Here is a 72,089-nt window from a genome sequence, read left to right as displayed (position 1 = left end):
CCAAAGCCAATGTCCAATGTCCTCATACATGATGATCTATGCCCTCCTCCTCCCACCACTAGAATTTTTAAGAGAGTTAAGCTGTCATCAAAAACACAGCAAACAACTGTGCCTTCTAAAGACATGGTATCTCAAATCCCAAAGGAGAGTCCAAGGGTGTTGGTGGTTGTGATGCTTGACCTTCCCATCACTGTAAGAGGTGGCTCCTTCCACCATTTCCAGCATGCCCTCTGCATATATGCTGGAAGGATCACCCACAGTCCGGATCCAGATTTTGAGATTGAAGGTGTCAATGCTGTACACCAGGAGGAGGATATTAGTGTAGCTGAGGAGGAAGTTGATGAGGAGGAGGATGCTGATGTTGATGTGGTTTGCTTAAATGAGGCACCGGGGCTAGACAGTTGTTGCCGGGGGATGCAAAATGCTGCCACCATACTTGGGCAGAAGACCAAAAAATCCACCTCTTTGGTCTGGAATTATTTTTGTCCAGATCCAGACAACAGTTGTCTCGACATATGTAGCTTATGTAACAAGCAGGGGTAAGGCTGTTGGCTACCTAGGGACATCCTTGCTTATGCATCTGAAGTTTGTTCATAAATCACTGTTTAGTTCAGAAACTGTGGCTAGGACCATAAGCCCAGGGACAACTCAATCCCTTTATCCTGTTGTATCCAAGTACCTGAAAACCAGACCAGCTAGTCACTACTTGTCAATTTCCTCCTCCATCCGGAACAGAGGTAGTCCTGAAGGCCATTTAAGAAATGCGGTTGTACCCACTGTCCACTTAACCACAGACATGTGTTTCAGGGCAAACTAAAGACTATATGAAAGTGACAGCCCACTGGGTAGATGCATTGTCTTCCGCAGCAACAGCAGCAGCAGCATCATCTCCGAAACGCCATCTCCTTCCGGTTTCAGTAAGAGGCACAAAGCTGACAAACTCTTTGAGAAACTGAGGGAAGTCACTGTGCAGTGGCTTACCTCAATTAGACTCTCCTGGGGATTTGTGGTATTGGACAATGCCAGTAACATGGTACGGGCATTACATATGGGCACTTTCCAACATGTGCCATGTTTTGCCCACACAATAAATTTAATGGTGCTACATTTCCTGAAAAGTGAGGATGTGAACAAGCCCCGTGGGAGGGGCGAAACGCGTCATCCTACCCGCATTGATGCACTAGCTGAACTCTCTCCAATGCAGGAGTAAAGAACCGCTGACTACCTAGAGACGTAACTATTCAGAAAAAAAGTTTATTTGTTTTGCAGCCGCGGCCCGGTGGCCAGCCTTTTCAGGCTCTATACAGCAATTGTGCACATACCTTTGTTACCCCTGTGGCACATTAGCATTTGGATTATGCCCGTAATTGTGCCTATGCAAATCACTTGGATGTTGCAGTTTGGGCGGTCTATTGTGGCAAACCCTTGTGCTGTATCAATTAGTGTGTGCTTTTTCCTTGGTGCATTTTTTCTGCTCTGTGTCAGCCTTTTTGTAATTTTGTTGCTAAATTGTATTTAATAGGACAACATAAATCTCAAATGTAAACAGGACACAGTGTTGTTATTATTTTTCTTGACATTGCTCAACTTATCATGCACCCTTGTTTATTCTAATATTGAGACAGTTTTTCTGCCTATTTAAAACCCCTGTTTGGGTAGCTAAAAACTATCTGGTCTTGAAAAACACTCTAAAATTTCCTACTAAAAGACAACTAATCCTTTCTCACTTGTGAAATCGCCCGTATATCTGCACTGCAATACTAAATTTAGTAACAGTGAGTACACGGCTCGATTAAACGAGCAGCAGAAGGTACTGCGGCCAATCTCTCAGTTCTATTTTTCATTTGCGGAGGCTATCCCCATTTTTTCTTAACCACCATCCTCTAAATGTATGATGGTGAAATATAGAAATCTGGGTGAGATATAGACACCAGCAAACTAACTCTCAGCTTACTTTATCTCTCTCCAAGAGCTACAACACACACCAAGGCCCTTATTCTGGTTGGTGCGGTCGAGCCGCATATGCGGCTCCGACCGCACCAGACGAATCCCCGCCTACAAGACGGATCGGCACGGCCGTCCGTACACGGACGGCTGCCGATCCGCATGAAAATGGTGGAGGCGTACGCCTCCACCATGGTGGGAGCTGCCCCCTGCATTCGATGGTCGTCGACCATCGAAGGCAGGTCCGCACGCCGCGGCAGCTCCCGCAAGCTGAGACCACACGGACAATCGTCCGTGTGGTAGCTTGTATGGGGGCTGAAAGCTGACATCCGGCGACGTCAGCTTTCCGCCCCCATGAGTTGCGTCATGGCCTCATTACCATGCGTACGCCCCGCGTTTGCATGGGAACGCCCATGAAACGCGGGGCGTATACATAGGGAAATGAGGGCATGAAGCCCCTCACGCCCCTATACGCCCCCTTTGCGGCGTACAAACGTTATGTGCGGCGAATTCGCCTGCACATGCGCAGATTGACCTCTGCGCATGTGCAGACGGAAAACATCGGCGGTACGGCCGCACGCGGGCCGTACCGCACGAACCAGAATAAGGGCCCAAGTCTTGTTAGCCGACACAATTAAGGATAACAGGTAATACGTGATTATATGCAGTAGGCTGTACCTGCTACAATTTCTCTAAAATTCTAAAACGTAATTAAGCGGTTTCTCTAGACAAGACTACTAAGTCGCAGTGCATCTTTTAAACTTTATTGTCATAATTTGTGTGTGTTACCACTTATATTAAACGAAGTAAGAGTATTAAAAGTTAAGTTTTAAAAATAATAATACTACATACATTAACAATCTCTTTCCACATACTCTGGTAGTTTACAGGTATATATATATATATATATATATATATATATTTGCATTCATGTATATGCAAATAACTATTTAAGAGTGCCCCCAAAAAGAGTCTTCTTTTTCTCCATGTTACTAAACATTTCCTGAAAAGTGACAGGAGCTTGCAGTAGATGCTTGTAATAGCCTGCAAAATTTCGAGACACTTTAGCCTTTCTGCCATTGCCCTCCGAAGGCTGAAGGGACATCAAAAATTCCTGAACATGCCATCACCTCAAACAAGAGGTTGTGACACCCTGGAACTCCACCCTCTATATGCTGCAGAGGATGGAGGGCAGCAAAAGGCCATTCAAGCCTACACAGCCACCTATGACATAGGCAAAGGAATGGGGATGCGTCTCACTCAAACACAGTGGAGGCTGATTTCCATATTGTGCAATATTCTCCAGCCATTTGAACTTGCTACACTTGAAGTCAGTTCCTACACTGCCAGCTTGAGTGAGGTCATTCCCCTTGATCTGGCGGTTGCAGAAGCAGATGCAGAAAGTGAAGGAGGAGCTAAATCGTTGTGATTCTGCAAAGCATGTAGCTCTTGTGGATAAATCCCTTCATCTGCTTTGCCAGGATATGAGGGTGGTCAGTCTATTAAAGTCAGATGGCCACCATGCTCAAATTGTGGAGAAGATGATATTCATAAAAATTAAGTATCAATTCTCCAACGAAGACCAGCAATTGCCTCCAGAGACTAAAGAGGAACCTGTGATGGTGGATTCCAGCTTGGACAAATTAATAATCTGTGAGGATGTACACACTGAAGGGAATGGATTATGAACATGAGGACATCATCTTCAACGGTTTGTACAGGGAGTGATGATTTGCTTCTTTTTTTGTGGGGGCCCAAACAAACCAATCATTTCAGCCACAGTCGTGTGGCAGACCCTGTCGCTGAAATTTCACTTTCTGCTCCTGAGGAAGCCGGAGTATATCCGGGGAAACGCATTGAGCTTGCCTTGAATTACCCCCAACTGGCATTACCATCCACCAATTTTATTGCTGTGAATTAAGCCCTAACTCCGACTGGACACTGCATTTGGGACATTGGCATCTGTTCCTAATTATCCAGCATACAGAGTTACCATGGTATGAGAACCCAGAGATTCCTGGCTACTGTCTGAAAGACACTCATGAGGACACAAGAGACATTTTGCTTCTAAAAACGCAAGATTTCACATCTCTCACCTCTAAGGCTTTTCAGATCCAGCATCTACTCCAACCCAGTGTGGATTGGTAATATTCATTCACATCCAGTGGGAACTTTAATGTGCTTGTTTCTTATCTGACTAAGACATCAGTCAGTTTAAAATTGCAATATTCTAGATTAACATTTTTCATGCACACTGTGGCATTTTTAGATAAATGTTTTTTTGTCATGTGTAGTTATTAAAAATTGATATATAATTTTATAACCATCTTGCAAATGCATTCAGCCAGCGCTGGCACAATACATACTTTTATTCCTGTCACTGAAATCATTGGTTTGTTAAAGTCATTGGGCAGTATTCAATGAGGCTGATTCGCCATGTTTTATGGCGATTTTGTGCTATTTTCGGGCTGTAAGGCGATTTTTTTGACTAAAACGGTCAATGACCAGATGGTGAATACATTTCAAGGTTTTTATCGCCATGATTTACCGAGTAGCAATCGCTATCTTTTTATGGTGAAGTGGAATGTGAACTCTTAAAATAAAGTGTTTTGTTTTTTACATTTGGTGTCAAAAAATCAGGAATTTTATTCTGAGGAGGGGCATGCTATTTTTATTCATGTGCTGTAAGCACATGAATATATATTTAATTAAAAAAATATATATATATATATATTTTTTTACACAGAGCAGCCAGCAGGGGGCCGGGAGCCGAGCTGCTCATTAGATATTCATATAGAATAGAATAGAATCAACTTTATTGGCCATGTGTGCTTGCGCACACTAGGAATTTTTTGTGGATTACAGTGCAGCATCAAGCAAGGATGAAAAGGGGGGGAGGGAGACATTACATATATTACATAAAGACATTACAAGCATTTAATTTCTAGCTACGACTATAGTGGTCAGGTTGCCAAGTAGGGACACGTTGTTTGGCTGTTGATATTGGGATTGTATTCGCTTTGATTGGATTGTTCAGGTGATGGACGGCTAACGGAAAGAAGCTTCTTGCGGATCTGGACGTTTTGACGGGAATGCACCCGATCATTACATATGCACGATCGGGTGTAGTGAATACCTGTTGGCTATCCCGGGGGACAGCCTGTGCTGCCTGGCTCCCGGGGAGCCCACCTCCCCCCCACAAATGTTCTGGGGCAGGCAGGGAGACTTCCATCTCCCTGTCTGCCACCGTCCTCGCCGCAGGAGTTAAAATTTGCCGGTCAGGGGCAGTGAGCCCCTGACTCGTTGAATACTGGAGCCGGCGAGGCTCCGGAACATGGCGGGCAGTGGCGAATGTGCAGCGAATCCTAAATATCGTCAAAATTCTCATTGAATACTGCCCAGTGTGCATGTCCTATTTACACAACATAAGTGTTGGTGGGAGGGTCGACAGACAATTCCATCTTGCACCTCTCTTTTTTGTGTGCTCTTTGGGGCATAGTTTTTCAAATTGCCAGTCTGTCTGCTGCTGCTGCAGTGCCACTCCTAGTTGGGCCATGTGTTTGTGCCACCCGCTTGTGTGGCTTAGCATAGTCATTCAGCTACCTTGGTGCAACCTTTTGGCCTCAAATCAACATTGTGATGTGTGAGGTGTTCAGGGTAGACTGCAAATGAGTGGAAATTAATGTTATTGAGGTTAATAATATGGTCAGAGCAAAGAAACATCAAATTCTGCGATTTTATCGACTTTTATGTTTTTTTTTTTTTTTTTCAAATACAAATCAATAACATGAAACACTGAAGGGTGTTGTTTTGGATCAGATCCAGATCCAAAACTCTTCCTGATATATCTGCTTGGCCGGCTGTCTGTGTTACTAGAGGGCTTACAAGGAAACTTTTGATTTTGGAACTCTTCCTCATTATCATGATTTTGGAGCTTTTTGATGAACATCTGCAAATTGAGAGTATCATGTTTAGCATAATAACTTTAGGATGATGGTCACTAGTGGCCAGGGCTGCTGACAGGTGGGGGGCTATGGTTACAACTGTCCAGGGCCCGGCCACTCTGACAGAGGGTAGGGCCTGGGCAGCAGCCCACCAGCACCCCCATCCCCTACAGCCATCCTCCCCCACTAAATAGCGGCAGGTTGCAGGTCCTCCACAGCCCACCAAAAAAAGACAGTCCTCAGGCCTGGACAGATCCTCCTGCAGCCTGCTGTCCTGGGTCATACACAGGTAGTGCATCAGGCAGCAGGAATGCTAGGTGCCCACAATGTAAGCCGCACATGGTGTGACATCATCACACAGCTTACAGTGCTGGCGTCCAGCATGCCAGAGCACTTGAGAGGACCTGAGAAGCTGCTGCCACCACAGCGGCCGCAGGTATAATTTTAATACATGGTGGGGGGCGGAGGACGGGGTTGGTAAGGGAAGGGGGATGGTGCCGGGTGGGGGATTTTGTCGGTCCCGGGCCCCCCAATTTCTGACAGCAGTCCTGCTAGTGGTTAAGGTACTTACTAGCTTCTGCAGCTTTATTCTCATCATGATATCATCAAGAGCTTTCTTATTCACAGGGCTCTTAAGGGCTGGGCCCTGTCGGCTTCCAAGTCCAATGACACCTGATTCATGCAAAACCTACTAATATGTTTGCTGTCTGAAGTCAGTTCTGTTTTTTCTTATTATTATTAAACCCTCCTTTTTTGCTGTGTTTGACATTAGTGAGCTGGTTTGTCCTTCCCATTCAGATTTCACTTCATGCGGTGCAGAATTTGGAATTCAAAGATGGAACAATTTGGTCAGGCTTCTGGGTTAAGCTTCTCCCTGTCCAGATTGTAGTATCTGTCTGGTGACATTTTTTACAGTACTGCTCTTCATTGTAAGTTGTCTGTCTTGTGCATTTGGATAGGTCTCATGTTACTGTCTTATGGTTTCAGTGATTCTTTCAGTGCTGTACAGTATTTTGGCTCTTGGGTTGGATCTTCAGTAGTACAGCACTTCATCTTTCCAAGTTAGCAGCATTATTGGGCTTTTCTCTGCCAGAGATTTGGGGGTTAGTTTACTAAGGTGGGAGTTTTTAGAAGTGTGAGATGTTGCCCCTAGCAACCAGTCAGATTCTACTAATCATTTATCTAGAAACTTCTGGAGGATAATAGCTAGAATCTGATTGTTTGCTATGGGTAACATCTCACACTTCTAAAATTTCCCACCTTAGTAAATTTACCCCTAAGCCTTTGGTTTGCTGGAGATCCAATGCCTATAGGCACTATATGCATTATCACAACCTCCTATTTCTTGTTTCTACTGCAGTTATTCTTGATTTAGTTTGTTGATTTATTTTTGACCATTAACTTAGAAGGTGCAGCCGCTCATCACCATCCCTGGTGGGGGCATCAACATTTTTTACTGTGTTTTTAACCTGAACCATGATTCCTGATAGCTATAAGTCTCTGGCACGATTTTGAATTTATTAACCTACAGATGGATGGACGTGTGAGCGTGTGAGACACTTGCACGTCCCTGTCCCAGAGAGTGGCGCGCCGGCGCGCCAGATGAATGTGGACCCATCTGTAGGCCCTTGTTTACCCCCTCTTCTTCTTTTAGAGATGAGCGGTTTGTATTCTTCGGAATCCGAGCCGCTCTGAACATAGGCCCCCGAGCCATCCGTGAGCCGTGCTCATGAGTTTCTGGCTTCGTTCGGAAACCCGAGCGTGGCCAAACATGGTAATCTCACGTTGGATTCTTGTGAGATGCCCCAATTTCCTGAGAACGCATCCACAAGCTTCACACAGCTCTGCAGTGCAGGGGTCTGGGCATGTTGTGCAGAGGGGTATTGTGCAGAGGGGTTTGTTCAGTGCAGAGGGGTTTGTTCAGTGCAGAGGGGTGCTGTGCAGTGCAGAGGGGTGTTGTGCAGTGCAGAGAGGTTTGTGCAGTGCAGAGTGGTGTTGTGCAGTGCAGAGTGGTTTTGTGCAGTGCAGAGAGATTTGTGCAGTGCAGAGAGGTGTTGAGCAGTTCAGAGGTGTTTGTGCAGTGCAGAGGGATTTGTGCAGAGGGGTTTGTGCTGTGCAGAGGAGATTGTGCAGGGGTTTGTGCTGGGTTATTGTACTGGTTGTGTGTTTGGCAGGCTGTGTCAGTGCGCAGAGGGCAGAGGCTGTCAGTCAGTGAAATGGGGTACAGTACACAGACAGATCAGTCAGTCAGCTTTTTTTTTCATTGTGGTGTGCTGCACTGCAATCCAATACACCATATACTACTGTCAGAAGTTCCGTGTGTGATTGTTCTGCCTCCACGCAGTGTTATACAAGCCCAGTCCATAAAAAGAAAAAACATAAGTTTGCTCTACTTTATTGTTTATGTGTACTGCACCCCAATACACCATATACTATACTGTCAGAAGTTCCTTGTGTGATTGTTCTGCCTCCACGCAGTGTTATACAAGCTGCACATTAAAAAAAATATATATATTTTGCTCTTCTTTATTGTTTGTGTGTACTGCACCCTAATACACTATACTGATGATACTGTCAAAAGTTCTGTGTGTTAATAACCATCCAGCTTGATGTAGACCTTGGCCTAAATTGAATGAAACCAACATTGTGAGCTGTAAAGTGGTCAAAATTGTCTGGAAAGGGCTGGAAATTAATGTTATTGAGGTTAATATTACTCTAGGGGCAAAAAAATGCAAAAATTACGTGATTTGTATTTTTTGACCATTTTTGAAAAACAATTTAATCTTTTCACGGCCGCTTGACAAAGCCAAATCTAAATCCCGGTGACGAATCCAAAAATAAATCTTCGGCCCGGCGCCCACTTCTAGTTTCTATGTGTATGGCATGTAATATCAGCATTTTAACAGCATCTTAAATGCTTTGTATATGAAATTCTCAGTGCTGTCTACTGCCATTTTATTGTCCACCTTTATAAATGTAAATGAAGTTCTGTTTTCATTATCATAATATAACATTCAGTTTTGGTTCCAGACAATTATAATCTCTCTATTGTTGACCAGCTGCAAAGTACCACTTCTGTGTTTTACATTCTTGTGGGACTTGCTCTTATTTCCTTCTTTTGTGCAAGTTATAATTAATTGATAAGAGCCTTTGAAATATAGCAGTCATTTATATCAAATATTCATCTTCTGGAACCTCCACTGCATTTGCTTTGCATTTAAACAGCATTATATTTATTTTATACCAAGATAACATATAATGTTGCAGGCTGTTAGACATACATATTGGGAATATATGATATTGATAAGATAAGATTTAGTTGTTATTTTATTTCAAATGAAACTGTATATAGAAGGATCCATATATAAGATATAGATATGGAATACATTTATCAACAAGTTCTAGCCATACTTGAAAAAGCTGTTGAGGCAGCGAAACACGTAGGTGCCTCACGGTTTGCCCACTGACCATTACTGGGAACTGGATACCCTTATCACCTCTAAAGACTCTCCAGCACTATTCAGAGTTTTGTATCTACTCCTCTGGCACCAGCCATCCTTTCAGGACTCAGACCCAATGGGGTAACATATAAAATCTTGGAGGAATGCCACCTCCTTAAAAAGCCCAGTTTGGATGAATTCCAACTTCCATCACTTTACATCTCCCTGGCTACAAATATTGTGACATAAGAAATCTTGGAGGAACGCTACCTTCTTAAAGGCCCAAACAAGGAAACATCAGAGTGGAAGAGCCCCCCCCTATTTGGACTGCATGTATCATCATCCTGAGGAGAAAGTAAGGACAAACTCCATTGTGCCTATCCAATCCGAACTTCCCCAGTATTGGTGGATACATTTGGTGACTATTATTTCCATTTTATTTTTTCACCTACTTTTTCAGTGCGCAACCATTGTCCAATTTTTATCTTGAATTTTATTTTAATTGTTTTTATACTCATGAATTAAATGTATTGATTTTTATCATATGCCACGTGCATGATATTAATTCTAAGTGCAGTAACTTTCTTCCTGATCCTTTCCATTCTAGCCATACTTGCCTACTTTTGTATCCTCTTCTCTGGGAGAAGCCCGGAGAGGAAACCGGGTTGTGCTTGCCAGGGGGGCGGGATGAGGATGACATCAACAAGCCCCACCCCTTTGGATGGCAAACTCAGCCACTCGCGCGTCCGCAGATTGGGTGAGGGGCTAAAATGACGCGATTTGCGTCATTGTAGCCCCGCCTCCAATCCACGGGCCCGCGAATCCCATTATTTGGTACAGCAGGGGAAGGGGGCTGCAAGGAAATGTGGGAGAATTGGCCACCTTCCCAGGGGGGCCGGGAGGGGTCCCTATTTTCATGAGCCTCCCGGGTAGGCAAGTAGGGTTCTAGTTATTTAAAACTCACAGCATATTATGAATGGTGCTCCAGCCAATCAACTCCTGGCTTTCACGTGTCATATATACTAAATGGAGCACCTTTAGCATATGCAACAAGTTTTATATAGATAAATAGCCCTTGATAAATTGCTTCTTTATAGTAAATGTCTGAGAACGTATGTTAGACATAGGCTGGACACATAATTGTGTTCCATTGGTTATTTAAAGCAATCATACAATATTTTAAACCTAATGGGTCATTTACCAAAAAAATCAGTTTAGTCATAGGATTCACTTAATACAGAACATCTGGACAGTAGTCTTTGGAAGAGCCACCTTACACCCTAATTTTTTGGAAGTACAGTAGAATAGAATAAGATTTAAGATGCTCCAACTTCATAAACCCCTGTAAACCTGCCAAAGCTGGGATAGCTGTAGTAGAGGTGTAGTAGAGGTGGGGTGAGAAAAGAGTCTACTCAAACCACTCTTGCTGGAGCAATTAAAAAAAGGATATTTAAAGGGGTATTCATTCCCGGGTCACAACTGTCAGTATATCCCGACCACCATAACCCTGGCCCCTTTTCGTTTTGCACGACCACGGGATTCAATGTAGACAAAAGGGGGTGTGTCAATGTAAAAGGCTGTGGATTGTCGCGATTCGGTCGTGAACGGTGACAATTCACGGTTATTTCGGCAAAACGGGCCTGACAGCTTTTAAAGGCGGGCCTGTTCTGTCAATCTGCCTCTTTGATGCTGTCCGACAAGACAGCATTGAATAGGCACCTGCCGCTATTTCCCCTGACGGAAATAGTGGCGGGGATTGAATACCCCCTTAGTATGCATTTTAATTTCTTTATTCCATTCTATAATAGTCTCTTTTAAAAGAAGTAATATGGCCCAGTGACCATTATCTGAAGAAGCCACTGAATCAGCTCACATGTAGAGAAACATGTTATATTTTAGGTACTGTACATTACACACATGAAAATCTACTGGTCACATGCAAAAGTGTTAGCAAACAGTTTTTGTACTCAAACAATATAGGACATATGCATTGCAGCAGCATCTGCGCCAGTACCCTAGGAGTGATGATCAGACACTGCCGGCTAACTAACACTAACCCCCACCAAACCCAAGCATTACACTAATAAGAGTGGAGCTCAATACCACCCCCACCAAACCCAAGCACTGCCGGCTAACTGACATGCCGTGGGTACAGTACACTGCCCACTCATAACGGAAGCAACTGTCTGACATGATATGATGTATAACAACTCATCTGCTACAGGAGTATCCATCATTAAAACATCACGGCAGTGATTATAAATGACAATATACTGTAGCTAATTTGCCGTTATTTATTTATGCTTAAAGACCATTGGGGCTAAATACCAGTGACTCATATTGAAATCCTTCAGATAAGGACTGCCTTAAATAGGGAATGACAGCCGCAAGGTTTACATACATACATATATGTTAAATGTAAGGAAAAGGGGGTTGGGAAATGGATCTATTGCACTGGACAAGTTGACGGTACAGTAGGTGAGAAGGTGTTCTCCAATCAACAGGTAAAGACGTATTGTCCAAGACCGTTGTGGAGGTGCTTCCTGTGAGTAGGGTAAGTACATGAGAAAAATGTATCCAGGGGCCTTATTTTGGTTCATTCTTTCTGACAAAATCCTTCTTAGATGGGCAAAACCATGTGTACTGCAGGTGGGGCAGGTGTTACTTGTGCAGAGAGAATTAGATTTGGGTGGGGTTTTACTTCAAAGTGAGATCTATATTGCAGTGTAAAAATAAAGCAGTCAGTATTTTCCCTGCACAGAAACAAAATTACTCACCCAAATCTAACTCTCTCTGCACATGTTACATCTGCCCCCCCTGCAGTGCACATGGTTTTGTCCATCTAAGAAGGATTTTGTCAGAAAGAATGAACCAAAATAAGGCCCCAAGTGAGGATAGAAAGAAATCTCCCCAGGCGGGGCACTAGCCTTCTATAACATGTAAAATAGCAGTTAAAAAAGAACTTTTATTATTTAATTATAATTAATAATCCCTTACGGGGAATTTAGGACTTAAAAATTGATGAACAACATAGAACATGCAGACAAAGAAAACAATATGGTATCAACCCTACCTAAATGATTATTTATAGGTGATAAGTCCTAAATTCCCCGTAAGGGATTATTAATTATAATTAAATAATACAAGTTATCTTTTAAAATGTAAAAATAAATAAAAAGTCACCTAAATGACAGGGATAGGGGGCACGTGCCTTCCCCCCTCTCTCTCTCATCCCCCTTGGCGCCATGAAACTACACAAGTACCATATCCTTTTATGAGGCACTGTGTCAAAAGCTTTCGCGAAATCAAGAAGTTTTACAGATGGAGCCCATGTCATTGTTGCATGTCCTGGCAATTCTATCGAAAAACCACCAGGACCCGCCATGAGACGGAAGGGGGTGTGCATGTGTGCCCCGTTCCGTCTGAGCCCTCCGCCGCCTCCCATCACCTCCCCGCCATTCGCCCTTAGCTCCACACACCCCCTAACCCTGTGTATCCCCCTGAAGCGAAGACGGGCAAGGAAAGTGCTCCCCACCGTCGTGCTGATGGGGATGCACGTGCGTTTGAGACGCTCCCACGTCCCCATCAGATGATGCGCCTCTCCACCCGCTCTAGCCAGTGCAGGGAATCTGGCAATTCCCTGCGCTGTCTGAGAGGAGCTCCATCTGTTCATCAACAGATTTCCCTAAGTCCACCCCCCCTACTGACTTCTTCATAGAAGCTAATTAAATTAGTCTGGCATGATATTTTTTGACGAACCCATGCTGAGCATTACTTATCACCTTCTCCTGAAGATGATAAGTAAGAAATTTAGGATACTATCTCTTATTATTCCTTCTAAAATTTTTCCCACAATGAAAGTAAGGCTGATGGTCTATCATTTTTAGGGTTAGTTTTGTTACTTTTCTTCCATATTGGTACTATGTTAACTATACGCTAGTCCTTTGGTACCATCCTAGAGTTTATTGATTTATTGAATATCAGATAGAACAGTAGTGCTATGGAAGAACTCAATTATTTTAGTATCCTATGGTGTATTTTGTCCAGGCCAGGAGATTTGTTACTATTTAGGTCCTGTAATCTATTTTTGACTGTTTCCAGACTCAAACATACCTTTTGGGGGCAATCAAGAGCTGAGCATTGAATCTGTGGAAGAATCTCTGAAGATAATACTGAAGCAAAAATTCATTGAATATTTCTGCTTTCTCTTTTTCTTCAATTACCTTACTTTTTAGTAGACCAATATTCTCCTTCCATAACCCTTTCCCGTTTATTTAACTGTAGAATTTTTTTGGTATTAGATTTGTTATCTGCAGCTATTTCTCGTTCTGTCTCTAATTTAGCAATCTTGATTGTATTTTTACATTTCTTATTACATTCTTTATATGTGGCAAATGATTTGGGTGTCCCATCATGTTTAAACACTTTAAATGCCCTCCTTTATTTAGCCATTTTAAATTTGACTTTGCTGTTAAGCCACATTGGCTTCCTTTTGACATTTGTTCTTTTATTTACATTAGGAATAAATTTATCAGTGCCATCCTGCAGTATGTTTGGTATAAAAATTGTATCCATCGGGACCCCCAAAAATCGCGTCGATCGCATTGCATGCAACCAAATCGCATGCGATGTTATCGACGCGATCGATGCGATTTTTACATTGGAATCAATGTAAAATGGTCCCTGAGACCCGATTTTACATTGGCCCCTATGTTAAATGGCCCCAGATCCCAATTTTTATTGTTTCCCAACCCTGATGGGTCAAATGCCCCCCCATTGTTAACGCCACTCCACGATCAACGCCAACCCGAAGCGTGGCGAGCGCAGCGAGCCTGCGAGGGGTGGCGGTACGAGTTCTCCGACCTTTTCATACCCCCACTATCCACGTCGGCGTGGAGTTGACTCTACATAGTGTGGCGAGCGTAGCGAGCCACCGAGCCCGAAGCGTGGCGAGCACAGCAAGCCCCGCGAGGGGACGCGCATTACTTCACAGGTATTACGCGTAATACCTGTGAAGTAATGCGCGTCCCCTCGCGGGGCTTGCTGTGCTCGCCACGCTTCGGGCTCGGTGGCTCGCTGCGTTCGCCACACTATATAAGATCAACTCCACGCCGATGTGGATAGTGGGGGTATAAAAAAGGTCGGAGGGCGCGTACCGCTGCCCCTCGTGGGCTCGCTGCGCTCGCCACGCTTCGGGTTTGCGTTCATCGTGGGGTGGCGTTAACAATGGGGGGGGGAGGAATTTGTCATGTAAAATACGCATAAGGGTGGGTATACAATGAAAAATCGGGTCCATTGGCCCATTTAACATTGTTCCCTATGTAAAATAACTTAAGGCATGCGATGAACGTGATGGAAGCAATTTTTTAATTGTCGGGGAAAAGGCTAAAAATAGCCCTGAAATCGCGTCGGTCGTGTCCATCGCATACCTTAAAATAAGGTATGCGATCACCTACGACGGGAGCCGTGCTAGAAATTAGAAATATAATTTTTTTTAACCCTTTGCAGTCCAAAATAGTTTTTTTTCATAATTCAAACAGTCCGGATTAAATGTTTAAATTAATTGTATTTTTTTTATTTTTTTATTCAAAAACAGTCTACATTTAGGGGAAAATTTACTAAAGGAAATTTGTAAAAAATAGGTGTATTTGTATCCAGAAATACACTTATTTTTGACATTTACTATCCCGAAAATACGGCAATTCGTATTCGTATTGATGGGCTATCAATACGAATACGAATTGCCGTATTTTCGGGATAGTAAATGTCAAAAATAAATGTATTTCTGGATACAAATACACCTATTTTTTACAAATTTCCTTTAGTAAATTTCCCCCTTAATGTTGAATGATGTTAATATTTTTATTTTAAAGTGGCTCACCATTGGATCTGCTACTAGCACTAGGGCTGTTGAGCCTGACTAGACATTGGACCTGAAAGGGTTAAAAGTTTTCCACCTTTCAGCAGTATCCATACCTCAAAATAATTCTATCCAGTTTGTATCCTTTAAAGACTCCTCAGGACCTAGTTGCTCCAATATAATTATCTTTGTTAAACATGATCATATTGTGATCACTGTTCCCTAATGTCTCCCTTATGGTTATGTTAGAAAGAATGACCCCATTGTTGCTTATCAGAAGATCCAGGATATTTTTTTATTTCTAGTTAGATTTTCAATAAATTGATACATATAGTGGTCATTCAGGGCATCCAATAAAACATTTCCCTTAGCGGTACTACTTGACCTATTTTTCCAATTTATTTCTGGGTAGTTAAAGTCGCCCATAATAATAATGTCCCCTAAGCTGGCCGATTTTCTTACCTGTAGCAAGAGGTTTTTTTCCTCCTCTGTATTTATGTTGGGTGGCTTATAATACGTCCCTACTATAAGTTTGTTAGCCCCTTTATTGTTACCTGTGATTTCTACCAATACCGATTCTACTGACTCTGTTGTGCTCTCATATATGCCTTCCCTTATGTATGGTTTTAAGGATAGTTTAACATATGCACATACCCCCATACCTTCTACCTAATCTATTTTTCTAAACAGACTTTAACCCTCTATGTTAGCCTCCTACTCATGTGATTCGTCCCACTATGTTTCGGTAATACCTATGAAATCAAAATCTTCCTCCGAAACTAGGGTCTATACTTCCCCCCTTTTACAAGTTAAACTAGTCCAATAGCATTAGGGGGTTGGAGGAAAGATGGCTGTTGCTGGGCTTAGTGAAGCAGTGGTGGTGCCATGGTCTGGCTGGTAAGAGATCCAGATACTGTAAGCTGGCAAGCCAATGCATTGCACACTCCTGAAGAGTCTGTAAATAATCTATCATGCCAAACTAACCTAATATGTTTTTATGAGGAAGTCAACACAAACCTAGACATTGGCAATGCTGTAGATGTGGTCTACCTGGATTTTGCAAATAAACTCAATGAGTGGGCAAATAAATGAAAAATGAGGTTCAATGTTAATAAATGTAAGGTTATGCATCTTGGGAGACATAGCTAGTGTGTGACATAATTTAAACAGGATAGAATTGGGCATATCAGAATTGGAAAAAGACCTAGCAGTCTAAATTGGCAACAAACTGGGGTGCAGTGCTCAGTGTCATGGTGCAGCCACAAATACTAACAGTATAGTAACCTGCATAAAAAAGGGGCATGAAAACTAGGGATGGAAATGTAATTTTACCACTCTGCAAGACATGTTTTAGACCTCATCTGGCATTTAGAGTGCAATTCTGGGCCCCACATTCCAAAAATGACATCATAGAGCTGTAGAAATTCCAGAGAAGGGCAACCAAGCTAATAAATGGGATGGAGTCTTCAAGCTATGGGTAAAGATTAGGCAATTAGGAATGTTTTTGCTACAAAAGAGACATGCTTAACATGTACAACTATATCAGGGCAATGAATATCATGCACCCTCTTTGCTTTGATTAGGACCGGAGATTAGGATTGTGGGCATGTGCTCAGACTGGAGAAGACAAAATTCCATCCCCTACAAGGAAAGGCTTTTTTTAAATAAATTTGGCTAAGCATTTATTGGGGAAAAAAACATTCAGGAATACAATCCATAATCACAACCTAGATCAAAGTGTAAAAAAGTAAATACATTGAAATGGGGATATCACATCTAGACCATATACTCTAAAGGGTCCTGTAAAAAGCTTGAACTTGATGGACATATTATGTCTTTTTTCAACCTCAACTACTATGTTACTATGTTACTATGTTACTATAAATGTTACCTTGAAGAGGTCATGGTTGCTGCCACATTGCAGGATCAGCTAAATAACGCATAGTTAAGCGGAATCAGTGTTTCAGAGACAGAAGGGAGATAAGCACAAGGGGAGTATGGATAGAGGCAACCAGGTGGTGATATAGAGACAGAACAAGGCACTGAGAGGTGGAATGGCTTACATATAGATATACTGTAGGTAGAAGGGGCACAAATAAAAGCACAGATCTGGACCAGATGCAGTCAACATCCCAGCGGATGGGATGCCCAGCAGTCACAATACCAACATTGGCACAACTACCGCCAGAAGACCAGCGCCAGAATTCTGACAATGATGAGAATGCTGGTGCTGGATTCATGACTGCTGGCATTCTGAATGTAAGTAAGCCGAGAGCATGAATATCAGCGCAGTAGGGGGAGGGTTAGGATTAGACACTGAGGTGGACAATGGGGCTTTCTGGAGTAAGTGGCGGGGTCTCTGTCTGCCACTTCCTCTTCTTGTTACCTACAGTTTATCCCCTTACTCTCCCCTGTATCACTATTTCAAAATCACCTTTTATCTTCAACACCCTCTGCCTTTCCAAGTCATCAACCTCTGCCCACCTAAAAGCTACAGCATTCACTTTGATGCAGCATGGCCACACTCCTTGCTTTGAGGCCACACCCTTCTTGCAAGACCATGCCCAGTTCATGGTCTTGCAAGAAGACCATGCACAAAATAACTGCTCCCTCTTTCCATGTTATGGTCCCCCCACTGTCAGTTTGTTATGGATCCACCCCTGCATCTCCCCCTACACCTCTACGCTTTGTATACCAAGCTATTTATTATGTACACATTAAACATATACACATTTTTATTGACGACATATAATCACATTTGTTGACTTCATTTAATTCCTCCTCTATGTTTAGTAAATTTGATTTTATGACAAAGAGAATGTAAATAATGATAAGATGTAATGTTTCAGTATAGCGTGATGGAAAAGGTAAACAACAGCTTCTACACTGTTGTAAGATAATTGGATGAAAAGCAATAGCATTGTTGAAGATAAGCATAAATAAGACAAATATGACACATTTTTTTGTTATACAAAATACAGCATTGGATTCTAGCTTTGATCTTCCCAGGGATCGGTAAAGTAATTTCTCCTTTGTTTGTAATGATTGTTTTCCTGATGGTTAGTGATTAGGTTCCCAAGAAACTGAATACTGTATGCCTGTCAGTGAAATGCAATAATGAAAGGTCACAATAATGCACAGAATATCACTGAAGAGTCATAGAAGCTATCATATGAATCAGAATATTTTGATAGCAAGAACAAAAGGTATTAAATACAATATTCTGCAGATTACATGTAGCATATTATTGAAAATAAATAGAGAATCCTTTTTACAGTTCTTCCTATTTTTGTGCGTGCTTGCAGACTTCACTGAATGATCAATTCCCAATAAGCGGCTATATTAATTCAACTCCAGCGATCAAAGAACATTGCCTTTGTCAATAAATTTTCATGTAGATATTATTATTTCAGAACACACACACAAACACACAGTCATCTGGAAAGTATTCACAGCGCTTTACTTTTTCCACATTTTGTTATGTTATTTATTAAGAATAAAAAATGACATAAGTATTCACAGCCTTACCATGAAGCTCAGAATTGTATGTAGACCTCTGAGACAGGATTGTCTCGGGGCACAAATTTGGGGACGGGTACAGGAAAATATCTGCTGCTTTGGTTGTGTCAACGAGCACAGTGGCCTCCATCATCCATAAATGGAAGAAGTTCAGAACCACCAGGACTCTTCCTAGAGCTGACCGGCTGTCTAAACTGAGTGATCAAGGGAGAATGGCCTAGGAAAATAGTTGACATGGCGTGGCCCATGGCGTTCCCATGAGAGTGCTTGGTGTTCTCAAGCTAATGGGCTGATGACACGGGTGCAGGGGGTGGGCAGCTGACATCACTGGATGTCAGCTGCCCGCCCACTTTCCTCAGAGTGAACATGCACATCTAGGGTTCCTTTGAGCAACCATAGATGTGAGTGTGCCTTCCACATCATTCGATGGTTGGCGACCATGGAATGATATTGGTGTTCCCCTACAGGCTGCGAATGGATGTTTATGTAAAACATCCATTCACATGCCATGCGAACTTACATGCCATGCGAATGGTGGGCCAGCGTACCACCATTCGCAAGGCAGGATCTGGTTGACTTACAAGGATGCAAATTCGCATCTGAGCGAATCCATCAGAATAACGCCCTTAGTCAAGACCATCAAAAAAACACATGCAGAACTTTTTGGTTTCATATGATTAGCAAATAAATCTATAGTATTATAAAATTTCTCTTTTGGTGTTGTAGAAAAATGACACAATGAAAATCTGGGACCACACTGTAAACCACTGGCTTAAAAAAGAATCTTCCATCTGACACCTGCGCCATTACCGTGAGTTTTAAGTAAAAGTGTTTTATTGCAGCATATATATTAGGGTCTGAGTTTGCCAGGGGTGCGGGATGCTGGCTGATATTTTTTTTTGAAATGGCCATAATTTACAAGGCAAAACCCAGGTGGGTTCTGTTTTTTTTTTATAAACAAATTGTTGCATTAAAGAAATGTCTTGATCAGCTGGCATCCGGTACTTCTGGCAAATTTGGGCCCTATTACATATGCCCCTATATGTTTGTACTAATTAAATGACAAAATACCATTTTAGCATTGGTGTATGTACTATAAAAATAAGCACAGGTAAAGAATCACTTATCATTTAACATTTCCAATATTTACCATGAAGGTGAAATACATTTTTAACTTGACTTTCCTTAGAGGCTGTATTAAAAGTAAAAAGTATATCTGAGCTCCAAAATAGAACTGGAGTTCCTCTTATATCCTTTAAACAGTATCCCAAAGGGTCAGGTAGAAATGAATTAAAAATGCAGACACTATGACATCTCTGACATTAGGAATATGGATCATTGGACAGACAGCAACTAGGTTGATAAGTATTAGGTCAACACCACTAGGTCGACATGCATTAAGGTCAACATGACTGAAGGTCGACATGCATTAAGGTCGACAGGGATTAGGTCGACCGGTCATTACGTGGACACAAGCATTAGCTCAACATGGGAAAGGTCGACAGTCAAAAGGTCTACATGTTGGTTTTTTTTACTTTTTTTGTCCCGAATTCCGACACAGTCGACATGGACACTGAAACATAGCACCGCGCGCTTACCATGCTTTGGGCGCGGTGCCTTCCTACGCTTGCCACACTATATTATTCTCGCACCATGCCCTAGTGGATGGTAGGGAATGAAATACTGTCTGTCGGCACTTGTCGGCTCAAACAAAAAGTGAAAAACCTCATGTCAGTCTTTGGACTGTCAACCTTCCCCATGTCGACCTAATGATTGTGTCGACATAGTAACCTGTAAACCTAACCCATGTCAACCTTCAGTCATGTTGACCTTCCTGCATGTCAACCGTCAGCCATGTCGACCTTAATGCATGTCAATCTAGTGATGTTGACCTAATGCTTGTAGACCTAGTGACCGTATCCCGACATTACAGCTTGTGATCTGCATTATGAATAAAACAATTTACAATAATAATTCTATAGATTTCTGCCAGCAATTGGACAGACTGCACTTCCTATGGTAACCTGAATTGCAGAATAGCTTTCTAGATGTTGGAAAGTTAGGAGATGAAAACTAAGAAAAGTGCTAAAAATGAATGAACAAATAAAATAAAGAAAGACTTTATATAAAATGTATTTACTTGAATGTTTTAATGCCTACACAGACCCCCATCATCAGAAATGGGCCAAATTAGTGCTGTAATGTAATGTAAAGTGCTTCAGAATATAAATAAACGGTAATAATAATACAGGTTGAGTATCCCTTATCTGTATATCCCAAAACTGAAATATTCTGACAAAAAAAAAGGTTTTCAGAATATTTTGCTTCTTTTTTATCCCCCACCCCCTGCACCTTTCATACTTAACTTGTCCCCTGGTGTCCACGGCGGCCATCAGAGTCGACTTGAGTGGCATCCCCGGTCCCAAGGATGCATTTCATCCAGTGGCGTAAAAACTTCTATGGTGCCCCCCTCCACCCAAACATATCATTGTGAAAATGTTATACCTTCTTAGGGTTAGGCTGATAGGAGTAGGGTTAGATTTAGCAGCACAGCCAGCCTGTTCTCCCTCTATCCTCTGCAGCACAGCATGCTTTATGTACATACCCCCAGACGCCTCTCTTTCACAAGTGCACTACAGCAAAGCTTCATCACCCCCATTGCGGTCATTCCTTCCCTCCCGCAGCACACAGCTGCCCCCTTCCCCGTTCACCTTAGTGAGTGTTGCCTGCTGTCAGAGGCGTGCAGGAAGATGTCCCTACAGCGGTCTCTGGCCGTCGTTGGCAGCCAGTGAAGTGCTACTGCTGCCAGTCACTGTGGAGAAGCCCTTGTCACATAGCATATACCATCTGTCAGGACCAAGCTGGGTATTTTTAGGGTGCCCCGCAGACCCAGCAGGCGCTGGCTCCTAAAAACCAGCACAGGGGCTGCTGTACCAGAGGCAGAACTCTGGGAGGCAATGGAGTCATCTGCCACCGGGCTCCTGCTCCCAAGGGGGCAACTCTCCTCCCCATGCAAGTATAAATCAGTTATTTAAAAGCCAACGATATTGCTTCTGTGGCTGAGTTCTGAGAAATATATGTGTTATCTTTCTATATAAATATATATTTTATATAAGGTTTTATTGTGTTGTGTGTGTGTGTGTGTGTGTGTGTGTGTGTGGGGGGGGCACCAATATATATCTTGCCTCCGGGAAACTGGAACGAACTTACACCACTGTGCTGTTCCATAGTTACACCACTGATTGCATCACCGGCACACCCGCACACCCGTGCAATGCAATGCATCCTTTGGACCGGGGATGCAGCTGAAGATGACCTAATGGCTATAATGGATGCCAGGGGACACAGTGGACATCCAGGGTTCATCAGGGGACCAGGTGAGTATGTAAAAAAAAATATTCTGAAATTCTGGAATAATCCCTCATCCAAAATGCTCATGGTCCCAATAATTTTGGATAAGGGATACTCAACCTATAATAATGAATTGGATAACAGCTCTTTGCGCTGATCTTTTGGAATCCATCATGCATCCGATCGCGCAAAACAACTTTTCAGAAATAAAGAAAATGAGGCAAAGCCATTCACTACACATGAGCAACTGGGAAAAAATGCCACGCCATCTATCGGCAAACACATTAACCCACTGCAATTAGATACAACGCCACTACAGAAAAAGTTTCCTTTTCATTTGGGCACACCTTATATATGTTGTTTAAAAAGGCTTAAAAATGCATTAATTCAGGACAGCATTATACAAAAACATGAAACTAAATCAAAACAGCAAAATGCAGGAATTCATTACTAGAGTTATCGTGTAGCAGTACTGCATTATAATATGAATACCAATTTAACAATAAAAACAGATTTTACAAAGAATAGAGAAAAAGCAGGAAAATGGAAATGTATTTAAGAATAATAAGAAATGTTCAGCTACAGTCAGGTACTCAAATTACCTAGTCAGAAAAAAAGACATGAGCTACACATTTCCACAATGAAGCAAAAGAAAAATCAGCATGTTTGAACTACGAGATCACTCTGTGTGAACATACAGTCATAGTTAATGTCCATTATAAATAGGAATGAATTTAAGATCAAAGCAAATCCTAGCAGTGTTCCAATTGCAATATCTCCAGGACCTGTAATTATTGCATGTTTTAAGTAGTTTTACATTTACCTACTGAGCCAGCTGTCCTTTTCTTGTGCAGTTTCAAATATAGATCGTTCATCTTGCAAGCATAGAGACAGGTTAAGGGAACTATATAGTAACATAAGTCATCCGGGCTTCTTCCGGAGAGGAGACTCTCATGGTACAGTAGGCAAGTGTGACATAGGGGGGTATTTTGGTTCACTCTTTCTGACAAATTCCTTCTTAGATGGACAAAACCATGGGCACTGGGGCAGATGTTACTTGTGCAGAGAGAATTAGATTTGGGTAAAGTTTTACTTCAAAGTGAGATCTATACTGTAGTGTAAGAATAAAGCAGTCAGTATTCCTGCACAGAAACAAAATAACGCACCCAAATCTAATTCTCCCTGCACATTTTACATCTGCCCCACCTGCAGTGCACATGGTTTTGTCCATCTAAGAAGAATTTTGTCAGAAAGAGTGAACTAGAATAAGGCCCATAGGTAGCACCAACAAAAATCACAAGGAGTTAACAAAACAAGGTCAACTAACAAGATTGCATTCGTGATACATGAAAACCTTTACAATTTGTGTCAATGAGGGATAAGAATAACAACTAGAAGAAACCCTCATCTGGCTGCCTTGTTACTTAAACAAAAATTAAAAAGCTAAAGTTTTTCATTTTACCATTTGGGCATATCAAGGCTTTCCTTACAGCATATTGCAGTATAGCAATACACAAAGAAAAAAGTCCCAAGACACAAAAGAAGCTTATGCTACCTCAGGACAAAATGAGGACCACCAAATCCTCTCACAGATAACTGAACACAAATTGTGGAAATTAAATTTAATGAGTTGTTTGTAGTGCTTGAACTACTATTTTTCCAGAAAAATTGGAGTTCAAGCACCACAAACAACTCATTATTGGTGTTTTTTTATATTGTTATTTATGCAGTATAGAAGGGATCTATAGACCAGACTGGAACATATCGGTATGGTGAACATTTACCTATATGCAGGGGCCGGAAGTCACGGACCAGCACTCCCGGTTCCGGGTCAAGAGTCATTCTAACAGTATATATATCTCCATCAGCTTCCCAGCCTTTGAAGAAGAGCCATCATTGGCTCAAAACACATCAGTAGGCTTGTGACTATACATCTGGACACATGGGGACCCTACTCCATGCCATTGGGAACCTAGCAGGGTGCACTTCTGGACTGAACCTTGGCCGTCTTCCATCCCTACAGGCTCCAAATTTCAATCTGGGTAAGACTAGCCAATTTACCTATATGGAGTATTTTTTCTCTCTTTTATACGTCTCTTTTATACATTTATTTTGTGATTATATTTGTGTCAGTTTGACATTTTATTGTGAATAAAAAAACCTGTCTGGATTCCACAGACCGCTTGTGCGTGGTCACAAAATCACTTTTTATGTCCGCACAATTAGCACGGTTTGAGGGAAAACCATAGATGATTTTCACTAAGGATGCTTCTCTAGTAGAGGTGTGATATTACGTTTTTCCTAAACAGTCAATAATGTTGGCTAGAGAGAACATCCACTGGAAGTTATTGTTGTGGCTTTATAGCCCAGCGTAAATATTACTTGATGGCAGTGGAGGACTATATTCTGTTATCCTCCAATATCAAAAATCCGTCACCCAAAGTAATGTCAATCTGGAAATAGTGTCTCAAGGTTAAAAAGACGTAAATGTGCCAGCCAGCCAGCCGGCCAGCCAGCCAACCATAACCGTATGTGCCAGATTTTTATTAAAATAAAGAGCACAGCACAGATAAATGTTTATATATACCTCCTATTAATACAAAAATGTCCACAGAGAACTTGAACTGTAAAAATAATTACAAAATCACATTGATAAAGCCACAATAAGAATCAAAGGAACCACTTCAACTCGTGGTTTAACCCAAATGGCTATAAAGTACTAAGGTCATAAATACATTTCCATTTCTTTTTTGGTTAATAGGGTGCCTTTATTATTATATCTCCAGTTATTCTTTACTATTTCTATGTCCCAAAATTGTGTATTATGATTTAATGAACAACTCAAGACCTCTTTAAAATGCAGAGAAAATGGATGGTTTTCATTACTCTTTAAAAAATAATAATAATTGAAGCATAAGCATGACAATACAACAGCAACATTGGTTAAATTATCACACAAAACAAGTTGAAGTGATAGAGTGACATTGCCCATGTTTCAAGAAGTCATGAAATTTGCATACAACATGAAAAAAATACAAGAAAATGTGTAATAATATGCAAAAAGACAAATTAGTTGCCCTTTTTTATATTTTTAATATGTTCAAACCAGAATGCAGGGTAGCTATATTGCTAATATAACATAATCATTCTTTCTGTAATAACAGCTTAAGTTCATATCTGAAAATAACATGTAAGTGCATCCTTCATTAGTCAATGCTTAGAAGTGTTATAAATCCATTATATTCAAATTGCTTATGGTAATTACATCTTTTCATTCTTTAAGAATGTTCCGCTACTACATTTTAAATATTCCCCATGATGACAAGTAAGCCCCTCTATTAAGTCACAGGTATTTCTAAGAGTTATTTACAGGCTGTAACCCGACCATTCTGAAATACAGTACAGAGCTCTGTCATTATTTTATTTAAGCTTGGCCACATTTAGAGTTGATTATAACTGTAAACTATTTCTCACTTACTTGCTATGCCCAGTACTGATGGCTTAGAACAGTGTTTTTTAACCAGTGTGCCGTGGCACACTAGTGTGCCTTGAGCTGTTCTCAAGTGTGCCCCCAGATCTAGAGATACCCAAACCGGTTAACAGCCACCACCAGTTCAACTCTTATTTACTGATCTCTTCATGTAAAGAGCTAATGTATTTTTTTTTTTTTTTACCTGTGGGGACCAATGTGATTGTTTTTTTTTTATATGGGGGCCAATAGGTTTTTTTTTTGTGGGAGCCAATGTGTTTTGCCCTGTGGGGATCTCATGGTGTGCCTTGGCAAATTAAAATATTATTTAGTGTGCCGCAAGGTAAAAAGGTTGAAAATCACCGGCTTAGAAGAAAACTTGCTGATATTTTTGAACATGAATCCTTTACACTATGACAGGAATTTTGAAAGTCAATGTTGAAACTTTAGACAAAGCAATTACTATTCTTTATATATATCAACTAGGTGATTTATCGCGCCCTACGGGCGCTCTTCACACCGGCGTAAGGGGCTGCACCCCCTAATTTGTGAACTTTTGTGTTGTGAGAAATATGGTTAGAATTGTATGAAAGATGGCCTGTATTGCAACTTGAGCTATAGGTGAAATGTGTTAAATAGAGAGCATATGATTTGGAAGGGGGTGTGTATTGTTTTGTTTAATTAAAAAGCGGTTTCAGAGTAAGATGTGTGGAGGGTACAGTCACATTTGTGGGTGTGGGGGGGGGGTGCATGCGTGTTGTTTAGGTATAGTAGGGTGTTTTTGAGTCAGCGGCTCCCCACTGGCAGTGGTCACGACACAGGAAAACAGGAAAATAGGGGTGTGTGGGCATAAGGGGGACTAAAGAGGAGGGTGGGGGACACTGTGCAGCTTCTGCCAGTGGGTGGGGGTCCAGCGTGGCAGCACAGGAGTACAGGACGGTGGCCCTGAGTCAGTGTCTCCTCCAACTGGGTGGGAGTTAGGGTGCATGAGAGCAGGAGGCTGGTCTATGAGGCAAGATAGGGGTATGTGGGCAACACAGCGTCAGCGACTCCCCAGTGGTGGAAGTTACGGTTTAGGAGAGCAGGAAGCTGGGTAGTGATAGGGGTGTGTGGGCATATTGCGGGAGGGGGGGTCATGGGGGTCTTCGAATCGCAGGAGGGGGGGTCGCGGGGGTCGCGGGCGGCTGGGGGGGGGGATGCTGCTCACCTACACCATGGTGGATGGTGGGCGTGTACTGTAGCCCTGGCTGGGCCGGAGGAGGTGATGTCAAGGGGGTTGTGATGTGTGTAACACTGGTCTTTTCCCTAGGGGGGCAGGTTTGTGTGTAACGCTGGGTGGGAACGTTATACACACAGGGGATGAGTGACAGATCTGGCTAAATATATAAGAGATGCTTTGCATGGATTTGGTAAGCAAGTGGGAATAAATTATGTTATTCAGCCAAAAAGAAGCATACTGTAGGTGTTTAAATAGATTAAGCAATGCTAATGCTACCCTTATTCAACCAAAGCTGGAAAAAAGGTTTAAAGAGGTTATTCTAGAAAGCAAACTACTGTACATGTGATTAAAGGTAGGTGAATTACTTTAGACTTCATACTGTGTGACGATTTCCTGTTCCACATCATGAACAATTTTGCAGTTGGTTTACAATTTTTTTTATTACAGAAAATCCGATTTGAGCAGATTTTGACATTTCTATTTGTAACAGCAGATGTTTTTTGCTTATGGATTTTTTTAATCTTTTACACTAAGTAATGTACCAAACCTGTGTATCATAAAGGGGCTGATTTACACAATTACACATATATTTATGTATTTATCTTGATAATTAAAGTTAAGCGGTATGTAAGATTTAAAGCAGAAAAATCAGGATGTCAGTCAGTGTCTTTAATTTTAGGAAGATGAATTGTGATTTAATATACATTTGTGCATAACATACAGTTATTCTGATGTGTGTATATATATATATATATATATATATATATATATACAGGGGAGATGTTCTGCGTGAGCAAAAAATCAGTCGGCACTCTCCAGTAAAGGTATAAATCTTTAGTAAAAGGAATACATCACAAGTGCTCCAAAGATCATCAACGTTTCATGGCCCAACCGGCCATTTCTTCAGGATGTGGGCTGCGGGTAGAAGGTGTGCAGGTGCCAGGGTGGTGTGCTGTGTGTGCAGTCTTACCTGACTTAAGTAGTGGGTCCCCGGGGTGTGAGTGCTGTCAGCTGCTGCTCCGTTTCGCGCCACTGTCCGATCAGCGTGTGTCGCGCTTCCGGGTTGCGTCGCGTCATCACGTCCCCGTCAGATGGATTACACTGGCTTCCGGGTTCTGTGACACGCAACCGCTTCCCTGGTAAGGTTCACGTAGCGTCATTCTGTAGGCGGGGCGGCTGTCAGCTTCTGCAGTACAGGAGAGAACGCAAGGAGTTGTAAACAAAACTCTGTAGGTCCTTGCTAAAAGTGCATCAAACTAATATATTACGGTGCAAGATATATAACTAAACATAGGTGGTGGGGATCCTCTGTGGTGTAAAAGAAACAAGTGTCTTATAAGTGAATCCGGTGACAAAAACCTAAAATGGAGTGACATAAGCGGCAACTTAAAGAGATATACATGGTGGAAAGAGGAACAGTGTGAACTGTAGAGGGTAAAGATAAACTGAGCATTGCTAGAATCGACATAACACCCTGGTGTAAAAAATTGTAATAAGACACAAGAACAGGAATGAAGTAGGGGCAGACATACATAAAGAGATACTGCCATTATACATGCATGCTAATTAAGGGGATTGTGCCAAGAGTAATGTGCACATTGAACCCCATAGTATAAACTTAGTCCGCCACCACTGTGTAAGGCAAGCCAAATGGAGGGAAAGAAATGGAGAGATAAAATAGATGCATTTCATAAAAATACATTGAAAGAAAACTTCTCATTTAATCCTCCTGGTGCTACAGTGTTCAAGGTAAAGATCCACTTGGCTTCTCGCTGGATGAGGAGTTTTTGTCTATCTCCTCCTCTGGGCAGGGGTGGTATGTGATCGATGATTTTATATTTAAGACTAGTAAGTGGGTGCCCAGCATTCTTGAAGTGTCTCGGGACCGGTTGGTCTATATCTTTCCCACTGATTACTTGCTTGATAGCTGATCGATGCCATGCTGCTCTGGTGCAGAAGTCTCTGGTGGTTTGGCCAACGTAATATAGTCCACAAGGACATACAATAAGGTATACAACGTATTGTGTTGTACATGTGACTACATGTTTGATGTTGTATCGGTGGCCAGTATGAGGATGAAAAAAATGTGGACCGGTTTCCAGAAAGCTGCATGTAGTGCATGATGGGCATCTGTAGCATCCAGGTTTTTTGGCTTGAACATTAAACAGTGATGGTGAGGGGGTAGGGGGTACATTGGTTTTCATGAGGATGTCTTTGAGGTTTCTCCCTCTCTTGTAGCTCGGCATGAGTGTTTTGTTCTGTGCACATTTGAGACTGGTATCTGTAGAAGCAATGGGCCATAAGGCTCTAAGTGCCCTGGGGGTGATGGAATTCACCGCGTTGTATTTCATAATGAAGGGTATTTTGGTTTCCACCGATGGTTTGTTTGCAGGCTGTAGTAGCGTGGTGCGGTTCTTCCTCAGGACTTCCATTTTGGTTGAAAGGAGTGCTTTGTGGTTATATCCCCTCTCCGTGAATAGTTGCACTATGCGGTCTAGTGCTGTTTGTAGATCTGCTGGGTCACTGGTAATGCGGGCCACTCGATACATCTGGGACTTGGTTAAGCCCTTCTTCAGTGCCGCAGGGTGACAACTGCTGTGGTGCAGTAAACTATTCTTGTCGGTGGGTTTGTGAAACACCGTCGTTTTTATATGGTGGTCCTGGATGCTTATGGTAACGTCTAGGTAGTCTATGCTGGTGGTACTGGACTTGTGGGTTAGTTTGATCGGTGTGTCCATGTTGTTAATGGTATCAATCAATCTGGCAAGTTGGGATTCTGACCCAGTCCACAATAGAAGTAAGTCGTCTATGTACCGGGTGTATAGACAGATGTTTTTCATGATTTCAGGGTCTGAAAAGAAGAAAATTTTTTCAATGGCGAACATGTAGATGTTTGCTAGCGATGGGGCCACATTCGACCCCATGGCACAGCCGCTGCGTTGTAAGAAGTATTTGCCCTGGTGTATGAAATAATTTTTCTTTAGCGTAAACTCCAGGAGTTCCAAGAATAGAGGTATATTCAATGCATCAAAGTGGTTGTCCTGCAGGAAGTGGCGCACCGCGCTGATGCCTTCTGTATGGGGAATCACTGTATACAGATTTTTAACGTCTAGTGTGCACAGGATAAGGTTGTCAGGTACAGTCCCCAGAGAATTCAGTTTCAAGAGAAGTTGGGTGGTGTCCTTCAAATAATGGGGTTGATTGAGTATCAAAGGTTGTACCAAGTGGTCCAAGAATTGTGCGATTGGTTGGCATAGGGACCCACATGCCGATATAATCGGCCGCCCAGGAGGGTTACTAAGACTTTTATGAACCTTGGGCGTGGTATATATCACTGGCACTATTGGATGATCTCGGCTCAGTGTTTTCTGTAATTTGGGGGTAATATTTTTCTGGTCCACAGCTTGTTTTAGGATGAGGTCCAGGGCTTTTTTGTACTCCATCGTCGGGTTGCTGGGTAATCTTGCATAGGTGGTATGATCACAGAGTTGTTCATCCAGGTCCTGTATATACACAGTGGTGTTTTGAATAACAATAGCGCCCCCCTTGTCGGCGGGGCGTATTGTGATTGATGTGTCCTGGGCAAGTTCTTTAAGGGCCTGTTTTTCATCCTTATTTAAATTATCGTGAATTATGTTAGAGTTAGCTGCGAACCTTGATACTGAACAGTCCAATAATCTAGAAAATGATTTCAGTGAGGGATTGTTCGATGGAGGGTCAAACGTCGTATTTTTTTTAATTTTGTTTATAAACGTGCTGTGTATATCCGGGGTTTGGGGGGGTTGATTCTGAAAAAATTCTTTAATGCGCATGGATCTATCGAAGCGATGTTGGTCAATTTTCCAATCCAAATGATTGTGGTGTTGTGTCGGTACAAACGACAGGCCTTTCTGTAACAGTGAAAGTTGAGAGGTAGACAACGTTTTGGATGACAGGTTGTAGACTATATTGCCCGTTTGTTTATGGGCGGTTTTTTGTATTCTTTGGTTCTGGCCCCCCCGACGGGTTGGGCGGGACCAGTTCCTCCTGCTCTGCCCCTGGTTAGCCGGCCTAAAGGGACGGCAGGGTGTGGGCTAGTTTCATCCGAGTCATATACAGCGAAATCACTGTCACTATTTGACCCAGCTGGGCCTCGTGATTGTGCTTGCCTCTGTCTCCAATTTTGCTTTTTTTGCGTGGTGTAGCGGGGTTCGGTACCCTGTAGCCATCTGTACACCCGCATGTCTTCGTAGTCATTTTGTACTGTTACAAGTTTGGATTTTTTGAAGCGCTCCAACTCTGCGCGATATTGGGTACATTGTGCCTCTAGTTTTTCCAATGCGACTTTGTTCTTTTTGTCCTCTATTAGGGGTTTGAACAGGGTTCTGGTGGCTTCTATTTTGTGTCTGGTGGTGGCAAGATTTTTTCCAGATTCCTCTATGACCAGAACCATTAGGTCAGTACTGCATTTATTTAGGATGGATATCCATTTTCTGCAGAATTCTGCACTGTTCCTACCTATCGTAGGGACATTTCTAACCCGAAAGCCCCGCGGTATAAGTTTAGCACGATAATAGTTTGATAGTGATGCTCCGTGTAGTAGGAAGTCAATTTCCTTACGTTTGAGTTTGTACATTTGTTGTACATATTCATCGATGGTGCAAGCATTCGTTGGTGCAGAGGGGTCTTCCTCAAATAGTGCATTCTGCACTTCCTGTTCTGTATAGGAGAATGTATCCACCAGGTGAGATTGGAGATCCGCAAATGAAAGAGGGGTGTCTGTGTCTTCCATAGTCGGTAATTGTAGGACACGGATCAATGTGTAGGGACAAGGGTGTACACCAATGAGGTGTAGTGAGTGAGGTAAGTGCAGGAACAGCCACAATCCGGCGTCGATAATAGTAACAATAGACAGTTCAATGTCTAGCAATAATAGACACAATGTATCCGGTGCCACAATCCTGAATGGGACATACAAAGATGTACCAAAAATACATAAATGCAAAGAGCTTTGGCACTCTGGAGGAAGGGTATCAGCTGTGGGGGTGCCTTACTGAGAAAGTCAATATACAGGGGAGATGTTCTGCGTGAGCAAAAAATCAGAGTCAGCACTCTCCAGTAAAGGTATAAATCTTTAGTAAAAGGAATACATCACAAGTGCTCCAAAGATCATCAACGTTTCATGGCCCAACCGGCCATTTCTTCAGGATGTGGGCTGCGGGTAGAAGGTGTGCAGGTGCCAGGGTGGTGTGAGTGCTGTCAGCTGCTGCTCCGTTTCGCGCCACTGTCCGATCAGCGTGTGTCGCGCTTCCGGGTTGCGTCGCGTCATCACGTCCCCGTCAGATGGATTACACTGGCTTCCGGGTTCTGTGACACGCAACCGCTTCCCTGGTGCGGTTCACGCGGCGTCATTCTGTAGGCGGGGCGGCTGTCAGCTTCTGCAGTACAGGAGAGAACGCAAGGAGTTGTAAACAAAACTCTGTAGGTCCTTGCTAAAAGTGCATCAAACTAATATATTACGGTGCAAGATATATAACTAAACATAGGTGGTGGGGATCCTCTGTGGTGTAAAAGAAACAAGTGTCTTATAAGTGAATCCGGTGACAAAAACCTAAAATGGAGTGACATAAGCGGCAATTTAAAGAGATATACATGGTGGAAAGAGGAACAGTGTGAACTGTAGAGGGTAAAGATAAACTGAGCATTGCTAGAATCGACATAACACCCTGGTGTAAAAAATTGTAATAAGACACAAGAACAGGAATGAAGTAGGGGCAGACATACATAAAGAGATACTGCCATTATACATGCATGCTAATTAAGGGGATTACCTTGAACACTGTAGCACCAGGAGGATTAAATGAGAAGTTTTCTTTCAATGTATTTTTATGAAATGCATCTATTTTATCTCTCCATTTCTTTCCCTCCATTTGGCTTGCCTTACACAGTGGTGGCGGACTAAGTTTATACTATAGGGTTCAATGTGCACATTACTCTTGGCACACTCCCCTTAATTAGCATGCATGTATAATGGCAGTATCTCTTTATGTATGTCTGCCCCTACTTCATTCCTGTTCTTGTGTCTTATTACAATTTTTTACACCAGGGTGTTATGTCGATTCTAGCAATGCTCAGTTTATCTTTACCCTCTACAGTTCACACTGTTCCTCTTTCCACCATGTATATCTCTTTAAGTTGCCGCTTATGTCACTCCATTTTAGGTTTTTGTCACCGGATTCACTTATAAGACACTTGTTTCTTTTACACCACAGAGGATCCCCACCACCTATGTTTAGTTATATATCTTGCACCGTAATATATTAGTTTGATGCACTTTTAGCAAGGACCTACAGAGTTTTGTTTACAACTCCTTGCGTTCTCTCCTGTACTGCAGAAGCTGACAGCCGCCCCGCCTACAGAATGACGCCGCGTGAACCGCACCAGGGAAGCGGTTGCGTGTCACAGAACCTGGAAGCCAGTGTAATCCATCTGACGGGGACGTGATGACGCGACGCAACCCGGAAGCGCGACACACGCTGATCGGACAGTGGCGCGAAACGGAGCAGCAGCTGACAGCACTCACATTCCGGGGACCCACTACTTAAGTCAGGTAAGACTGCACACACAGCACACCACCCTGGCACCTGCACACCGTCTACCCGCAGCCCACATCCTGAAGAAATGGCCGGTTGGGCCATGAAACGTTGATGATCTTTGGAGCACTTGTGATGTATTCCTTTTACTAAAGATTTATACCTTTACTGGAGAGTGCCGACTCTGATTTTTTGCTCACGCAGATCTCCCCTGTATATTGACTTTGTCAGTAAGGCACCCCCACATCAGAATGCATTTACATAAACAGTAATAGTAGCAGTAAAAGGTCTGACTTAAACACCTACAGTAAAACAGAACAAGTGTTATATATTAAACAAAGAATTGGTTGATGATGTGTAGGTTGACGTGCACATAGTTCATAGTTGTCACTGGAAAAAAATTGCTACAAGAAAAAATCAACGCAGGAAGTTCAACACATGTAAATGTTGACATAAGTGTGGCACTTCATGTCGACACATGAGAATGAATATGAAAACATTCAAAAAAAGAAAAATAAATCTTCAAAAACTCATGTCAACCTTTTTCATTGTCGACCATAGCCGTGCCAGTGTTTTGCATGTGCCATTTAATCCTGGGGTTGCCGTGAATCGCGCGCGGGGGTGGGGGGGAGGGAGGAGGTGAGGGGTGTCCGCAAATCACGGGAGAAGGGGTCGTGGGTGGATGCCGTGAATTGCGGGAGGGGGGGGTCGCGGGGGGTGTGTGGGTTGCCGTAATGACAGGAGGGGGGGTCAGGGGTGGGGAATCACGGTAGGGGGGGTCGTGGGGGGCACCGTGAACCGCGGAAGAGGGGGCCTGGGGAGTTGGCGCGAATCGTGGGAGGGGGGGTCGCGGGGTGCCGCAAATCGCAGGAGGGGGGGTGTCACGGGGTGGGGCCGTGAATCGCGGGAGTCACAGGGGGTGCCGCGAATTTCGGGGGGTGTGCTGCAAATCGCGGGAGGGGGGTCGCGGGGGGTGCTGCGAATCGCCACAAGAAAAAATCAACACAGAAAGGTCAACACATGTAAATGTTGACATAAGTGTGGCACTTCATTGGTGTCCATGTCGACACATGAGAATGAATATGAAAACATTGAAAAAGTGAAAAATAAATCTGGTCAACCTTTTTCATTGCCGACCATAGACATGTCAGTGTTTTGCATGTGCCATTTAATCGTGGGGATGCCGTGAATGGGGGGGGGGGGGGGGGACATGACCCTCTCCAGGAGGGACACATTGCTCTGTTTCTGGACTTTCTTCTTAATTTATGGATTACCTTCACCTGTGCTTAAACACCTTTCTTATCAATTACCCTGTTTAAAACAGGTGATGACAATCATAAATTAAGATGGAAGTCCATAAACAGAGCATTCTGTCCCTCCTGGAGAGGGTCATGTTGGGAGGTATGGTGGTGTGGGGCGCTCACCTGGTGTGTCTGGTGAGTAGCTGTGTCTTTGCTGTGTAACATGGAGAGGCAGAGGTTGTCTGGCACTGTCTGTGGTCTCACTGGGCTGGTTCTCTTGTCATGTGAGTCAGTCATGTGAGTCAGAGGCTCCACCCAGCGTTACAGCTCCAGACACACTTTGAGTGACAGATGTAGCCAAATATATAAGAGATATAGAGCAGTTTGATGGAAGTCTTGCTGGGTAGAAGTCTCCTCAAGGTACTGGCACTTGATATTCTGATATCGGATCCCTGCTAACATTAGAAAAGATCCGTCCACTAAATTGTGTGAAAAGTTGCGAAAAATTTAAAGACCTATTTCCTGGGCTTTTGCCACTATTTAACCACTATTGTGGAAAGTTTTACTAAAAAGCGTCACTTCCACCAGTGATTGAATCTATACTGGTATTGTTCGTTCCATGTACACCTTAAAAAAAAACCCAGATGAAGGCGAAACGCGTTGGAATTTTTTTGGCGTCTCGAAAGAAGTGAACGAATGCTTCGATGAAATTTTAAAAGGAAAAACTTTTTAATAAAAGATTGTTGTATAATCTAAAGTTGTATACATTATTATATGCTGTGTAAAGTCACATTTCAACCAGGTGGTGGAACATAATTCAGCGCTCTCTATATTTTGGTGTCTACATATATATATATATATATATATATATAAATAAATGAATGAATAAATGCAAAGAGCTTTGGCACTCTGGAGGAAGGATATCAGCTGTGGGGGTGCCTTACTGACAAAGTCAATATCCAAGGGAGATGTTCTGCGTGAGCAAAAAATCAGAGTCGGCACTCTCCAGTAGTAGTAGAAATCTTTAGTAAAAAAAACACATTACAGGTGCTCCAAAGGTCATCGACGTTTCATGGCCCAACCGGCCATTTCATCAGGATGTGGGCTGCGGGTAGAGGGTGTGCAGGTGCCAGGGTTGTTGTATAATCTAAAGTTGTATACATTATTATATGCTGTGTAAAGTCACATTTCAACCAGGTGGTGGAACATAATTCAGCGCTCTCTATATTTTGGTGTCTACATATATATATATATATATATATATATATATATATATATATATATATATATATATATATATCAAAGTCAGTCCGGCACTCGACCTCTTTTCTGTCAGCGACCTGGGTGCCCTCCGGAAGGTGGATGCAGGAAACTGTAGCTAGCAAGCAGCGGCACTCGACAGGGTTTGCAAATATGTCAAAAAGTGGTTTTATTGCTATATATAAAAATGTGGATAATTCATAGATGTACAGCAGGGGTGTCCAAACTTTTTGCGACGAGGACCAGATTTGGTGAAGTGTCAATGTGTGGGGGCCGACCATGAAATTTTTTGAATCATTAATCACATCAGAATGGTCCCCCACTCTGCCTCTCCTTCACTGTATGTCCCCATTCACTGTAAGTTCCCCACTCTGCACCCATTCACTCTGTCCCCCAGCCTGCCCCCTTCCCTTAATGTCCATCAGTGCCTCCATTCATTGTATGTCCCCAAGCCTGCCCCTGCTCCCCCTTCTCTGAATGGCCATCACTGCCTCCATTCATTGTATGTCCCCCAGCCTGACCCTCCTTCACTGTATGTCCCCCACTCTGCCCCCTCCCTTCTCTGTATGTTTCCCAGCCCCTTGTGTGAGCCAGAGGACAGAGAGGCAAACCAGGCACTGCATGGACAGGAGAGGCTTGGGCTCCAGCTGGGGCTGATTGGGTGCTGTGTTATCACCTTTCACTTTATCAGTTCTCCAGGCTTAATATGTCTGCTCCACAGCCTGTTAATATGTCTGCTCCACTGCCATAGTTAGGAGCTGATTGGCAGGTACTTTATCTCTCTACACTTTATCTCTCAAAGTTTTGATAAATCCCCACTAATTGTATATGAGGAGGGGAGATTATCACTCTCTCCATAGTACCAAACCATTATCCTGTAGGTTATCCAATGTGTATCCAATGTTCTTGTTAGGTATACCAGTACAGGGCTTGGTGTTCAACTGTTTCATATATAGGGGGAAATTTACTAAGATGCGTATTCTACTTCACAAGTGATGTTGCTATGGGCAACCATTCAGAATCTACTTATTTATTTAGCACCCTCTAGAATATAGTAGACAGGATCTGATTGGTTGCCCATAGCACATGTGAAGTAGAATACACATCTTGGTAAATTTCCCCCATAGTGTATAATTCCCACTTTGTGCTACTACAGAATATTGTGACACCTTGTAAAATAGCAACAACAATAGTTATAATGATAATGATATATCAAGAAAAGAGTTGGAGGTGGCTGGTTCTACATTTGATAAATTTGCCATTGTAAGTGTTTTAACTGCGATGACACATTTTTGATGAAAGCACTTTGCCCATTATCATATCTGCTTAGTGGATGCTTTCAATGAGAGGGAATCTTTTATGCTTTAATGAGGGGATTTCTGCTATACTAAATTAGAAAATACATTTGTAACTGAATTGAATGCAAGCTACACATTTAGTAACTGTATGTCAATATAATACATTATTAATTATTCTTTAATTGATTTGCTTGAAAGAGCACATTTGGTAATTAGAGATGGGCAAATCAATATGGGTGACAGTGAAATGCTGCAGAACCGCAGTCACCCTGTCACTGCAGAAATGAACAAATTGCTCTCAGTCCACTATATATGTACCATACAGTATATATAACACTTACTGAAGACTCAGCAAACCATATCACAAGAAAATAAAGAAGCCAATCATCAAATAATGCCTCATGTATATAATTTAGCAAAAAAACGTAAGGTGCGTACAAATTGGACGATACAGTATATTGAACGATATTGTTCATCGAGGCCCTTCTGAGTGATATCTTTCAAACATCCATATCTCAAGTGGGAGCGCCCTATCAGACTTTTTTACTTGTATCTACTATTGTTGGGTAGTTTTGGGGCCTTATTTTAGTTCACTCTTTCTGACAAAATCCTTCTTAGATGGGCAAAACCATGTGCACTGCAGGTGGGGCAGATGTAACTTGTGCAGATATAATTAGATTTGGGTGGGGTTTTACTTCAAAGTGAGATCTATATTGCAGTGTAAAAATAAAGCAGCCAGTATTTTCCCTTCACAGAAACAAAATAACTCACCCAAATCTAATTCTCTCTGCACATTTTACATCTGCCCCCCTGCAGTGCACATGGTTTTGTCCATCTAAGAAGGATTTTGTCAGAAAGAGTGAACCAAAATAAGGCCCTTGGTGACTATCTTTTATGATAAGGCTGCACCCTTTGTTTAAAACGCAGGTTCTTTCACTATTTCTTAGCTATTGTCCAGTGTGTATGCAACCAACGATGAACTTTGTCTGCTCGTGTTGGTCATTAATATGCCCCCCCCCCCCCATTGTCTATACATGCAGCTCAATTTGACACATTGTAAATGACTACACGTTCTGAGTGGAGACTTTGTGATGACACTGAATGGTATTGTTAATAATATTCTTTTGTGTGTGTGCACTATATCATCACTGACATTGTAAACTTAGTCATCTATATATATATATATATATATATATATATATATATATATATATATATATATATATATATATATATATATATAAGTTGTAGGGACGAGCTGGCACTCCAAACAACAAACTCAAATGCCCTGGGTGCCTTCCACAACGATAAGGTAGTGTGGGGGATGAATGGCGTCACTCCAAGGGTCTTTGTAAAAAGAGTTTAATACTGTAGCAATAAACAAGTACGAATGAACAATCACATTGCACTGTGAAAGTCAACGTTTCAATGTCCTAACGACATTTTTGTCAAGACTGGTGCAATGGAAAAAACATTAACAATGTGATAAACAGGTAACTGCATTAAATAAGCTTACCTACGCTGAGTCATCCGGAGTTTTTTACCTGTTTCCTGTGAACTTCTAAGAAACAATAAAACAATATCTGGAGAATAACAGCAGTTTCATTGAATGTCAATTTGGATAAACACCATTTATGGACTTGAAACTAACATAATTTAGGCGCCATACCACAATTGTGTGTTTATATATATATATATATATATATATATATATATATATATATATATATATATATATGTCTAGTGTCTGTAAGTTTCGGAAACACTGTCATCTACTGGCAGAGAGTGAAACTACATCTCTTTCTCTCACATGCACAAACACAGACGGTAGCAGACTAGCTTTCAAAGCTTTTGCTTTGACAGGACTTACTAGTTAAAAGATATCACTCAAGGAGCCAATCGTCAAGCGTGTATGCACATTTACAGTCCAACTGGTAATCATTTCCTGGTTTTTACTGGGGGAATATGATGTGACACCACTCAATGTATATGTTTAACACTCCGGGGTCGATCCTATTAACCCCAAAGGGTGCGAGTTGCTGTTCGGATTCAGTTTTCATGCTGAAAATGGCACCCAAATTAAGCCTAGTTCGCACCCTTCGCGGGGTCAAATTCATTGAAAACTGCTCACACCCCTATGGAGCGAGCACTTTTTAATGATTATGGCCCGCCGTAAAGTGCACCCGATGTCGTGATCATCCGCACACATCGGGGTTAAAAGGATCAACCCCACTGACTGGCACAAAATTTTTTGCTCCTTATTTGTCATTTGTACCGTTACCTATTTACTGTGCTGTATGTATAGAAATGAACTGGCGATTCCTATTAACTGGTGACATACTTTCATCCTTTTAGAGACATCGCAACATGATTTTGCTACGATGGCACAATCTCTGCTCTGCAATGCTGCATTTTGCATTTTTTTGTGAATCTTGTCAGCAACCTTGGCTAACTATCCTCAGAGTTCATAAAACTTCTTGAAACTTGAAGAGCTCCTGTACATTTCTGGGGAGTAACCAAGTATGGCTGGTATACATGTTTTCAAATGCTACAGGCAGAAATGATCACATTTTTGGCTGCATTATAATATAAGTCAATATTTTTGTATTGCCATCAAACACACAAATTCACTCGAAGAAGTGAAATATGTCACATCAAATGCTCATGTGAATTCTCAACAATACAACATAATGCAAGTACTGTAGTACTGAATTTAATAATGAAATTCAGAAACTGCCAATAAAACATTTTACTAGGGAAAGAGAAACAGGAAAAAAAATCTATTGGATGGGAGTGATCTGATTCCATTCTGCAATTTATTTACAAATAATGATAGATGCCTACTGCACTTGAGTTGCTTTCTACTTGGATTCCTTAAGATATGAATTAGCACATCCATTTTTTCTATGAAATTGCATTATACATATTGCAGAAGAATCCTCAGGGTGAGGAATTTATTAACATTATGGTGTTTCTAGATGATGATGTACAACTTCTAGTTTTTCAAACCTATAACAAAGATTGTGCTTGGGGTAGACTATCACAATGGGAGAACGTAGCAGAGAGTCCATAGTTGTAGGACATTTCTTGCATTGAGGACTACTGCAGGTAATATTTACTGCATTATAACATGAACAGTATTTAATATCACCATTTCAAATATAATTAAATTCCTATGTAACTATGTTACACAGGCAAACAATATAAAATCCGTTGGCCCCTGTGTCACAGTTCTAAATTTGTTATACATATCATCTATTGCCCATGTCATCTATTATATAGGTCAGTGGTTCCCATCCCTGGTCCTCAAGTACCCCCAACAATGCACGTTTTCCAGGTCACCCAGCAGGTGCACTCATTATTCAGACACATTTTAAAAGATCCACAGATGGAGCTAATTATGTCACTTGTGATTCTGTGTGGAGACCTGGAAAACATGCACTTTTGGGGGAACTTGAGGATCAGGGTTGGGAACCACTGATATAGGTAAAACAGAATGCCAATTTAAAACCAGAATGCCCCATTACTAGAAGGGAATAGTTACTAACCTGAGGAGCAGCACTTCGCCAACAGAAGGTATGGGCGCACTAAAATATAAAATAATAGACCATGTTTCTCTGACACTGCATAGGGTAACCACCCCAAACAATTATTACAGCATGAGTCCAGATGGATTTTCTGTCTGGACACCATGAAGCTGAAATTCCTGAATGATAGTTTGGGCCTTATTCATTTTATTTAACACTGTTGGGTCAAAGTAATACCAATGGTTTACAGAGAGATGGCCATTAGGGCGGAGTGAAAAAGTTGAAATTGAGATATTCAAAATCGGCTAGTGTGGAAAAGTTGTATCTTGACCTGAATAAGAAACGTGCAAAAGCATTTTGATCTGAGTCAACATCTTCTGTTCTGGCAAGAGACCTAAAGTTCCTTTTTTAGATGAAAATAACGAAACGTACTGTATGAAGAAGCTCTGATCTAGTTAAAATTATGTCAGGATGTCTTAGAGTGGTTCATTAATATACTTTAGCATATAAAAAAGAGTACGAGCCTGCCCTAGTGCAAAGTGACTGACTTTAGCGGGAGAAAAAAATCCCTGATAATTTTCATGGTCACAATTGTGAATTTTGGGTGAAATTTAATAAGGTGCGATTTTTTTCTTTTGGGGATTTTTTTTTCCGCAAAAACAGCCATTTTCGGTCTTTTTCTGAAAAGCGCATATTTTGTAGGGTGTGATTTGCGATACAGACAATAGTAGAGTTTTTTGTTAATCTATAGCGCACTTAGTATTTTTCAGCCTAGGTAAACACAAAAAAATGAGCCTTTCACCAAAAAGGTTCGTGGGATTCTATAGCAATATACAATAGTGCCACCCTGGCGAAAAACACATATAAAACACACTTACACAAACACAATGTTTGAAGTTGTGCGTGGGTCACTTTAAATGAATTTTTAGCGACCTTGAGATTGAATGAAAGAAAAACAGACCATTGTGCAAATATAGTTTCACACTTTGAGCAAATCCAATAGTAAAGGAATGCACTCACAAACGATGAGTTGTAACAGGTATATAAGATGGTCTTTTATTCTTCACACAGCGATCCACACAGATTCTGAGGAACTCAAAAAACAATCTCTAGTGCAACATTGTTTGTCAGAATAAAAAATTTACATTTATTGGACAAACTCACATGTTAAAAGGAATAAAATCGCATATCACCCACACTGGGGTACAAGGATCCTCCAAAGGATGGATGTGCATCAAGCAGGTTTTCTTTCTTATCCAATCCACAGGGGTCCGTTCGGCAGCAGTGGTATGCTTAAACGCGTTTTCAGGCTTAACAGCCCTTCATCAGAAGCATATCCAAGCGTGTCGAGCGGGGCCCTTTTTAAACCCCACCACATACATACAAATTGATCACAGCTGTGCGCGATCATGTCTCACAATCTGGAAGTCGGGGAACGCTACAGCGGAAGTGATGCTTGAATCCACAAAGCATCTTGGGGACTGTAGTCCATTCGGCGCACATCGTGCAACGGAAGTCAATGTCCGCTCCAACGGAAGATGACGCTCAGTTCCACAATGCCTCCCGGGATATGTAGTTTTTTTCATAGGTATACGTCCATAGTGACACATGTGTCCGCTCCATGGAACGCATTTCCGGGAGCGTTCTTTTAATATGCTTGGAACGCACATCCATTTTTATTTTTTTATATAAAACGGAATCAGGTCCAACATATGCATAAAATAAAGAATAAAACAATGAATTAGGTACTTAATAAAATATATATAAAAATCTATAAAAAGGATGAGAGAGAAATAGACTGAAACTGAATGGACAAAACACTATTTTCAAAGAAACCACTTTAATTCAAAATCGCCATTCAAGCCTGCTGGTACTAATGTTTTTAATTTATGGATCCATGACATTTCTGCTTTGGCTAAGCGAATGTCTATGTTGTTGGATTTCCAATTGGGGTTAATTTGTTGAATCCCCCAAAATGATTTAATATGGCATGGATTCGAATGGTGCATTTTTGTAAAGTGGGCTGAAACAGTGTGTCCCTCCAGATTCTTTCTAATATTGTAAATGTGTTCTGCTGTCCTGGTTTTCAAGCATCTAGATGTCTTCCCTATATATACCAGGTTGCAAGAACACTCAAGTGCGTAAACAACATTCTTAGAATTACAGGTCAGGAATTCTCTTATGGGATATTTTGTCCCTTTTACTTCAAATTCTTTTATTTTGCTAGGACCTTTGGTGGTCTTACACATTAAGCAAAGGCCACAGCGGTGGAATCCCTGACTACGTATGCTGTTTCTTTTGGGCACATCAAGGGCACTCCTAACAAGAGAATCTTTTATGGTGGTTGATCTTCTATAAATGAACCTGGGTTTATTCGGAAGGTAAGTTCCAAGAATGGGGTCATTTTTTTAAATTTTCCAGTTCTTTTTGAAAATATTCTCTATTTCCTTATGTTGGTAATGGAATTTAGAGATAAAAGACCACTGATGTTCATTATTTTGGTTTTTATTCTTTTCTTTTACTTCTTTCCCAATAAGTTCATTTCGATTTAAAGTGTTCACCCTGGATCTGGCTAAATCTAGGTTATCCTGGGTGTAACCTTTCTCGAGGAATCGAGTATTCATTTCCTCCATTTGTTCATTACAGACAGTGGATTCTGTACAGTTCCTCTTAACCCGTAGAAACTGACTGAAAGGGATACTACTCAGCCAGTTACCATGATGTTGGCTGGTAATTTCAATCAAACTATTTGAGTCAGTTTTTTTTCTGAATACTTTTGTATTCAGCTGCCCTTCTTTAATATATAGACACAGATCCAGGAAGAACACCTCTTCTTTACTTTTAAAAAAGGTCAATTTTATATTCATATCATTAGTGTTCAGGGAGTTGCAGAAGTGGTCTAGATCTTGATCACTTCCCTCCCATACAAAAACGATGTCATCGATAAAGCGCCTCCAGAGCACCAGGTCTGACCCCAGCTCCCCTCCATGCCATACGGTATTTGATTCCCAATATGACATGAAGAGGTTTGCATAGCTGGGGGCAAACCTGGTGCCCATGGCGGTACCCACCCGCTGTAGATAGAAATGGCCGTTGAAATAAAAATAGTTGTTGCGCAAAATAAACCTAATGCCCTCAATAATGAATTCCTTCAATTTTTCAGAGTAGTCAGTTTTACTTAAGAAATATGAGACTGCCTCCACACCCTTATCTTCTTGAATGATCGTATATAACGAGGAGACGTCTGCTGTTATCATGGTATAATTGTCTTTCCACTGTAAATTATCCAATAATTGAAGTACATTAGTAGTATCTTTTAAGTAGGCTTTTGTATTTTTAACAATAGGCTGGAGGTAATGGTCTATTATGGCAGACAAATTTGATGTTATACTATTTGACCCTGATATAATGGGTCTACCAGGTGGGTGGAGGGGGTCCTTATGGACTTTAGGAAGAACATATATAGTTGGTGTTGCCGGATATGGTATATTGATATAGTCATATTCTGACTTTGATATTAACATGTGAGTTTGTCCAATAAATGTAAATTTTTTATTCTGACAAACAATGTTGCACTAGAGATTGTCTGCCATAATAGACCATTACCTCCAGCCTATTGTTAAAAATACAAAAGCCTACTTAAAAGATACTACTAATGTACTTCAATTATTGGATAATTTACAGTGGAAAGACAATTATACCATGATAACAGCAGACGTCTCCTCGTTATATACGATCATTCAAGAAGATAAGGGTGTGGAGGCAGTCTCATATTTCTTAAGTAAAACTGACTACTCTGAAAAATTGAAGGAATTCATTATTGAGGGCATTAGGTTTATTTTGCGCAACAACTATTTTTATTTCAACGGCCATTTCTATCTACAGCGGGTGGGTACCGCCATGGGCACCAGGTTTGCCCCCAGCTATGCAAACCTCTTCATGTCATATTGGGAATCAAATACCGTATGGCATGGAGGGGAGCTGGGGTCAGACCTGGTGCTCTGGAGGCGCTTTATCGATGACATCGTTTTTGTATGGGAGGGAAGTGATCAAGATCTAGACCACTTCTGCAACTCCCTGAACACTAATGATATGAATATAAAATTGACCTTTTTTAAAAGTAAAGAAGAGGTGTTCTTCCTGGATCTGTGTCTATATATTAAAGAAGGGCAGCTGAATACAAAAGTATTCAGGAAAAAAACTGACTCAAATAGTTTGATTGAAATTACCAGCCAACATCATGGTAACTGGCTGAGTAGTATCCCTTTCAGTCAGTTTCTACGGGTTAAGAGGAACTGTACAGAATCCACTGTCTGTAATGAACAAATGGAGGAAATGAATACTCGATTCCTCGAGAAAGGTTACACCCAGGATAACCTAGATTTAGCCAGATCCAGGGTGAACACTTTAAATCGAAATGAACTTTTTGGGAAAGAAGTAAAAGAAAAGAATAAAAACCAAAATAATGAACATCAGTGGTCTTTTATCTCTAAATTCCATTACCAACATAAGGAAATAGAGAATATTTTCAAAAAGAACTGGAAAATTTAAAAAAATGACCCCATTCTTGGAACTTACCTTCCGAATAAACCCAGGTTCATTTATAGAAGATCAACCACCATAAAAGATTCTCTTGTTAGGAGTGCCCTTGATGTGCCCAAAAGAAACAGCATACGTAGTCAGGGATTCCACCGCTGTGGCCTTTGCTTAATGTGTAAGACCACCAAAGGTCCTAGCAAAATAAAAGAATTTGAAGTAAAAGGGACAAAATATCCCATAAGAGAATTCCTGACCTGTAATTCTAAGAATGTTGTTTACGCACTTGAGTGTTCTTGCAACCTGGTATATATAGGGAAGACATCTAGATGCTTGAAAACCAGGACAGCAGAACACATTTACAATATTAGAAAGAATCTGGAGGGACACACTGTTTCAGCCCACTTTACAAAAATGCACCATTCGAATCCATGCCATATTAAATCATTTTGGGGGATTCAACAAATTAACCCCAATTGGAAATCCAACAACATAGACATTCGCTTAGCCAAAGCAGAAATGTCATGGATCCATAAATTAAAAACATTAGTACCAGCAGGCTTGAATGGCGATTTTGAATTAAAGTGGTTTCTTTGAAAATAGTGTTTTGTCCATTCAGTTTCAGTCTATTTCTCTCTCATCCTTTTTATAGATTTTTATATATATTTTATTAAGTACCTAATTCATTGTTTTATTCTTTATTTTATGCATATGTTGGACCTGATTCCGTTTTATATAAAAAAATAAAAATGGATGTGCGTTCCAAGCATATTAAAAGAACGCTCCCGGAAATGCGTTCCATGGAGCGGACACATGTGTCACTATGGACGTATACCTATGAAAAAAACTACATATCCCGGGAGGCATTGTGGAACTGAGCGTCATCTTCCGTTGGAGCGGACATTGACTTCCGTTGCACGATGTGCGCCGAATGGACTACAGTCCCCAAGATGCTTTGTGGATTCAAGCATCACTTCCGCTGTAGCGTTCCCCGACTTCCAGATTGTGAGACATGATCGCGCACAGCTGTGATCAATTTGTATGTATGTGGTGGGGTTTAAAAAGGGCCCCGCTCGACACGCTTGGATATGCTTCTGATGAAGGGCTGTTAAGCCTGAAAACGCGTTTAAGCATACCACTGCTGCCGAACGGACCCCTGTGGATTGGATAAGAAAGAAAACCTGCTTGATGCACATCCATCCTTTGGAGGATCCTTGTACCCCAGTGTGGGTGATATGCGATTTTATTCCTTTTAACATGTGAGTTTGTCCAATAAATGTAAATTTTTTATTCTGACAAACAATGTTGCACTAGAGATTGTTTTTTGAGTTCCTCAGAATCTGTGTGGATCGCTGTGTGAAGAATAAAAGACCATCTTATATACCTGTTACAACTCATCGTTTGTGAGTGCATTCCTTTACTATTGGATTTGCTCAAAGTGTGAAACTATATTTGCACAATGGTCTGTTTTTCTTTCATTCAATCTCAAGGTCGCTAAAAATTCATTTAAAGTGACCCACGCACAACTTCAAACATTGTGTTTGTGTAAGTGTGTTTTATATGTGTTTTTCGCCAGGGTGGCACTATTGTATATTGCTATAGGGTGTGATTTGCGGTAAAAAAAATCTCGTTTTTGGATTCAAATTCGCACATTTTAAAGGTAAGGTTTTTAGTAAAACTAAAAATCGCATTCAGATGTTTTCCCATTAAAAAGCATACAAATCGTCTATTTAATGGGATGCGATTTTTAGTTACGGTTACTAAAAATCGCAAAAACAAATAGACCAGGTTCTGACTGGCGAATTTGTCAGAAACATGCACTGATCATTGTGATCTGTGCATGGTTCTGGTGTAAAAAAAGAGTTAAAACAAAAATGTAAAAAAAAAATGGCGTGGGGCCCTCTTAAGCATAACCAGCCCCGGGCTCAAAGAGCCGGTCCTGGTTTCATAAAATCACGGAGCCAAACAAATAGGGGTTCCCTAGATTTAATAAACCAACATCTGGACTCCAATCTACACAGATCATTTCAAAAGTTTTGTATCATGTGGATATACAACCATCTGGATGTGGGACATCATTCACCTATAGAGGAGTGTTTCCTGAATACCCCGCAAATGCTATAATCCAGGACTTCAACCTCAATTGGTGACCTACTGGGTATCAATCTATTTCTGATGGACTGCATGTTGCTGTTCTGCAGGTGATATTAACCATGCATGAGTTTCTGTCCAGATAAAAATAGCAATGAGCAAGCTGCATTTACAGCCATATAACATTGCATGAAGTTCCTACTGTGAGTTCACAAATTTTGTCTTTTTATTAGTAATTAATGATTTATCTTTTAAAACTGTGCATTTTATGGTTAATGGTTTATGTTATGTTTAATAATTGTTTATTAAAATGTGTATTTACAATCATCCACCTGTTAGTTACCAGGCCTGGTAACAGTAAATGAGGTGGGTAGATAAATTACTGTCCCAGTTGTGCACATACACAGACCTACTACTGGTTCCATCACTCACACCATTTGAAGTTCACTCTATCAGGGTTTTCACCCCTTTCTCTCTGCATGTTGCAGGTATCTATCGCACACCTGGGCTTCCCAAACATCAATTTCTGGAAGATTTCTCTGCCTGGCTCCCACACTTCTTATCTTCTGACATCTCCACTATCATCATGGGTGATTTCAATATCGCTATTGACAGCCCACTTTCTTCGCATGCCTCTAAACTCCCCTCTCTTACCACCTCTCTTGGCCTCACCCAATGGTCTGATTCCTCTACTCACAAGGAGGGCCACTGCTTTAATCTTGTATTCACTAGGCTATGCTCTGTTTCTGAATTCACTTACTCTCCATTCCCTCTCTCGAATAACAACCTTATGACCACTCCTATCATAATGCTCTGGACACTGCGAAACAAACGTTTTTTCAATCTGTAATTTCTTCTCATGCCACTAACCCCAAGTGACTTTTTAATACATTTAAATCTCTTCTTTACCCTCCCTCACCATCACCACCAGTTAATATCTGTGCGCAAGAGCTTGCTTCCTTCTTCAAGGAAAATATTACTAAAATCCAAGATGAAATGGCATGCTCTTTTTCAGCCAGTGACTTGCTTACTTCCTTTCCTGAGCACTTTGCCACTTTCTCCTCATTTTACCCCACAAGGAAGATGAAGTATCAACACTCTTATCCTCCTACTCCACTAACTCTCCTCTTGATCCTATACCCTTACAAGTCAGTAATGCTCTGTCTCCTGTGCTTATCCCAAGCTTAACTAAAATCTGTAACCTCTCTCTCTACTGGTATCTTCCCTTCTCTGTTCAAGCATGCATTTATTACTCCCATTCTAAAAAAAAAACACAATTCTGATCCAAACTGTTTATCTATCTACTGTCCTATCTCTCAGCTCCCATGCCTCTCCAAGCTAATTGAGAGTCTTACCTACACTCGCCTCACACACTTTCTTAACTCCTACAACTTATTGAACCAAATTCAGTCATTGAACATTCCACAGAGACAAAACTCACTAAAGTAGTCAATGATCTGGCCACAACTAAATCTAAATGCCATTTCACAATACTTATTATTTTTATTATTAACTTAAATGATTTTTATTGCAAAAAAATCACATTATGCAAAACAAAACGGGGGGGGGGGGGGGGGGAATGTAATATGATGGGGGGGTTAGCTGTCACCAAAACAGTAACATAGTCTCAGAACATCTTAACATGGCATAAAACAGCCTAATCCCATACACAAATTACAGCTAATATACATAGAGGAGGTAGAGAAGTAGTGAGTAAGTCCTAGGGAATTGGGTCTGGAGAGGGGTCGCACATATTTTGTTTTATAAGATTAGCACCTTCACCAGCCATAAAGAACACACACTCCAGGGGTCCCAATGGACTGAGGAGGTTTGTGTAGAAAGGTGATTGGGGGGAAAATCTGTCTCCATTAAGAAGTGCAAGTGAATTTTACTCACAACTTTGAGATAGGGGGAGGTGTTGCTTGTTTCCAGCACTGTGCGAGAGCAGCGCGGGCTGCAATGCAGATATGGCCTAGGATGTAGTGAAGGTGGGAGGGAACTGAGTTAGGGAAACAGTTTAGGAGGGCTATGAGTGGCAATGGTAAGAGGGATAGATTGCTTTCTAAAATTAAGTGATATTAGGGCAGGACCAAAAGACGTGGAACTGATGGCCAAGCTCACAGCAGAGGTGCCAACTGAGTTTTGAACAGGAGGGCAATATTGTATGTTTTCTGTCTGGTGTGAGATATAATCTATGTAGTAATTTAATATGCATATCAGAATGGTTTAAACACCTGGACATTGTATATGAGAAGGTAAAGATTTTCTTTGACTGGGGCTCCTGCAGCACTTGTCTAATATCAGCTTCCCAACGGATTTGAGCTTTGGACTTAGGGGAGGGTATCAGGTCTATTAGGATTTTATACCAGAAAGAGATCTCACCCTTGTGTTCCTTTCCGAGAAGCCTATTGACTACACTCACCAAATTGGGTGTCAGTACTACAGAGGTGATGGAGAGGCTATTCCACCAGTGGATAATTTGGTAATATTGTAGTCTATCTGTGTCAGGGAGTGAAAAACGCTGCTGTAACTCTAGGAAAGAGCTAAGGACAGGGCCATTCAATAAGTCTCCAAGTGAGTTAATTCCCCTTTTGATCCATTTAGTCGTGTTGAAATTGGGAATGATACAAGCCACAGTATGTAGGGAAATTAAGGGCAGGTTGTGAAATTCGCTGGTGAGGGTGTGGGTCAATCTGTCCCAAACAGCATGTAGCCAAAAAAGGTCTCTCAAAGGAAACTTGGGGCAGGTCAACTCCTCAAGTCCCATCCAACCTCCAACATCAGTTTGGGTGAAGAAAGGCTTAAGTTGAGCCAGGAGAGCCGCCTCGTGGTACAGTGCCAGGTTGGAAAGGTTTACGCCTCCACTCTTCTTAGGTAAACACATTTTGGTATGAGCCAACCTAGGGGGCCGAGATGCCCATACATATGTCGTCATGATAGAGTTAGCTTTGTCAAGATTTTTTTTGGAAAGGTGTAGGGAATTGTGTGAAAGAGGAACATCAGTTTTGGAAGTAGTGACATCTTGAAGGCAGCTATCTGGCCCAGCAAGGATATATATAGTAGTTGAGCTAGGATTTGGATAAGGATGAAATCGAATTTAGGAGTGGGGGGATATTAGCCTGAAAAACTGAGGAGTAGTGGGGGAATATGAACCCCGTAGGTAGGGAATCGTACAGGATTGCCAGTTATAATGGTAAAGGGAGCGTAAAGTGTCAATAGAATGGTCTAGATTAATGGTAAGGGCATCGGTCTTGGTTGTTTTTAATTTATAATATGACACTAAGGAATATACATTTAAAATGTTATGTAGATGGGGAAGGGTTGTGGGAAGCTGAACCAAACCAGGAAGTGCGGTTCTGCACGAATCTTAGCTGCTAATGTTTCTATCGCTAGCACAAAAATAAGGGGAGAGAGGGGGCAGCCCAGACGAGTCCCATTGTGAATTGAGAAGGTTGGATAGAAAGCCATTACTATAAACATGAGCAGATGGGGAACTATAGAGAGCAAGTACAGAGGAGCGTATCCGATCTTGCAGGCCAAATTTCAGTAAGACTTCGCGCATGGCAATCGTAGGCCTTTTCCACATCCAAAGATAGCAAGAGAAGGCCCTGGTCTTTTGAAAGGGAGTCAACGAGATCAAAAACCCTACAGGTCTGATGCTTGTCTCACAGGGAGAAATCCCACTTGGTCTGGGTGGATCAATGAGGGGAGAAGAGCATTTAAACAGGAGGCGATGAGTTTAGCATACATTTTTTCATCACCATTCAATAAGGAGATTGGACGGTAGTGAAGGGTCTTTTCCAGTTTTGGGTATAGTGATAATTTGGGCTTCTAACATTTCTCTGGGGATAGTGCCACTGGAAGTAATCTCGTTATAAACATTAAGGAGTGTGGGAACTAGGAGGTCGTGGAAGGAAGTGTAGAAGTCATTAATAAAACCATCAGGGCCAGGTGCCTTAATTTTGGGGAGGGATTTAATAGTATTGTAAATTTCAACCAGGTTCTATGGGGCATTTAGGGTTTCTAATTCTTCATCAGTAATGGGGGGTAGGTTTAAATTGGCTAGGAAGGAGTTGATCATTGTTAGAGTAGGTTGGGGTGTGGCAATGTCAGTAGAGAGGTTGTAGAGCTGGGAGTAGAAGGAGGCGAATTGGTTAGATGTTGCAGATGGGTTGGAAATCTTCGAGTTAGAGTGTGTCCTAAAACATTGGATTCTATTTCTAGCTTGTTGGACACGCAGCTACTGTTGAGCATTTTACCTGATCTATAGCAGAACTTTTGCCTGAGTCTATTTAGGGTGGCTTGTGTGCGGGCTAAAATGAGTTTCTGGAGTTGGGATCTGACCTCAGTAAGGTTTATTTTCGTTTTTGTTTTCCAGATTCTTTAAGTTAAATTCAAGGTTCGCTATCTTTTGTTGGTGTAATTTTTTTAACCTAGCTCCTGCCTGGATAGCCACTCCCTTGGTAACCACCTTCAAGAAGCACCAATAGTTCAGGATAGATGTGTCTGCGGGTGAATTACAGTGTTGGAACTATTGGATGGAGTCTGCAAAAATCTGTTTGGATGTTGGGTTGGGCAATAAGTGAGGAGAAAGTCTACAAGGGCGGGTGGGGAAGAGAATTGGCAAAGTATGTCCCATTGAAAGGTAATCAGAGCATGGTCTGACCAGGTGATAGGGAGGATATCACTGGATTTAGTTAATTGGAGGGTCCATTTATCTGAGAGAATATAATCAATGCTGGAGTGTCACAGATCTGCTTAGTCAAGCTTACCTGTATGGTGATTCTGCTCTGTGTCTCAGTCTGACTCAGTCCTGTCTCCATTCATGCTGCCAGACAGTCTGTGCATTGCTGGTTCATTGATTGATTGCACCTGGTGAAAATCCTGGCAGAAGCTGGAATCACCTGTAACCCTTTGCTCTCCTGTTCCATGTGGCTCACCTGTTTAGTTCAGACTGAAGTATTCTGGATTCCTGCCTCAGATTGCAGATTGCCCTCTGTCATTTCCTCCAATCAATACAAGGCAGGGGGGATAAATATCTTGCTCACAGAGGCAGAACTGACTTCAGCAACTTGTCTTCCTGCTGCATGTGCTGGATGTTCTGTGCAGTTCAAACCTGCTTCCTGGAATCCCTGCGTGAGTCTTCAGTGTTCAGCTCCCAGAGGCTCTGCTTGTCCGGCTGGTCCAGCGCTCACGGTCTGGCTTACAAATGGTCCAATTCCTGCTCCAGTTCCTGCTCATCTAGTTCCTGTGTTTATACTCGGTTTTCTTCAGTTATTTGTTATATGCCAAGTCAGCCATTTCAGTTCTGTTATCTCCGTCACCTGTTCCTGTGTCAACGCCAAGTCGCTACCCTGTCATGATACCAGTTTCCTGACCTGCCTGCTACAAGCTGCATCCAGCTATTGTGTGCTACGTCTCTGCTGTAAGCTTCCAGTAATCCTGTCATTCAGCTATATCCTGATCCCAGCCATCCAATCTTCAATCATTCAACCATCCAATCTTCAGTCATCCAGCCATCCAATCTTCAGTCATCCAGCCATCCAATCTTCAGTCATCCAGCCGTCCAATCTTCAGTCATCCAGCCGTCCAATCTTCAGTCATCCAGCCGTCCAATCTTCAGTCATCCAATCGTCCAATCTTCAGTCATCCAATCGTCCAATCTTCAGTCAGCCAATTGTCCAATCTTCAGGTATCCTTTTCTCTAAACTCAAATCCTGAACATTGCCTTATCCTCCCAGAACTACCGGCACATATCTTGTTTATTTTGAACGGACTGCCATCTTGTTTATTTTTGCAAAGGACTGCTATCTTTTGTTACTTGTTATTTATCAGAAACTTGCATCTAGTTATTATTTGTCCAATCAAGAAGTATTGATCCTGGTTACATTATCTGTTATATGAGTTCCTTCAATAAACCTGTTTGTGTTAACCCATCTCCGGCTGGTCACGCCTCTCTTCCTGAGATCCGCACCACTCCATCAATCCACCATCTGACCACTCCAGTCATGACTGATTCCACACACCCATTTCGTGACATGGAGTATGTGTTGTGCACCGGGGAGTGATAAGTATACTCTTGACCAAAGGGTTTATGCACACGCCAGATATCATACAAATCATATTTCACGAGCAGGTTCCGAAATGCTAAAGAAGTGGAGGTACTTATGTAATATCTGGGCTCCCCGTTTTCTTATGAGACCGTGTCCCCACGCGGGGCTCGCTGCGCTCGCCACGCTTCGGGCACGGTGGCTCGTAGTTGGATAGTAGGGGTATGAAAAAATGGGGTGCATTTAACATGGGAGTCCAGATAATACATAAGTACCGAAGTGGATGTAAGGGGGGAGGTCGAGGGAGAAATAGGAGGGGTCCTTTACAGACTCTCTGAATTGCCATGCATACTTTACGGAGAAAGGGTATTTGATTTGAATTGGGGGCATAGACAGAGACTAAAGTAATCAACTTATCATCTAGAGATCCTATTAAAATGAGATAGCGACCATTTTTATCTGCTACCTGGGAGTGTAGGGTGAAGGAGAGAGAGTTTTTAAATAGTATGGCCACCCCATCCCACCATTAGCGAAATAGCTAGTAAGTTACTGGTGGTCTTTGAGTACAGGGGGGTGTAGGGATGAGAAGTGGGTCTCTTGAAGTGAGACAATGTCCGCCTTCTGTTTAGTAAAGTATCTCTAATGCTAATCTCCTTTTATTGATAGAATTCAATCCATTGACATTAAGGGATAATAACTGAATCATGGGGAAGGTAGAAAATAGCTATAGAGGTCACATGATATGCCGGATAAAATATGTAGAGATCGGGTAGAGGGCATTAGGATACTGTCGGCTCACACGGGGAAGTAGGTGACATGGGGGAATTGAAAGGGAGGTACATAAAAAAGGGGAAAAACTAAAACCAAAACATCCTAGTATATAGGGATGGGTTGGCTCCTGCAGGGGAAGGGGGGGACTTGCAGTAGTGCACTAGAGGGGAAACCCTGTGGCTTGGCGCCATCACCCATGAATATAACAATAAGGAACATCCAATAAACAAATTTTCATAACTGAAAGGCAATATGTAGAGGACAAAAGGGGAGAAAATACGGATAAAACATTTAAAGAAATATTCAAGATGCAAACCAGTAAGCGTATAAGCTCATATTCAAACAAGAACATGGAGAGACATCGACTTACGAATCATAGCAAATCAATGAATGTATCAAGGTTGTAGGTAAGGTTCAACTGGGTCAATATCAGGCCCTGTAGTTTGAGGGATCTGCTCCAGCCGAGGGGCACAGTTCAGGTAACAGCCCATTCTGATTGAAGAGGTGAATGCTTCTTCAATCCAGAGGGGAGTTTGCACAAAGCTGAAGTGATGTGGGTCAAGACTCTTCGTTTGGCCAGGGTGAGAGCGGAGAAATCTGGAAAAAGTTGACAGCCACCAAGGATATCTGAGCCAGCTATGTCTCTAGCCACCCACAAGATGCGATCTTTCATCTTGAAGAAGTGTACTCTTAAGAGAGTGTTCCAAGGGAATGATGAGGCGATGTAGCGAGGCCTCAGGAGCCGGTGGATTCTGTCAATCATCAACTCTTTCCAATCCAAGTTCGGCAGAAGCTTGTAGAATAATGAGAGGGTGTACCCTTCTAGTTCAGAGTTAGCTACTGAATCCGGAATTCCACAAATTTTAATATTGTTCCACCTGTAGCGGTCCTCCATATCTGCGATCTTGTCTTTGAAGGTTTCAAGGTCACTTTGTTGTTGGTCATGGGGTGTAATAAGGTAATTGTGGGAGGAAATTAATTCTTCCAGATTCCTTTCCAAATGGTCAGTGTACTCTCCAATAGCCTTGACATCTGACTTAACTTCACGTAACATGGTCGAGAAGTCTAGTGATAATTCAGTTTTAAGTGTGGCAAGAGCTTGATAGAGTGTCTTCACAGTGAGAGGGGTATCGGATTCAGGATCAAACTCCGGTGCCAGAGGAGAGGATTACGAGGCGCTCACCATAGATGTTTGAATCAGAGACTTCCCAACTGCTTTAATGGGGACAGAAGCAGGTTACTGAGAAGGGAAATAAACTAAGAGGGGAGAATGCCTTTAGATCTCTTTGAAGGCATACTAGTATATCACAATGATCAGGGCGTGAAGGACTGGGGCTGGAGGGCAACTTGAGAGATTGCGTAGGTTTATCAGGTAAGGATCAGAGTGGGTGGTGGGAATGCAGTGGGTGGTGGGAATACAGCTTGCAGGTTATATCACCACAATTACTGCAGAAGCACTTATATAGATGGAGAAATGAGGCTGAGGTGTAGGCACAATGGAGTGCCTTATAAGTAGGTAGAGGAGAGAGTATGTCAGCCACTTAGATGAGCTGGAGGAGGGGGAGTGTAGTGCCTATTTGAGGTGTTGGGGTTGAGCAGTGCGGGGGGCTGTAGATCAGTGTTGTGTGAGAGAAAATGTTGTCACCCCTCTGATGGGTGTAGGTGTCCGCACATACCACGGCAGATGTGGGGCAGAGGGAGGGGAGCGCCCATAGGGGCACTGAAGTATTATGGCAACCCAGAGGGCTTTGCACCACTCTGGCTGCACCACAGCACTGTGGGTAGTAATGCACCCTTAGCTCCCTAGCAGAAGCAAGCCCAGCCAGCAGATCATGGGGATATCTGGCCTGCCGCTGCTCAGTAAATCCAGCAGCCACCAGCGTACTATCACTCCCAGCAGTCCCGGGTCCCACCGTACGTATTGGGTAGCGCTGCACAAGATGGGCAGCAGGCGCACTCACCGCGGGATCTCCAGGTCCGGATGGCACAGGAGGGATGAGCAGAGTCGGCACCAGACACTGCCGAGCAGATACGGGGTTTTTCGGCGTCACGGAGCCCGGCGCCCTGGGAGGCTCCTAACTCCAGGTCCCGGCTGTGGATGGAAACCGAGGCAGCAGTCTGCAGAAGTCGCAGGTAATAGCTATCCCCCATATTCAATCTGTCTGTAAATCATGTTACATGCATCTAGAAAACATATCCAAAATGTGTCTGTACCTTACACAAGACACTGCAAAAACTCTAATCCATGTACTCATGTCACGCATTGATTATTGCAATGGCCTCCTTACCAGTCTTCCTAAGAAAAGACTCTCACCTCTACAATCTATTTTGAATGCAGCTGCGAAGCTGATCTTCCTGGCTAGACGTTCATCGTCTGCTGATCCGCTCTGTCAGTCCCTCCATTGGTTGCCTGTATATTACCGCATTCAATATAAAATTATTCTACTTACATACAAAGCCATTACTCTGACTACACTGATTTATAGCTCTTTGCTTATCTCAAAATATATCCCCACCTGACCTCTCCACTCTGCACAAGATCTGCATCTCTCATCCACACTTACACTTGCAGGATTTATGCTGGGCAGCACCCACCCTATGGAATGCCCTTACATGCACATTAAGACTCTCCTCTAGCCTCCAAACCTTTTAGCATTCCCTGAAAACTCCCCTCTTCAGGCAAGCTTGTCATATTCAGGAACACCCACACAACCTCCAGTAGCATTTATATCTAATTTGCATCCCATCAGGACAGTCTTTTAATCTGGTGCGATTGCCATGCTATGGTGGGATTGCCATGCTATGATGGGACTGCCATGCTATGGAATTCCTTATGTATCCCTACTATTATCCCTATAGATTGTACGCTTGCGACCTCTATGTCGGCGCTATTCACAGCGCACTGAATAAAATCAACCCTAAGGGGTATTGTAGTGGCAATAAGAGTGGGTGCCTCTTTCAAGATTAGGGTATGCGGCCCACAAATTTTTAGTTACGCCCTACCAGTGACATACTCAGATCTGTGCAATAGCATTACTTCTGTGGTGTTGCCTCTTCCTGGGCTCATCACTGATGCTGATTACCAGGGGGACAACATTTTCTGCATTTTGGGACACATGCCTGGGATGCCTTCCACTCATCATTTACATTGTAATGATTAAGATGCACACTCACATACATGACCTTGTGATGACAATCTATAAGGGTCGAAAACTGGGTCTGATACAATTAGACCAGGGGTAAGGATGGCAATAGCAGTGGAATTATAAGCCTGTCAACATCAATTTGTCATTTGGTGAAAAAAAAAAAATTGTTTGTGTTTCAGTAATGATGAATGCTTACTTAAAATATTCAGCAGGACAAAGAAATTATTCTTTGTATACCTGTAACATGAATGATCAAAAATGTTGTTGATTTTCAAAAATGCTAAAAGCTTCTATATAAAACAAGTCACATTTTATTATTATTATTATTATTATTATTATTATTATTATTATTATTATCGTGAATAATTATCAAACATGTAACAAGAAGTATAACAAATCTCTCTTCCATTACTTAAGTTTTGGCTACTTTTTTTAAACAAAATGACTGTTAGCATATTCTAATATATTATATAAAGAAAAGAAAAATCAATATGTTTTGAAAGTTTCTTAATGATCCCTCCTCATTGTCTGTGCAGACTGTCCTGTCCTCTTTCTGCAGAGTTGACCTGCACTTTACAGAGGAGAGAAATGAGACATTTCATGCAGAGAAAGAGTTCAGATAATCCACCTCACGTCTATGGATGAAAGTGTATGTTTTTTTCTTAGAAGTCACAAATAAAGATACTGTATTATTCAATATAAACAGAGAAGAAACATGAACACATATTGTACATGGTACCAGCTGCTTGACAGTGTTAATTTCCATATGTGTATACAACAAAAACTAAAAACAAATCTGTGTGTATGTAGCAAATAAAACAGAGGGGATTATGTCATATTTTGATCAAAACATTTAAGCTACCACCCTATCTTCAAGGACCCAATTTTTTCACAAGTCCTTATACCATACCTCCCATCATTTGAAAAGTGCAAGACGGGACCGTAGTGCTCACATTTGGCACATGCCTGAAATTTGGGGGTGTGACCTGGCTGCAAGGAGGTGTGGCTGACAGATCGCATCACTCATCACGCCCGGATTTGCCGCTGTGGGGGCATGGTCTGCGACTCTATGAGTGACTGGCCATGCTCCCAGACCCTCTGCCTGTCATGATATCACTAGGCAATTTTTTTTTAAAACAAAAAAGAACAAAAGAACATTTAATGGATTTGTTTTAGAAAAAAAGGACATTTTTATAGTATATATATATATATATATATATATATATATATATATATATATATATATACTAGGTGATTCATCATATCGCAGTAATTGCCTTTATTGCGTGGATGAGGCTCGGGTTCAAGAGTGCCATGGGTGGGGGAAGGTGCATGGGGGTGGTGTGTGGGTGTTGGAATAAGGGTATAGACAATGTGGGGTATTTATTATGTAGTTGTTGGAAGGAAAGTATGTTGTGGCTACCCTTTTCCCTGTTCGGACCCTCCAAGCTTACATTGTGCGGCGCCCAGGGGGAGATTACAGAGGCAGCCGCTGGGTCCTGGGTGCGGTGTAGCCCCGGATCACCTCAAGTGGCTGTAGTGAGGCACAGTTATCAGCGAACCCCCGAGTGCGCTGTAGAAGGGGAGCTCTGGGTTCTGGGGAAAGGAGAAAGCTGAAAGCATGGAGTTGTGGGAGCCACAGCATGGCCCCCTGCCTGGGCTGCAGCGAGGCAGAGGGAGCAGAGCCGGCCACTGGGAAACGAGAAGAGCTGTCTCACAGTGGGGAAATAGCAGCTTCATTAATCCACTGCGCACTGAGCTGTGCCAGGGGTAGGGGCATAAAATCCTCTGCAGCAACCCAGGGCTGCAAGGCTGTGTAAGACTGTGTGGGGACTAAGAGGTCAGCCCCAAGATACATGGGGACTGGGGACGGTATCTCCAGCAGGTCTTTATGATCAATTAAATTATAACTTATTATAAAGTATCTCATCTGCCATTTTTGTGTTTTTGCATCTAAATTGTTATTATCAGATATGTTAGTTACAAGAAGATTCTTTGTTTACAGTTACCATGGTGATGGTGTTTTGTTTGTCTATTGTTGATGACGCGATCGCGCTTTCTGTCCCCGGACCCCACTGCCCGAACCAGAACCCCCGCTGCCCGGACCGGAACCCCTGCTGCCCAGACCAGAAACCCAGCTGTCCGGACCAGAACCCCCACTGCCCATCCCTGGACCCCGCTGCCCGTCCCCGGACCCCGCTGCCCGTCCCCGGACCCCGCTGCCCGTCCCCGGACCCTGCTGCACAACAGAGTTATGTGGGCGCAGGATTCGCTCAGCCTCCGGCGCCAGGGGCATGCCAAAGACCAAATGACTGTCTTGCCCTGGGCGCCGGTAACCCTAGTTTCGGCCCTGACAGACCAAAGGCAAAGCTGCTCACAATCCCAGGTCAGGAACCACTGGATCTCCCCCAAACATGCCATCATGCTGGATTGCTTTGCGGAGTGCAGGGGCAGCAGCAGGGCACGGAGACGTCTGGAAGTTGTGCAGACAGGTACTTGAGCGACGTCCGTCTCTGTGCCCTGTGGCTTCCCCTGCACTCCGCAAAGCAATCCATCGTGGTGGCATGCTTGTGCGAGATCCGGTGGTTCCTGACCTGGGATTGTGAGCATCTTTGCCTCTGGCCTGTATGTACAAAACGTGTGGTACCCAGTCCACAGCGTTGATTTACTTGGTACGAGGCTTTATTGTGGTGTACCCTGGATGTTTTTATACGTCCATTAAAAAAACTCTTTTAATGCACTATGGAGTGCACCTTTCTTTCCTTTGTTGTATATATATATATATATATATATATATATATATATATATATATATATAGAAAAGAGAATAGGGGTGCGCTGCATATACCACTTTGTGGCTCAACATACAATGAATAAACAATAGTTGTAAAAACAGATAAACATTTATTGGTGGTTCATCCAGCAGTAAAAAGATTTCATGTGTTCAGGTTTTTTTCAGAAATACGCCACATAAATTGTAGATCCGCGGCCCAACGCGTTTCGTCCCTTAGGACTTCATCAGGGGCAAATGTATCAATCAAAATGGGGAGAAATCTTCTACACCCTTTTGATGGTGAAACTGTATGGTTTAATAGACTTTAATAAAGGTTGCCAATAGTGGTGAGAAAAGTCTCTCAGGTAAGTATAATGTAGTCCGCCGTGAAAAGGCTTGAACTGCCTCTATGGGCTTGAACTGCCTCTATGGGCTTGAACTGCCTCAGAATGGGTGCAGTCTTTTAAGACAACGAGATGGACTGGAGAGATCTCCTATACAATTTGTGAGTGGAGCTGTAAAGTTTAATGGAAGTTTTATTTGTAGTTACCAGAAACGGTAAAAAGGTTTCTCAAATTAGAGCAGTGCTGTCCATTATGGAAGGTTTGAACCGTCTTGAGATAGGTGTGGTCCTATGAGGCAAAAAGATGGATTTGCATAAAATCAAGTGTGGTATTCTTCAGGTTCAGTGACTTTGTACAGCCCTTGGGATGGGAAGTAGATCTCCAATACCAATGGTAAATTCACAGAAAACCTGAAGTATCTCTCAGTACAATTAAAACAGTTCTTCTAGTCTGTTCACAACAAATGAAGTTTCTCAATAGAGACCCTGTGATACTGGGCTTACATGCTATTGAGAAACTTCATTTGTTGTGAACAGACTAGAAGAACTGTTTTAATTGTACTGAGAGATACTTCAGGTTTTCTGTGAATTTACCATTGGTATTGGAGATCTACAGTTCAAGCCCATAGAGGCAGTTCAAGCCCATAGAGGCAGTTCAAGCCTTTTCACGGCAGACTACATTATACTTACCTGAGAGACTTTTCTCACCACTATTGGCAACCTTTATTAAAGTCTATTAAACCATACAGTTTTACCATCAAAAGGGTGTAGAAGATTTCTCCCCATTTTGATTGATACATTTGCCCCTGATGAAGTCCTAAGGGACGAAACGCGTTGGGCCGCGGATCTACAATTTATGTGGCGTATTTCTGAAAAAAACCTGAACACATGAAATCTTTTTACTGCTGGATGAACCACCAATAAATGTTTATCTGTTTTTACAACAATTGTTTATTCATTGTATGTTGAGCCACAAAGTGGTATATGCAGCGCACCCCTATTCTCTTTTCTATCTCTTCTCTCACTGTACCTTCACTGACAGCAGGGTACTATAGAGGTGCTGCTCCTTTCAGCGCATTATTGGGGCCACTATCCTTTCCCATATATATATATATATATATATATAGATAGATAGATAGATAGATAGATAGATAGTCCTGTGGTGGGATGAGAACACTATATATATATATATATATATATATATATATATATATATATATATATATATATATATGTATATATATTTACATAAATACATGGTCAAGAGCCACAGGCGGAACTGTCTCATAGCAAAAGTTTGTAAGGGCCCCCTTTTTAGCAACTGTTGGAGACAAATGTATGTAAAACATATTACTTAGGGGGAGATTCTCTAAGAATCTCCGCCCCCCTTCGCCGCCCATCGCATATTTAATTATCGCATATGCTGTAACATATGCGATAATTAAGGCAAAGGACAGCTCTTGCGTTAAGAGCTGTCCTTTGCGGTGAGAGTCGCCGGGTCCCAGCAGGTCCCAGCGGCTCTCCCCTCCCTCACACACCCCGCGCTGCTGCTGCTGCGCCGGGCTCTCCTTCTCCCTGCACCCGGAAGAGGATCAGTGCAAGGAGGAGGTCACAGGTCCGGGCAGCACTGCGCTGTGCTGCCCGGACACAGGTGAGGGGGGAGGGGGCGATGCGGGGTGGCGGGGGGTCGGCGCGGGGCGGCGGAGGGTTGCGATAGAAGCCCATTGGCTTCTATGGGGCATCGCCAGATTTTTTGGCGATGCCCCCCGCCGCGGCAACCCGGCGGGGGATGCTTACAGCATCCCAAAATGCGGTAAAAACCCCGATAACGGGGTTTTTACCGCATTTTTAGCTTAGAGAATCTCCCCCTTAGACAGTAAAGATGGGCCCCCTTCAGCCCTGGGCCCCATAGCAGCTGCACCCCTTGCTCCTATGATAGTTACGCCAGTGGCGTAACTATACATTTTGCTCCCCCCTGCCAAAAATAATTGGAGAGGCCCCCCCCCCCCCCCACCCCCCCTCATCTGAGTGCCAAAACAGGGAAATTTAACAAATGAAATAAAAAATGAAATATAGATATCTATACATTTGAAAAAATGACACCTGGGTTTTGCATAGTTAATAGGATATACACACACACTGTGACACACTTTGTGTGACACTCACCCCCTCTTAAACACCCATTATGCTCCAGTCCATGCTAGTGTGCTACAGGCTCCAGAGAGTCCACCCTGTAAGAAAAGTCTCAGAAGTCACGCTGGAAGTAAGGGACAGTCTGCAAACTACTTGCCGCTATACAAGTGTAATCAAGAGTGTATGAATACACTTGTAAAGTGGAAAATAGTTTACAGACTATCCCTTAATCCAGTGTGTGTGACTGTGACTGTGTGAGCTCTAGCAGACCTGAGAGGACTCGGGAGGACGGGACTGCATACAGAAGAAATAAATCAGTGCAGCTCCGTGACCCCAGTGCCCTCTCTTATCCTGTACAGCAGCAGAGAACTGAAGGCAAGTCAGGGAGAGCGCCCCGCAGACCCCCGGCTCCTCCAAGCCACTGCGGGGGTTGCTGTATGCTAATTACGCCACTGAGTTACACCCTTGTTGAGAGCAACTACTACAAGACACTTCCCATGTTTCTTATGGTGTTTTTGTACTGCCCCCCCGCACCCCTAGACAGGCAGCCATAACTTCTGCATCCTGCCTGTACCCTAGTGATGTTGGCACTAGGAACCCCCTGGTTGAGACACCCCTCAGGTGGGGGCATACAACACAAGTTCAGGAAGGGCACAATTTATTGAATGAAGTCTGTCCAGTCCAGCAATTCATCATTTTTTTCCAGTTCCAGTTTTTACCTAATCCCTGCTTTTCGTACAAGTTGCCAGATAAAAATATAATGCGTGGCAATTTTTACAATATTTTCATAAATATTATGGCCCAAAGTCAGTACTTGATTATCAGCAAAAGTAAATGCATTTCATAAAACATTGTAACTTTATATGAACATAATGCTTTTTGTGATTTTGTAGTAGTACTGTCATTTACAGTATGAGGGACCCAATGTCCCATAAATATCATTATATTTATCTTGCCTGCACAATGTCTTATGTATGGATAATTTTATGCCTGAAATAACTCAAATCCATGATTCAAAATATTTTCTCCATCTATTGATCACATTTTCAATAAGCACAGTGTGTGTATGACTTATGAAAGACTTACTTAAAACACCATTTCACAACAATAAATCACAAATACTTCTTTTGTAGAATTATTTCTTCTGCACCACTGCCATCTACTGTTGACATTTAGAAATGTACTTGTAATATTAGTAATAGATTTTACAACACATAAAAAAGAAGAATGTTACTGAAAGTGACAACAATGATTTTTGTTTAATTTTAAAATCTGCCTTTTAGTAAGTTTATACTTTATTATTTGGGAAGTATGCTTGGCAATTTTATTTCTTGGGCATGTGGCAACTTTCTTACATTATGATAATTTTCTCAGCTCAGTTTTGTTCATCTTCCCAGACATTCATGGGTCAGTTAAGGTGACCACACTAATACAGGAAGCCAGTTTCTGCACATATAGTCATACTAATTACCAGTAGAGATGTGCACCGGCCACTTTTCAGGTTTTGGGTTCTGATTACCTTGAGGTTTTGGGTTCTAATGGGTTTTGGCAAAACACCTCCTAAGTGTTTTGTGTTTGGATTTTTTGGGTTTTGGGTTCTGATTTTTTTGTTAAAAAAGCATAAAAACTGCTAAAATCACAGAATTTGGGTGGTTTTTTTTATTAACCTCAGTAACATTCATTTACACTCATTTCCAGTCTATTCTGAACACCTCACACCTCACAATATTGTTTTTACGGCAAAAGTTTGCACCGAGGTAGCTGGATAACTATGCTAGCACACAAGTGTGCGGCACAAACACGTGGCTCATGTAAGAGTGGCACTGCAGCGGCAGACAGGATGGCAGTTTAAAAAAATAGGCCCAAAAAAGACCCCTATCTGGCTTGATCATGCACTGTTTACCATGTGCAGCCAAGAAGCGGTGGGCATTTTGTGCAGCACAGAGTTTGTCTGCAAGTGTGTAACTGTTTTGATCACTTTAACATCCAACAAGACCCCTATCTGGCTTGATTGTGTGATTATGATTAATTAATGTAATCTGATTGTTTAATTTTGTGATTATTATTCATTTATTACCAGTCGTCTTAAATCATTGCCTAATGGGTGTAGGGGAGGGGGCTAATCAATATTAAGGTGGCAGATGGAAGATGTAATGTAATATAAACCATCACTAGCATTGGTTGCAGCAGTGGCAGTAACTGATGGACCCTGCTGTGCAGATAAGGATGCTGACAGAGATTATGCAGCGCTGGAAAACTTCGCTGCCCGTGGTGATGCCATAGGGCATGCGTAGGAAGAAGTAGCACCCAATAGGGGTCATGAAGGCAGTAAGCATGGAAGAGGCTCTGTCCAGAGGGATCTGCCAAAACCCACACTTGGCATTCAGGGTGTCCGCAAATTTTTACGTGCCACCGCAAGCATCTCCTGCACACTCCTGTCATTTTTTAAGAAATGCTGCACGACCAAATTTATTGTGTGGGCAAAACATGGCACGTGCTGGAAATTGCCCATGTTTAATGCCCGCACAATGTCCGACATCACAAATCCCCAGGAGAGTCTAAGGGGGGTAAGCCACAGGGAGATGATTTCCCTCAGTTTCTCTAAGAGGTTGTCGGCGTTGTGCCTCTTCTTGAAACCGGTGATACACAGCGTAGCCTGCCTTGGAAAGAGCTGGCGTGCAGGAAATGCTGCTGCTGCGGAAGGCGATGCATCTACCCAGTGGGCTTTCACAGTCATATAGTCCTTAGTTTGCCCTGATCCACTTGTCCACATGTCTGTAGTTAAGTGTACAGTGGGTACAGCCGCATTTTTCAGGGCACTGAGGACACTTTTTCTGACGTCCCTGTACATCGCGGGTATCGCCTGCCTAGTGAAGTGGAATCTAGATGGGATTTGGTACCGGGGACACAATACCTGCATCAACCGTTTAAATCCCACTCCATTGATGGCGGACACCGGATGCACGTCTAACACCAACATAGCTGTCTAGGCCGCAGTTATCCGCTTTGCCATAGGATGACTGCTGTCGTATTTCATCCTCATGGAAAACGACTGTTGGACGGTCAATTGCTTAGTGAAAGACGCAGCGGTCTTACGACTTCCCCTCTGGGATGATGACTGACTTCCAGGAGCAGCAGCGGCAGTAGTAGTAGGCGTAGCGCTGCAGGATCCTCCGGAGGAATCTATGGAGTCATTCATGCAGGTGAGATGGACTGCAGGACTCCCCCTATCCGGATCGAGGGGGAATTTGGTGGTGTGCTTTTCAGGCACTTGGCTCCAAAAGGAGGACCAAGTGATTTAGGTGTCGCTGGACTGCTAGCCGCACTTTCTGGACTAAACACTGAACCGATGCTTCTTTAGGTGACGTTGAAGGGAGGTTGTCCCTAGGTGGGCAAGATCCTTACCCCTGCTTATTGGAGTTTTACATAAGCTACAAATGGCAATACTTTTGTTGTCCGGGTACGGATAATAAAAATTCCAGACCGCAGAGGTGTATTTATTGGTCCTTTGTCCAGGCATGACGATGGGCTTTTTCATCCCATGGACAACAACTTTTGCCCCCACAGGTGCCTCATTCCCCCCTGGTGTGTCATTTAAGCAAACCATCTCTCCATCCTCTTCGACAACTTCCTCCTCAGTGCCAGCTACATCAATATCCTCCTCCTGGTGTACAACATCACCTTCACTAATAAAATCTGGAACTAGACTGTGGGTGATCCTTCCAGCATATGCAGAGGGCGTACTGCAAATGGTGGAAGGAGCCACCTCTGAGTTTTTTTCAGATTTATTTTCCGAATTTTTATCGGGTTTTTTATTCTGAAATTTTTTCCGACTTTTTTGAGTCGGTGTCAGCCTAACTCTCTTTAATTTCCTATTGGGCGGGGAGAGAGGAGGAGGAGGACTTTCCTCGTCATCTGAAGCTGCATCACTAGTCATGAAGTTAGGCCATGGCCTTAGCCGTTCCTTGCCACTCCGTGTCGTAAATGGCATATTGCCAAGTTTAAGTTTCTCTTCCAATGATTTACATTTCATATTTTTTATTCCTTTTACGGAAGTTTGGTTTCGATTGTACATGCCCTCTGCTTTCACACTGGGCATCGGCCGTGGCAGACAACGTTGTCGGCATTTCATCGTCTGTCATGACTAGTGGCAGCAGCTTCAGAACTATGAGGAAGTGGATCTTCATCTTTCCTTTGTTTGTTAACCTCCATATTTTGGATCTCCATTATTTTTGTGGAGTTATGTCACAGGACAGCGCCACTGGAGTGCAATTAATATGTCAGTGGGTATGCACCAGCAGGCAGTTATACAGATACAGCAGTATTAGGCAGAGAGCCCCAGACCACACAGGTACGGCAGTATTAGGCAGTGAGCCCCAGACCAGACGGTAGATACGGCAGTATTAGGCAGTGAGCCCCAGATCACACAGGTACAGCAGTATTAGGCAGTGAGCCCCAGACCAGACAGGTACGGCAGTATTAGGCAGAGAGCCCCAGACCACACAGGTACGGCAGTATTAGGCAGTGAGCCCCAGACCAGACAGGTACGGCAGTATTAGGCAGGCAGCCCCAGACCACACAGGTACGGCAGTATTAGGCAGTGAGCCCCAGACCACACAGGTACGGCAGTATTAGGCAGTGAGCCCCAGACAGGTACGGCAGTATTAGGCAGTGAGCCCCAGACCGGACAGGTAGATACGGAAGTATTAGGCAGTGAGCCCCAGACCAGACAGGCAGATATGGCAGTATTAGGCAGTGAGCCCCAGACCACACAGGTACGGCAGTATTAGGCAGTGAGCCCCAGACCACACAGGTACGGCAGTATTAGGCAGTGAGCCCCAGACAGGTACGGCAGTATTAGGCAGTGAGCCCCAGACCGGACAGGTAGATACGGAAGTATTAGGCAGTGAGCCCCAGACCAGACAGGCAGATATGGCAGTATTAGGCAGTGAGCCCCAGACCAGACAGGTACGGCAGTATTAGGCAGTGAGCCCCAGACCAGACAGGTACGGCAGTATTAGGCAGAGAGCCCCAGACCACACAGGTATGGCAGTATTAGGCAGTGAGCCCCAGACCAGACAGGTATGGCAGTATTAGGCAGAGAGCCCCAGACCACACAGGTACGGCAGTATTAGGCAGTGAGCCCCAGACCAGACAGGTACGGCAGTATTAGGCAGTGAGCCCCAGACCACACAGGTACGGCAGTATTAGGCAGTGAGCCCCAGACCACACAGGTAGATACGGCAGTATTAGGCAGTGAGCCCCAGACCAGACAGGTACGGCAGTATTAGGCAGTGAGTCCCAGACCAGACAGGTACGGCAGTATTAGGCAGTGAGCCCCAGACCAGACGGTAGATACGGCAGTATTAGGCAGAGAGCCCCAGACCACACAGGTACGGCAGTATTAGGCAGTGAGCCCCAGACCAGACAGGTACGGCAGTATTAGGCAGAGAGCCCCAGACCACACAGGTACGGCAGTATTAGGCAGTGAGCCCCAGACAGGTACGGCAGTATTAGGCAGTGAGCCCCAGACCAGACAGGTAGATACGGAAGTATTAGGCAGTGAGCCCCAGACCAGACAGGTACAGCAGTATTAGGCAGTGAGCCCCAGACCACACAGGTACGGCAGTATTAGGCAGGGAGCCCCAGACCACACAGGTACGGCAGTATTAGGCAGTGAGCCCCAGACAGTTATGGCAGTATTAGGCAGTGTGCCCCAGACCAGACAGGTAGATACGGAAGTATTAGTCAGTGAGCCCCAGACCAGACAGGTACGGCAGTATTAGGCAGAGAGCCCCAGACCACACAGGTACGGAAGTATTAGGCAGTGAGCCCCAGACGAGACAGGTAAGGCAGTATTAGGCAGAGAGCCCCAGATCACACAGGTACGGCAGTATTAGGCAGTGAGCCCCAGACCACACAGGTACGGCAGTATTAGGCAGTGAGCCCCAGACAGGTACGGCAGTATTAGGCAGTGAGCCCCAGACCAGACAGGTAGATGCGGCAGTATTAGGCAGTGAGCCCCAGACCAGACAGGTACGGCAGTATTAGGCAGGGAGCCCCAGACCACACAGGTACAGCAGTATTAGGCAGTGAGCCCCAGACCACACAGGTAGATATACGGCAGTATTTATTAGGCAGTGAGCCCCAGACCACACAGGTATGCCAGTATTAGGCAGTAAGCCCCAGACCAGACGGTAGATATGGCAGTACTAGGCACCAGACAGGTAGATAAGACAGTAGTACTAGGCACAAGACAGGTAGATACATCAGCAATACTAGTATTGTGCACCAGCAGAATTTATAATAATTAATTTTATTATTAGGTACTGGTTGGCAGTGGCACTCAGTGGCACACGTCAGTGCACCAGCAGCATGGAATTATTTTTTACAGTCCCACACAGCACAAGTATTATTTTTGAATTAAATTAGATATACCTCTAGCAGCCTAGTATGTACTAGGTAGGTACACTAGGTAGGCAGTAGCACTGTCAGTGGCAACAGTGGACTGAGTAACTAAATAATACTGGCAGATTCAGTGCAGGCAGCATCAGTGGACTATATATATAATATAATTAATTAAAATTATTAATATATAATTATAATATTACAGGCACAGCACCAGAGGTAGGCCCCAGCACAGAGGAGACAGTAGTACTACAGGTACACAGTTAGACTGTTCTCCTAAGCAGAGAGGAGAACAGAGTACACAGCAGCACTGAGGGAGACAGCCCCAGTGAATAAAATAATTAATTACAGCACAGCACACCAGAGGTAGACCGCACAGAGGAGACAGTAGTACTACAAGTATTCTCCAATACGGCCCAAAGTCACACCTGGGATGCGAGTCCGGACACCACTCCAGGTTGTAGACTTTGTTTACTAAACATCTGCCCATCTCCAATTAATCTGGAAGCTCTTGTAGTCCTCACTACCTTTTTTATTGTTTTGTTTTATGGTGCATCCTGCTGTTGGAGGATCAGTGTAAATAAAGTGTTTTTGTGTGAAAATCCATCGGTGTTGTCTCCATAAAGATACCTTGATGGGAATGTACCTACTTTTTGCTGAGTGAGTTGGGGTATGCACCTCATTTCTATCATCTGACCTGTACATATTTTATCCGGGAGCCATATAAAAGATACCTTGATAGGTGTTTTTTACCCACCATTGATGTGAGTCGGGTACGAAACCCTTATATACGGGTGAAGGGTTAATTTACACAGGCCCTGTAGGCCCAAACACACGGGTGAAGAACAGACCACAGAATTTTCTTGTGTCTTTTTCTGATTTGGGACAATCCTCACCAGTGTTCTATTTCTATGTGTTCTCTTTTCATATTCTACTTCACAACTGTCATCCAAAAAAAAGCTGTAACTATGTTCACAAATCACAAAAGTTGGCGTTATTATTGTTTTAAATACAATGGGTAAATTGGCTACAGAATAGTACATGTGTTTTGGTATTTTCATGTATTGTAGGCAGTAATTGTTCTTTTCAATGTCATGTTGACACCTGTATATAATGTATTATTTTCCTCTGTATTATTTATTATTATATTTCTTGCACATTGAACTTACCACTGTTCTAATACCGCCTTTTATGCCACAGTATTTTACTTTTCCTCTTTCTTCCTGTTACCACCCATTGTATGTTATACCTCTACTATGCACACCTTGCCAGCAGCAACATACACTGTGTGCCTCACTCAGATGGCTGCATGGATGGTTTCTTCCTTTGCAGGTTACACTATGTATTGATATGTTCATGTGTGGCAGCCATTACTGGCCTTGGTTCTCGGTGCAGGTTTTTGTGGTGTCCAGCCTTCGGCACAGATGGCTAAATCAGAACAACTGAGGTACTAATTGGGTCACTTGTCCTCGAGCATGGATATTACTGGGGCATGGGCTGCTGGTGTGCTTTGGGGACTGAGTCTGGAAATGCCTGACAGACTATATATCATATTGCACAAGGGTGACATTTTTCCCATATAGTCCTTGTATGGCTTATCTCAATTCCTGCCTTCAGACCTTCTTGCCTGCACCTCATGTCGTCTATCGGTCTCCGCTTCCTCTAGACTGTAAGATAGCATATTATTTACAGCTCTCTTACTACCGTCTATACCTGCATCTATTCTCACTTGTGTTCATTCTCTCTACTACTAACAACTTGCCCCTGGTAACATGCAGACATCTCCTCTGCTTCCCTACATCTCGGCTTTATTGTGTACTAAGGATTGTGCTGCTAATTGTTACCTGTGCTCTGCTTTTCTTCTTCTGTTGCTGGTATGTTTAGTTCTCTGTACCCTGTATTGTTCTTGTATGTGCTATACATAGGGTGCTGCGTACCACTTGTGGCACTTTTTAAATAAAAATATAACAAAAATAATAATAATATTATTAAAATAAAGTCAAATTATGTATATGAGGCTTATTTTGCATGTACTTCAATATAGGGTGGTAAGACTTCAACATGTTTGAAAAATGCCAAACATGGTACTTTAAGAACTTACCTAATGTATGTATTGAGAGCCTTTAATACATATGTGGGGACAAATATCACGTTGTACAAGACAAACTCTCTTTTGGTCTTCTACAACAACCCATGGAGTTGGTTTGTTAAATATTCAAATTTGTGACCGATCACCATCACCAAGCCTCAATGTGTATGAAGAGAAAGTGGGATTTTTTGTATTTACCAAAAAAATTTATTTCTGTAAATCCATTTGGTGGACACGACAGTTTCATTATTATAAAGATTGTTTAGTCATTCTCATGGGCTTTGTCAATAAACTTTATGCAGAAGAAGAGAGGAGAGTCAGAGACTCTACTCCAGTACTACTGCCCATTATCCCTTAGGTACCAGGAACAAGTATTTCAAATACCCTAGACCCCTTTCTACTTTAAAGAAAAACAATGAATTCCACTGTTTTGAGATATTTGATGCCCCCGCCTCACCACAGGGATGCACTGTTGATCAGATCTTTCAGAACTGGCATGTCTAAGTTTATAACACAATAAATGATGTGGACCCAGTACAACCTTGGGGCTGATGTACTGCAGAGGTGATAGGGTCTCTGCAGGGAGCAACAAAACAATGGTATTGGCCAATATTCATTTGGCAGCACAGCACCTTTAGCTATGTGATTAACTCTACAACAAAAACATGACATTGCTAATGACCATGGGAGTGTGCAGATGCTATACACCAGATTATTTGAATAATTTGTTGTTCAGCTCTGTCAAAATCAGACAAAGGTATTGTCTAAGATATATCGTATAAGATGTAATAGAGCAGGGGTGGCCAACCAATCAGAGGTGAAGAGCCCCCCAAAAATCTGTTCTGGTAAGACAAAGAGCCGATACGCCAGTTTCACCTATCTGCCCAGTGCGCCATATCTTTCAGTCTCATGCACTGTTCACCGAGAATGGGATGCGCATACATGTGAGACAATTGCGCATCCCTGCACGGAAGATATGGCATGCTGGCCCGATAGATGAAACTAGCTAAACCTGTAAAAAAAAATATATAGCGCAATGAGTGACCCGGCGGCCGGCACACGCGCTGTCGCCTTAGGAGGATGCCGGCATCCAGTACCATTTACA

At 42.6% G+C, this 72,089-nt stretch overlaps 1 long non-coding RNA gene across 1 annotated transcript; it reads left to right on the top strand.

Annotated features, from left to right (window-relative positions):
* The first annotated feature begins 19,431 nt into the window (after positions 1–19,431).
* On the top strand, positions 19,432–53,149 carry LOC146079507 (uncharacterized). Its single transcript, XR_014474575.1, has 3 exons — positions 19,432–19,518; positions 23,927–24,100; positions 51,650–53,149. It is a non-coding gene; the product is annotated as an uncharacterized LOC146079507 (long non-coding RNA).
* The last annotated feature ends 18,940 nt before the right edge of the window (positions 53,150–72,089 follow it).

This window comes from Crinia signifera, chromosome 5 (assembly GCF_055691185.1).
Source record: "Crinia signifera chromosome 5, ASM5569118v1, whole genome shotgun sequence".
NCBI classification, from domain to species: Eukaryota; Metazoa; Chordata; class Amphibia; order Anura; family Myobatrachidae; genus Crinia; species Crinia signifera.
This window is presented reverse-complemented; position numbering and strand designations above follow the sequence as displayed.